Source organism: Bubalus kerabau, chromosome 5 (genome assembly GCF_029407905.1).
Source record: "Bubalus kerabau isolate K-KA32 ecotype Philippines breed swamp buffalo chromosome 5, PCC_UOA_SB_1v2, whole genome shotgun sequence".
In the NCBI taxonomy this organism is placed as follows: domain Eukaryota; kingdom Metazoa; phylum Chordata; class Mammalia; order Artiodactyla; family Bovidae; genus Bubalus; species Bubalus kerabau.
Window position 1 is genome coordinate 8,888,551 of NC_073628.1, and position 62,628 is coordinate 8,951,178.

Here is a 62,628-nt window from a genome sequence, read left to right on the forward strand (position 1 = left end):
TAAGCTCGCTCTGCCTCTTGCATGCTTCCGTTCCCCTCGAGTTCTCATCCCTGTATTCTGCCCCTTGGCCCCTGCCCCCATCCTACATTCATTCCTCTTCCTCACAAGGCTGCCTAACCGGTCTCCCTGCCTAGACTCCCTCCAACCTGCCCCGCCAGACAAGCCAGAATAATCTTCCTGAAGTCCAGCTCCAATTACATCTCTACTGCTAGAAGGCTCTAACCAGCTCCCTTGTGGACTAGGCAGGCTGACTTTGTGGGCCTATGACCAGTGCAGTCTCACAAAGTCACTCTTAGAAGGGCCTTAAGCTTGAAGCTTGATATATAGTGCTCTACTGTTACCCCTCTTGAAATTTTTACCAAGGGGCCCCTGCATGTTCAAATTGCCCTGGGCCCCACAGATTTTGTGGCTGGTCCTGGCAGTAGGAAAAGACTTTAGCCTGCATTGAAAACTTTGCCCAAGACTTCCCTGGTGGTCCAGTGGTTAAGACTGTGCTTCCACTGCAGTGGATGTGGGTTTGATCCCTGGGTGGGGAACTAAGTTTCCACATGCCAGGTGGCACAACCAAAAAAAAAGAAAGTAAAAGAAAACTTTATACAATCTGACCTCAACCTTGTGAATATCCTAATTACATATCAGTGGTTGACACCTCCCTGTAATTCGTGCCCTGCCACCGAGCTTTCTCACCTTCATTCTGATCAGTTGCCAGTCAGTTCAGGCTGATCAATTGCCCATCACCTATATCATCTGGAATTCGGGAGGTATTGATACTTCAAGATCCAGTTCAAATATCATCTTCTCATATCCCTGAACCCACCTAACCTCCTCAAAGATTAATTATTGCCACACACTTACCTCTCTAATCTGCAAATTCACTCATTCACAAATCTCTACTGAGCACCTAATACGTGCAAGGCACAGTTCTAAGCTCTTCAGGTGTATCAGTGAACAAAGTAGTCGAAGATATACACCTTTGGGGAACTTACATCTCAACTGGGGAAAGACAAACAACAAACATAATAGTTAATATTAAGTGCCCCCCCGAAAAAAAGGAACTAGAGTCAGCTAAGGGGGATCAATGAAAAGCAAGTTGCAGTATTAGGTGCTCGGTGCAGGCTTCACTTGGAGAAGGCAATGGCACCCCACTCCAGTACTCTTGCCTGGAAAATCCCATGGACGAAGGAGCCTGGTGGGCTGCAGTCCATGGAGTCACTAAGAGTCGGGCACGACTGAGCAACTTCACTTTCACTTTTCATCTTCATGCATTGGAGAAGGAAATGGCAACCCACTCCAGTGTTCTTGCCTGGAGAATCCCGGGGACGGGGGAGCCTGGTGGGCTGCCGTCTATGGGGTTGCACAGAGTCAGACACGACTGAAGCGACTTAGTAGCAGCAGCAGCAGCAGGCTTCACTGAGAAGGTGACATTTGAGCTGACTTGGAGGAGGGGAGGAAGGGAGTTCTGCAGCTATCTGGGGGAAGAGCATTCTGAGCAGACGGTGCAAAGGCCCTGAGGCAGGAGCAGGGCTGGCTGTTTGAGGAACAAGGAGGCCAGTGAGACTGATGCAGAGTGAGCATGAAGGTGAGTAGGAGGTTGTTATCCAGTTGCTAAGTCATGTCTGAGTCTTTGTGATCCCATGGACTGCAACACGACAGGCTCCTCTGTCCTCCACTATCTCCCAGAGTTTGCTCAAGTTCATGTCCATTGAATCGGTGATTCTGTCTAAACATCTCATCCTATGCAGCCACCTTTTCCTTTTGCCTTCAGTCTTTCCCAGCAGGAGAATCTTTTTCCAATGAGTTGGCTCTTCACATCAGGTGGCCAAAGTATTGGAGCTTCAACTTCAGCATCAGTCCTTCCAATGAATATTCAGGATTGATTTCCTTCAGGATTGACTGCTTGATCTTGCTGTCCAAAGGACTCTCAAGAGTCTTCTCCAACACCACAGTTCAAAAGCGTCAATTCTTCAGTGATCAGCCTTCTTTGTGGTCCAATTCTCACATCCATACATGACTACTGGAAAAACCATAGCTTTGACTAGATGGACCTTTGTCAACCGAGTGATGTCTCTGCTCTTTAATACAATGTCTAGGTTTGTGGAGCCAGACCTGGTGGGCCGTTGCTTTGACTTTTCCTTGGAGCGAGGTGGGGAGCCATTGTAGTGATTGTATCTGACTGGTTGCCAGATTGCTGGTAGAGTGAGGGGGACTTCCCTGGGTGTCCAGTGGCTGAGACTCCGAGCTCCCAATGCAGGGGACCGGGCTTTGATCCCTGGTCGGGGAACTAGATCCCACACGCCATAACTAAGAGCTCAATTCCTGCAACTAAAGATCTTAAGAGCAGCAACTAAGACCCGGCACAGCCAAATAAATCAATACAGGGATTATTTTTTAATTAGTAAAAAAAAAATGAGTAGAGGGGCAAAGCAGGAGTAGAAATCTGGAAACCCTGAAGGAGGCTTTTAGGATAATTCAAGTGAGGAATGACCATGGCTCAGAGCAAGGCAGCAGCAGTGAAGTAGTGGTTTATTAATAAGATTGATAGAGCTGACAGGATTTCTTTCTTTTTAAATTAAAAAAAAAAATCTTATTTATTTATTTAAGGCCTTCAATTCTGTTGCGGCAGGCATGTGGGATCTTTAGTTGCAACATGTGTGGTCTAGTTCCCTGACCAGGGATTGAACCCAGGCCCCCTGTATTGGGAGCTGGGGCCATAATCACTGGACCATCAGGGAAGTCCCCAAAAGGATTTTTTGATGGATTGGTTTAGGAGATATGTGAGAGAGAAGAGTTAAGGATAATTCCAGACTTTCCAACCTGAACAAGTGAAAACGAATGCAAGAATAAGGGCATCTCTCACAGGCCCCAGACCAGGTAGAGGTCAGCCAATAGGAGCAGTGCTCCAGGGCAGCTGTGATGCCCACTGGAGAAGGCGAGGATTACAGATTCCCGGCTGCAGAGTCCAGGGGCTTAGACTAGCAATTCCTCCCACGGCCAGGAGAGGAAAAGCCAAGGGGAGCCCGAAGTGCTGGATGGAGACACTTTCATTCTCACCTCTGTGAACCATTGCAACTGTTCTCCATCTTCTCTTCCCAATCAGGGGAGCCAGAGAACTTGTTCATTCCAGGCAGGCCACCTTGTGGGTGAGGCGAGCCTTCTGGTCAAGAGTCAGATGACAGGGTGTGGCAAGACTCATGCATGTCCTCTGACTCACTGGAGACCCTCCTATCTCACTGAGCTTTACTCTCGATTTCTCTAAACTTTCATCATGCACTTTATCATCATTGAAAGTGAAATGAAAGTTGCTCAGTCGTGTTCAACTCTGCGACACCATGGAGTGTAGCCCGCCAAGCTCCTCTGTCCATGGAATTCTCCAGGCCAGAATACTGGAGTGGGTAGCCGTTCCCTTCTCCAGGGGATCTTCCCAACCCAGGAATCGAACCCAGGTCTCCTGCATTCCAGGCGGATTCTTTACCAGCTGAGCTACCAGGGAAGCACTATTACCATACACCATATTGAATTTGGGGCTTCCCTGGTGGCTCAGCTGGTAAGGAATCTGCCTGCAATGCGGGAGACCTGGGTTTGATCCCTGGGTTGGAAGGTCCCCTGGAGAAGGGAACGGTTACCCACACCAGTATTCTTGCCTGGAGAATTCCATGCACAGAGGAGCCTGGTGGGCTACAGTCTATGGGGTCAAAAAGAGTTGGCCACGACTGAGTGACTTTCACTTTTCTTATTGAATTTAAGACATTTCAGAGATTAGAGTATGGGAAAATGTGCATCTTAGAATTGATGGAATAGAATATATTTATTATTCCACCAGGATGTGAGCTACACAAGGACAGGAACTCCCAGGCGCCCTCCCTTTTCTCAGGGCTAACCCACACTGGCTCCTATATGGATTTAATCACATTTACAAGCGAGAGGCACTATTATTTCCTCAGGTTTACTCAGAAGGAAATCGAAGCCTAGAGAAGCTTGGTCCCTTGCCAGTGGGAGTAGGAACACGGGAATGGACTTCAGGCTTCTGAGCCCGCGAGAGGCAGGTTGTGTGGGGGTCGTGAGCAAAAACACATAGCCCTTGCTGCCAGGCTGCTCTTTATTGGCTGTGTAATCTTAGGTAAGCCTCTTAAGCTTGCTCTGCCTTAATTTTCCCATCTGTTAAATGGGGATAATAAAAGTACCTACCTCACAGGGTTGATTTGTGAGGCAATGATGAGATAATACATGAAACACGCCGGGACAGAGCCGGGTGGGCAGCCATTGCGCTGTGTGGGCTGCTGTCATTACTATGCAGAATCTAGCTAGCCTCCCGACTCTTCTATTAAATCTCTCTACTGCATTCTCCCCACCTCCCAGGACACCAACCCTGAATCAGATGTGAGAGAGCCCATCCTGGCCCCAGTTCTCTCACTAATGAATCAGGTGAGTCATGCTACAGTCCGTGGGGTCGGAAAGAGTCAGACACGACTGAGTGACTGAACAATACCCCTGAGGTGATGGTCTTTGAAGTGTGGCCTCTGGGAGCCGATTAGGTCAGGAAGGGATGGGATGAGAGTTCTTTTTTTTAAATATTTATTTATTTTTGGATGCGCCATGCTGGGTCTTCATTGCGGTGCGAGGGGCTGTTAGTTGCCGCGTGGGCTGTCTCTGGTTGCAGTGCGTGGGCTCCTCAATTAGGCAGCTTCTCTTGTTTCAGAGCACAGGTTTCAGAATGCTCTGGCTTCAGTAGTTGAGGCACACAGGCTTAGTTGCCCTGCGGCCTGTGGAATCTTAGTTCCTGGACCAGGCGTCAAACCCACGTCCACTGCATTGGCAGGTGGATTCTTAACCACTGGGCCACCAGGGAAGCCCCAGGACGAGGGCCCTTATAAGACTCCCTGGTCCCTTCCACAGTGTGAGGACATGATAAGAAGACAGCTGTCTATGAACCAGGAAGCAGGCTCTCGCCAGACACTGAATCTGGCAACTTGATCTTGGACTTCTCAGCCTCTAGAGATATGAGGAATAAATTTCTGTTATTGTATGCCATGCGTGCATGGACTCTTTATGACCCCATGGACTATAGCCCACCAGGCTCCTTTGTCCCTGGAATTTCCCAGGCAAGAATACTGGAGTGGGTTGCCATTTCCTTCTCCAGGGGATCTCCCCGACCCAGGGATCGAACCTGTGTCCCTTGCGTCTCCTGTATTGGCAGGTGGATTCTTTCCCAGCTAGGCCACCGGGGAAGCCCATAAGCCATGACTGTATGATATTCTGTGACAGCAGCGGGGACAGTCTGAGGCAATGTCTCAAACCCTACTGCAGTGACCATGTCACTCTCGCCCTTCTTTGCCCAGGACTTGACACTGTGCCTGGGGTGGAGGAGACTGTGTCCCTACCAGCCTCACTCATATGTGCCCAGTGCAGCAGGAAATTCCAGCTGCCCATGGAGGCCACTGTATACCAACTTGGGATGGCAAGTGGGGAGGGGCAGGTGCAGTAGGCATGGAGGCCACCTTCAGAGTCTGTTCTGGTGAGAGGTGCCCTTTGGGCCACCCACACTCCCATTCTGGGCGACTGTCCACAGGCGGGGTTCTGCCACCTCCACGGCTAAGAAGGTTGAGCATCCTCGATGCCTTGAGCATCAGGTGGCCGTGTTGGCACAAGAAATGCTGGTGGGAAGCAGAGGCCAAAGCAGGAGTGGGTAGGTTTTCCAGGGTCTCAGAGGGGAATACCCTAAGTGGATGATCGGGGGCCTGTGGGAACACAGGGACTGGAGGAAGCAGCAAGGAAAGCTTTTTAGAGGAGGTGATGCTGCATCAGGTCCCAGGGATAAGCAAAGGACTGCAAGGAAGGACTGGAGAAATTGGAGCAGCCCATGGGGGCCCACAGGTGGCCAGCCCTCAAGGAATTCCCATCTCATCTGGTACAGATGTCAGATGGGCCAAGAGCAGCCTTAGACTTGGAGCTGGCAGAGGGGAGTCAGTACCAGTGGGTATCCAGGGCTCTAACTGGCTTCCGGGAGAAGGGGGGCATGGGCGGGTGGAAAATGACTCATCAGTATGCCCAAAGCTGCAGGCTTGCTCCTGGCTGGCAGCACGTGTGTCCGGGGGGACATTCCTGCTCCTGACCGTCATCCTCCCTGGGGAGGGCAGTGCCTGAGGTCCCCAGCCCCAAGGACAGCAGGGACATTTTCTGGCCCAGGTGGTGTCCTTAGTATCAACAGGGTCTGTGAACCCCTAGGAAACAAAATTCACAGGGCTTTGGCCCTCCTTGTCCCTCTTCCCAGAACTCCCCTCCCTAAGTAACTACATGTTCTCTCTGCTTAAAATGTCTCCAGAGGAGGCCCTCTCAAGCCTCCATTTCAAAACTGCCTCTCTTGATGGATGAACTTGCAAGCATATTACGGGAATGTGATCAGCCAGATTCAGAATGGAGGAACTTCAGTCCACAGAGCAAGCCACTGTGTTCTTAAGAAAAAAGAAAAGGTATAGGGAAAAAGAGGAAAGAAAGGCTGTTACAGGTTGAAACCTGTCAAGTGAATGCTGTGCGTGGACCATACTTAGACCATGATTCAAAGAAATCAGCTTTAAAAAGATTCCTGACAGAGTTCTTGAGATGGGTTGTACAACAACATGAATGTACTCACTATGTGTATTTCCCACAAACAAAATATTAAAAAATAACAACAACAAAAAAAACGATGTTTGTGGACCAACTGGGAAATGAGAACACTGAATGGATATTAAGTGACATTCAGTTCAGTCGCTCAGTCGTATCTGACTCTGCAACCCCATGGACCACAGCACGCCAGGCCTCCCTGTCCATCACGAACTCCCGGAATTTACTCAAACTCATGTCCATTGAGTCGGTGATGCCATCTAACCATCTCATCCTCTGTTATCCCCTTCTTCTCCTGCCTTCAATCTTTCCCAGCATCAGGGTCTTTTCAAATGAGTCAGCTCTTCACATCAGGTGGCCAAAATATTGGAGTTTCAGCTTCAACATCAGTCCTACCAATGAACACTCAAGACTGATCTTCTTTAGGATGGACTGGTTATATGTCCTTGTAGTGCAAGGGACTCTCAAGAGTCTTCTCCAACACCACAGTACAAAAGCATCAATTCTTCAGCACTCAGCTTTCTTTATAGTCCATCTCTCACATCCATACATGACTACTGGAAAAATCATAGCCTTGCCTAGACAGACCTTTGTTGACAAAGTAATGTCTCTGCTTTTTATGCTGTCTAGGTTGGTCATAACTTTCCTTCCAAGGAGTAAGCACCTTTTAATTTCATGGCTGCAGTCACCATCTGCAGTGATTTTGGAGCCCCCCCCAAAATAAAATCTGCCAGTTTCCCCATCTATTTGCCATGAAGTGTGGGACCAGATGCCATGATCTTAGTTTTCTGAATGTTGAGCTTTAAGCCAACTTTTTCAGTCTCCACTTTCACTTTTATCAAGAGGCTCTTTAGTTCTTCTTCACTTTCTGCCCTAAGGGTGGTGTCATCTGCATATCTGAGGTTATTGATATTTCTCCCGGCAATCTTGATTCCAGCTTGTGCTTCATCCAGCCCAGAGTTTCTCATGATGTTCTCTGTATGTAAGTTAAATAAGCAGGGTGACAATATACAGACTTGATGTACTCCTTTCCCGATGTGGAACCAGACTGTTGTTTCATGTCCAGTTCTAACTGTTGCTTTCTGACCTGCATACAGATTTCTCAAGAGGCAGGTCAGGTGGTCTGGTATTCCCATCTCTTTCAGAATTTTCCACAGTTTATTGTGATCCACACAGTCAAAGGCTTTGGCATAGTCAATAAAGCAGAAATAGAAGATGTTTTTCTGGAACTCTCTTGCTTTTTCGATGATCCAGCGGATGTTGACAATTTGATCTCTGGTTCCTCTGCTTTTTCTAAAAACAGCTTGAACATCTGAGAATTCACGGTCCACGTATTGCTGAAGCCTGGCTTGGAGAATTTTGAGCATTACTTTGCTAGCGTGTGAGATGAGGGCAATTGTGCGGTAGTTTGAGCATTCTTTGGCATTGCCTTTCTTTGGGATTGGAATGAAAACTGACCTTTTCCAGTCCTGTGGCCACTGCTGAGTTTTCCAAATTTGCTGGCATATTGAGTGCAGCCCTTTCACAGCATCATCTTTTAGGATTTGAAATAACTCAACTGGATTCCATCACCTCCACTAGCTTTGTTCGTAGTGATGCTTCCTAATGCCCACTTGACTTCACATTCCAGGATGTCTGGCTCTAGGTGAGTGATCACACCATTGTGATTATCTGGGTCGTGAAGATCTTTTTTGTGTAGTTCTGTGTATTCTTGCCACCTGTTCTTAATATCTTCTGCTTCTGTTAGGTCCATACCATTTCTGTCCTTTGTTGAGCCCATGTTTGCATGAAATGTTCCCTTGGTAGCTCTAATTTTCTTGAAGAGATCTCTAGTCTTTCCCATTCTATTGTTTTCCTCTATTTCTTTGCATTGATCACTGAGGAAGGCTTTCTTATCTCTCCTTGCTATTCTTTGGAACTCTGCATTCAAACGGGTGTATCTTTCCTTTTCTCCTTCGCCTTTTGCTTCTCTTCTTTTCACAGCTATTTATTAGGCCTCCTCAGACAGCCATTTTGCTTTTTCACATTTCTTTTTATTGGGGATGGTCTTGATCCCTGTCTCCTGTACAATATCACAAACCTCCATCCATAGTTCATCAGGCACTCTGTCTATCAAATCTAGTCCCTTAAATCTATTTCTCACTTCCACTGTATAATCATAAGGGATTTGATTTAGGTCATACCTGAATGGTCTAGTGGTTTTCCCTACTTTCTTCAATTTAAGTCTGAATTTGGCAATAAGGAGTTCATGATCTGAGCCACAGTCAGCTCCTGGTCTTGTTTTTGCTGACTGTATAGAGCTTCTCCATCTTTGGCTGCAAAGAATATAATCAATTTGATATCGGTGTTGGCCATGTGGTGATGTCCATGTGTAGAGTCTTCTCTTGTGTTGTTGGAAGAGGGTGTTTGCTATGACCAGTGTGTTCTCTTGGCAAAACTCTATTAGCCTTTTGCCCTGCTTCATTCCGTATTCCAAGGCCAAATTTGCCTGTTACTCCAGGTGTTTCTTGACTTCCTACTTTTGCATTCCAGTCCCCTATAATGAAAAGGACATCTTTTTTTGGGTGTTAGTTCTAAAAGGTCTTGTAGGTCTTCACAGAACCATTCAATTTCAGCTTCTTTAGCATTACTGGTCAGAGTATAGACTTGGATTACCATGATATTGAATGGTTTGCCTTGGAAATGCACAGAGATCATTCTGTTGTTTTTGAGATTGCATCCAAGTACTGCATTTTGGACTCTGGTTGACCATGTCTACTCCATTTCTTCTGAGGGATTCTTGCCCACAGTAGTAGATATAATGGTCATCTGAGTTAAATTCACCCATTCCAGTCCATTTTAGTTTGCTGATTCCTAGAATGTCAACGTTCACTCTTGCCATCTGCTGTTTGACCACTTCCAATTTGCCTTGATTCATGGACCTAACATTCCAGGTTCCTATGCAATATTGCTCTTTACAGCATCGGACCTTGCTTCTATCACCAATCACATCCACAACTGGGTGTTGCTTTTGCTTTGGCTCTGTCCCTTCAGTCTTTCTGGAGGTATTTCTCCACTGATCTCCAGTAGCATACTGGGCGCCTACCGACCTGGGGAGTTCATCTTTCAGTGTCCTATCTTTTTGCCTTTTCATACTGTTCATGGGGTTCTCAAGGCAAGAATACTGAAGTGGTTTGCCATTCTCTTCTCCAGTGGACCACATTTTGTCCGGACTCTCCACCATGTCCTGTCTGTCTTGGGTGGCCCTACATGGCATGGCTTAGTTTGAATTAGACAAGGCTGTGGTCCATGTGATTAGATTGGTTAGTTTTCTGTGATTGTGGTTTCAGTCTGTCTACCCTCTGATGCCCTCTCAGCACCTACCATCTTACTGGGGTTTCTCTTACCCTGGATGTGGGGTATCTCTTCACAGCTCCTCCAGCAAAGTGCAGCACTGGAGTGGTGGGCAGCCAAGAGAAGATACCGCACGTCCAGGGTCAGTAGCAGCAGCCGGGAGGAGATACCCCATGTCCAGGGTAAGTGACACCAAGGAATTATTAATTTTGCAAGTGCAATATGATATATTTTACTGAAAAGAGTCTGAATTTCTGAGTGATACAAACAGGCTTATTTACAGATGAAATGATACAATATCCGAGACTTTTTAAATTGTTGTTGTTGTTCATCAGTCTCTAAGTTGTGTCTGATTTCTTGCGACCCCATGGACTGCAGCACGCCAGGCTTCGCTGATATTCACTATCTCCTGGAGTTTGCTCAAACTCATGTCCACACGTCCATTAAGTCAGTGAGGCCATCCAACCATCTCATCCTCTCCCCTCATCCCTTCCCCCTTGCCCACAGTCTTTCCTAGAATCAGGGTCTTTTCCAATGAGTTGACTCTTCAATTAGGTGGCCAAAGTGTTGAAGCTCTAGCTTCAGCATTAGTCCTTCCAATGAATATTCAGGGCTGATCTCCTTTAGGATGGACTGGTTTGATCTCCTTGCAGTCCAAGGGACTCTCAAGAGTCTTCTCCAACATCACAGTTCCAAAGCATCAATTCTTCAGTGCTCAGCCTTCTTTATGATCCAACTCTCACATCCATACATGACTACCGTTAAAACCATAGCTTTGACTATACATACTTTGTGGGTAAAGTGATGTCTTTGCTTTTTAATATGCTGTCTGGGAATTCCAGTTGAGCTCTTTCAAATTCTGAAAGATGATGCTGTGAAAGGGCTGCACTCAATATGCCAGCAAATTTGGAAAACTCAGCAGTGGCCACAGGACTGGAAAAGGTCAGTTTTCATTCCAATCCCAAAGAAAGGCAATGCCAGAGAATGCTCAAACTACCGCACAATTGCCCTCATCTCACACGCTAGTAAAGTGATGCTCAAAATTCTCCAAGCCAGGCTTCAGCAATATGTGAACCGTGAACTTCCTGATGTTCAAGCTGGTTTTAGAAAAGGCAGAGGAACCAGAGATCAAATTGCCAACATCCGCTGGATCATGGAAAAAGCAAAAGAGTTCCAGAAAAACATCTATTTCTGCTTTATTGACTATGCCAAAGCCTTTGACTGTGTGGATCACAATAAACTATGGAAAATTCTGAAAGAGATGGGAATACCAGACCACCTGACCTGCCTCTTGAGAAACCTGTATGCAGGTCAGGAAGCAACAGTTAGAACTGGACATGGAACAACAGACTGGTTCCAAATAGGAAAAGGAGTATGTCAAGGCTGTATATTGTCACCCTGCTTATTTAACTTATATGCAGAGTATATCATGAGAAACGCTGGACTGGAAGAAACACAAGCTGGAATCAAGATTGCCGGGAGAAATATCAATAACCTCAGATATGCAGATGACACCACCCTTATGGCAGAAAGTGAAGAGGAACTCAAAAGCCTCTTGATGAGAGTGAAAGTGGAGAGTGAAAAAGTTGGCTTAAAGCTCAACATTCAGAAAACTAAGATCATGGCATCTGGTCCCATCACTTCATGGGAAATAGATGGGGAAACAGTGGAAACAGTGTCAGACTTTACTTTTTTGGGCTCCAAAATCACTGCAGATGGTGACTGCAGCCATGAAATTAAAAGATGCTTACTCCTTGGAAGGAAAGCTATGACCAACCTAGTAGCATATTCAAAAGCAGACATTACTTTGCCAACAAAGGTTCATCTAGTCAAGGCTATGGTTTTTCCTGTGGTCATGTATGGATGTGAGAGTTGGACTGTGAAGAAGGCTGAGCACCGAAGAATTGATGCTTTTGAACTGTGGTGTTGGAGAAGACTCTTGAGAGTCCCTTGGACTGTAAGGAGATCCAACCAGTCCATTCTGAAGGAGATCAGCCCTGGGATTTCTTTGGAAGGAATGATGCTAAAGCTGAAACTCCAGTACTTTGGCCACCTCATGCGAAGAGTTGACTCATTGGAAAAGACTCTGATGCTGGGAGGGATTGGGGGCAAGAGGAGAAGGGGAAGACAGAGGATGAGATGGCTGGATGGCATCACTGACTCGATGGACGTGAGTCTGGGTGAACTCCGGGAGTTGGTGATGGACAGGGAGGCCTGGCGTGCTGCGATTCATGGGGTCGCAGGGAGTCGGACTCAACCGAGCAACTGAACTGAACTGAACTAGGTTTGTCATATCTTTCCTTCCAAGGAGCAAGTGTCTTAATTTCGTGGCTGCAGGCACCATCTGCAGCAATTTTGGAGCACAAGAAAATGAAATGTCAGTTTCCACTTTTTCCCCATCTATTTGTCATGAAGTGATGGGACCAGATGCCATGATCTCTGCTTTTTGAATGCTGAGTTTTAAGTCAGCCTTTTCACTCTCCTCTTTTATCTTCATCAAGAGGCTCTTTAGCTCTTCTTCACTTTAAAAATTATTCATTTATGTATTTTGGCTGTGCCTGGTTCTTCAGTGCCGCATGGGCTTTCTCTGGCGGCAGAGAGAAGGGGCTCCTCTCGAGTTGCAGTTCGCAGTCTTCTCGTTGCGGTAGCTTCTCTTGTTCTCTTGTTGCTCTAGGCACACAGGCGTCAGTAGCTGCAGCTTGTGGGCTCTTGAGCGCAGGCTCAGTTGCTGCTGTGCACGGGCTTAGTTTCTCCAAGGCACGTGGAATCTTCCCCGACCAGGGATGGAACCTGTGTCCCCTGCACTGGCAGGAGGATTCTTAACTACTGTGCCACCAGGTAACTCCTGAGATTTGCTTTTAAATAATCCCAAAGGGAGGGGAAGATAAAGATAAATGAAAATTGTCCATATTTGTTCAAACTGGGTCATGGATACATCACGGTTCATTATTCCCTCTCTCTCTTCTTTTGGGTGGGTATGAAAATGTCTGTGATCAGGAATTTCCTGGTGGTCCAGTGGTTAGGACTCTATGCTTTCACTGGACTTGATCCCTGTTGGGGAACTAAGATCCCACAAATTGAGAGGTGAGGAAAAAGAAAGATGTCCATGATCATGAAAGAAGAGAGAAAAAAATAGGGCCCTTTCACCCAGCGCTCATCCCTGCTGGACGCCCAGAAAAGTTCCAAGTTTGCTGTCCATGGTGTGGGGAGAGCTGCGGCACGGTCTCATGCTCATGACTGTATTCAGAATACCTGAACAGTGAACGCCTCGCATCCAGCTGACAGCTGGGGCCGGGGTCCGAGTGGCCCCTTGAGCCTGAGCTCTGAAGAGTACAGTGATCTTGACCTTGGAGGGCCATGAGCTTGTCTCTCCAAGGCCAACCACTTAACCAGGAGGATGTGGGTGGGCAAGTGGTCAGATCAGAGAGAAGGAGTGGAGGGGTCAGGGCAGAGTCTGGAAAGGAGAAGCCCTTCCCTATGCCCTGTCCCCTAGGGCAGCCCCAGCTCATGTGGACATCACACGCTGCTTTTATAGCCTCCAAATACCAAGCCCAGTCTGATCCGGTCAGAGGTTAGAGTGAGGCCAGGGCAGCAGGCAGGACCCACCCAGGAGCCCAGGCACCTTTCAGGAGAAAGAGGTCAGTGAGGAACAAGACTCCCCACACCCTCAAAGCCTTCGGCTTGGTTCCCAGACATCATCACCTGAGACAGCTGTGATGAGCTGCTGCTGCTGCTAAGTCACTTCAGTCGTGTCCGACTCTGTGCGACCCCATAGACGGCAGCCAACCAGGCTCCCCCGTCCCTGGGATTCTCCAGGCAGAACACTGGAGTGGGTTGCCATTTCCTTCTCCAATGCATGAAAGTGAAAAGTCAAAGTGAAGTCGCTCAGTCGTGTCAGACCCTCAGCGACCCCATGGACTGCAGCCTTCCAGGCTACTCCATCCATGGGATTTTCCAGGCAAGAGTACTGGAGTGGGGTGCCATTGCCTTCTCCGGCTGTGATGAGCACCCCTCCACATTGTGGTGAGCCGCTCCAGTGGGCACTGCCAGGCACAGGGCAAGATCCCAGCAGGGGCCAGGGCCTGGGGGCCTCTGGAAGTTGGCACGACCAGGGCCCTGGGCACCACTATTACGGTCCTGGAGCAAAAGAGGTATGAGTGGCCTTCCCTGGTGGCTCAGCAGTAAAGAATCTGCCTGCCAATCCAGGGGACGCAGGTTCGATCCCTGGTCCGGAAGGTCCACTTGCCTTGGAGCAACTAAGCCTGTGTGTGCTGCAACAATGGGGCCCGTGCTCTAGAGCCCGGGAGCCACAACTGCTGAGACCTAGTGCCCTAGAGCCTGCTCCACAAGATAAGCACTGCGATAAGCCCAGTCACCACAACCAGAGAAAAGCCCTCATGGAAATGAAGACGCGGTACAGTCAAAAATAAATAATAAATGAAATTAGGAAAACAAAAAAGGTGTGAGTGCTTGTTGTTTTGAATGCGCTTCCCGATTCCTGAGTCCACTCCCACCCCAAACCTACCGAGGGTCTCCAGGCTCTGGAGGGAAGACGTGTTGGGCCTCCCTAGGGCACAGACAGGCCGCGGGGCACCGGAGACAGCAGCTCTGTGGCCACAGACCTGGGCCCGGCCAGCTTCTGCTGCTGTAGTTGCTCTGGGATGGCAGGCGAGGTACCACGTGTAGCTGGGGGCACCTGTTTCCTCATCTGTATCACAGGCACAGCGTGGGGCGACCCACCCTGGGGACCAGGGCGGTGTCCTGTCCACCCCCCCAGTTCCTGGCACCAGGGCTGCCCAGGGCCTGCATTCGCGGCTGTGCAGTCTGACCCTGCAGGGTGCTGCTCCTGCTGCCCCGGGCCTCCTGGAGGTGGGGCCTGAGGAGACCAGAGGCTTTGTTGTTGGTGTTGGAGAGGCCCAAAATGGTGGCTTTGCTTCCTGTCCGCAGGCGGGTGAGCTCTGACCACGGAAAGAGGTCAGAAAGGGACTGGCTGGATTCAGTGATGTGAAGGCGACCGGCTCCAGGGAAGTGGGGAACAGACACACGGGCTGCGGTGGGGTCACCTTACCTGTCAGCGCACCTGCAACAGCAGCTCCCATCCTGCCTCGGGGTCAGCTGGGTGCCCCCAACAGACTGGCCAGGGGGACAGACAGAGAGAGGCTGCGATCCCCTCAGAGAGGCTCTCCCACCCCAGACCTCCCCACACCCCATGGTGTGCAGGACTTCCCAGTTCACCGAGGGCCGGAAGGCAGTCTCATTTGAGCCAGACTGCAGCCTGGCCGTGTGTGCGCGTGTGCGCACGCGTGAGAAAGCTGGGGTGGGAGGCACTGGAAAAGGGGGGGTCAGGTTGCTGGAGCCACAATCTGGACCAGAGCCATGATGGAACTGGATGCTACACAGATGCTCAGCCAGTGACCCCCATTGTCCAACCATAGCTCAGCTTCTCTTCAAGGAGAGAAGTGGGTGCTTCTTCCCTTTCCTCAGTCTGGCTCTGCCCACAGGTCTCTAAAAAGAGCTCTCTGACCTAGACCCCAAGGAAGGCCGTTGTGAAGGGTGGCAGGTGGCCGGCCGGCCTCAGAGCGCAAAGGAGTACTGGGCACTAGGGGCACGGGTCGGGGGTTGGGCGGTGACACCCTTGTCCTGATTCTTCTCAGTTGTGGCTGGACTTCGGCACTGCACCATCAGCCCCTGGGTCGCTGATATTTGCGAGGGAGGCTTTCCTGGTGTTGCAGCCTCTATGGCAGTGACTCTGGCCCAGGTGGTGGACCCCAAGCAATCCTTCACTGGTGTTCAGAAACCTCCTTCCGCACTCTGGGTGGAGCCATGTCCCAGGCTCCACGCTCTGCCTCTCCCTGGAAGCCCAGAGGTGCCCACAGGCAGCTTCCAGCCTCACAAGCTCATGGAGTCCCGAGGTGCCCGGCTGAGGCTGGGCAGATCCCTGCCACCCGAGATGTGGGGCTTAAGCCACGGAAGAACCACACCACCAGCAGTTACTCCGACAGCTAGCTTGTGATAGCAGAGGACCGCATTCGGAGGACCAGCCCACACAGGAAAAACGTCACAAAGGAATACACACCAATAGGGCACTTCACAAACATTTATTGAGCACCTGCTCTGCGCCAGGCCCTACGCAGGACACTAGGAAAATGAAGTCAATGCAATCCAGCCCTCGCCCAGAAGGAGCTCACAGTCTAGTGGGCCAAACCTTCAATCATTAACAGCTGTGAAGATGCATTTAGCTTCACAATTGTACAACGAGCTTTTCTGTAAGTTCTCCCAATTGTCAACACCCAACAACACAGCCACGTTGTTTTAAAAGCACATTGGCATAAATGTAAACAGTCACACGACTGAAAAGACAGACAGCAACCACCGGCAATAATTCATAGTCCGTGGTTCAGAGCATTTCAGCATTATTTATTCCTTTCTATTTGGTAGGATACAAGTTCTGCCAATTTGCAGAAATGGGGGGAGAGACACAGGGGAGTTCCGTGGCCCTCATGCACTGGTGGAGTGGCCCGAGACACCAGGAGTCCTGAATCCTTGCTCAGTTTTCCTCCACCACAGCACACGTCTGGTCTCCCCTGGAAAAGGGCCCCTGACATCCTCGGGCTCTTTCTCCCGAGCTCATCAGAGAGGGAGAAAGGGCCACATCCCACAAACCAACCACGCCTGGTTGGGCCCATGGGTGACATCAGCTCAGACAGCCACACAGCACAGCCTGCTCAGCCCAGACTCTTCCGGATTTCGGGACCAGCCTTCTGGTCAGTCTCAGAACCTGCTGGGCTCAGTGTTGTACAGAACAACTGCCCTGCGAGTCCATCCCCCCCAGGATGCACAAGACCCATCAGAAGCAGTGGAGCAGGCCAGGGGCAGAGGGTGGAGGGCCCTATTTCTCCCACCCACCCCTGGATTCTACATGGGACAGTCAAGTTAGGGATCTGAGTGCTCTCTCTGTGCCTCTCTTGAGAGCCCCCATCACCACAGAGGAAAAACAACCCTACGCAGGTTTGGCTGGTGATGGCTAGTTTAGGAGGGAAGGAATATGGGGGAAGTTTAGTAAGGAATATGGGGAAGAGATCCAAAGTGGGTTATCTCCTGGTTCAGGGAACCGGAAAACCAGGCAAAGGCTCGCTGTATGTAAGCGAAGGAGATGAGGGCTAACCGCGAGGCTGAAAGGTTGGAGGCGGCCTGCCTGCCTTCCCTTCCTGTCATGGGGCAGGGGAGGGGCGGGCAGGCATCGGTGCCCCTGCACGCTGGCCACAGCCAGGGCATACCAGAAAGATGACCCTAGGTCTCAGCTCCTCCCCGGGCGCCCCAGTATGGCCTGTCTCGGACGGAGGTTCACCAAGTGAGTCAGAAGGTATGTGTAAAAGGCGCTCCTGACCACACTGGAGGGCAGGGGTGAGGGGAGGGGCTGAGGTGCCCCTCTGACAAGGCCTGTCCCCACCCCGCGCCAGCCTCCGGGGCCACAGCTTTCCGGCCCACGCTCAGGACCCCTCTCAGCTCTCCTGCTTCTCAGGGTCGCTCTAGGGGGCCGGACAGCCTGCTAGCAAACCCCTCCCCGCAATGATGGCCCAGACGGAACTCTCTTAATAAAAAAAAATAATTTATTGTCAACAAAGGAGATATATACAACAGGAAAAGAGGTGAACAGGACAGTGAGTGACCAGTCGGCCACCAGTGGGGATGGAGCGGGAAGAGGTAATGGAGGCCTCCTGCTCTGGGGGCCTGCGGGGGGGAGGAGAGGCGTCCCCCGAGGTAGTGGGGCTCAGTTCACGACCACCTCCTGTGTAAGGCACTGTGCCGAGGGAGAATGGGGGGCCGAGAGGGCGGGAGGTCGGGGGACAGTAGAGGTCGGGGTCAGCAAAAGGATCGGGTGGGTGTTCTCCACAGGCCCAATGCCCTACCGCTCGACAGCCATCGGCGGCCCCTGGCCCGGCCTCACGCCTCGCCCCGAGTCACGGCAGATGCTACCCACCCTCCTCTCCTCCATTCTGCTGGCACCTGGTTCTACCCTTTCTCTCAGGCAGCCGAGCTGGGGGGCTCTGCGTGATAAGCCCAAGGGGGACACTGCCTCCTCCCTCCCTCCCTCCCACCCCAGAAAAGCAAGAACCTACAGGCCACTCCCCGCCTCTGGCTGTGCCCCCACAGTGCTGCTGGATTCCGACAGCGCCGCGGGCCAGTCTGGGGCGTCACTTGCTCCCATGCCCTTGGCGCCCTGGGGGTGCTTGGACCAGTCTTGCAGGAGGCTGACTGCGGGGGGCTCCTCCAGTCGCACACGGATGACCTGGAGATCCAGCGTCCCGCGAAGCCCTGGAGGGGGAGCTGGGCAGGGGTGAGGGCAGAGAGCAGTCAGGGCCCTCCAGGCCATCGCCTCTGGGTGTTCCTGGAAGGTCTGGGTAAGCCACATCCCCCTTCCCAGGCCTTCCATTCCACAGCCCTGGACCTGTAGTCAGAGGGGAAGCCCAGGGACAGTGGGAGGCCTCGCTCCTGGTCCACCCGAGGACCAGTGCTGACCACAGAGGCATCACGCCTCCTGGGGCATCCGCCACCAGCCCTCTGCAGCCTTCCTCCTGTGTGTATTTCCCACACGGATGCTTGGTGCTGTCCTCTGCTCCCCTCACCCCTTTATCTTCAGCTGACTGTTTCACCTGAAACTTACTGGGCATCCTAGCCTGATGGGCTCTGCCCTGCATGGGCAGAGGTGGTGGGATGGAGAACACCCCAAAGGAGAGAGACAGGGCTCTCACAAAAGAGCTCCCAGGTGAATATGCAGGGTGGAGGAGGGAGCACTGCATGGAGAGTCCTGGGGTGAACATCCAGCTCTGCTTTGCAAACCTGACCAGGCTCTTTATCTCCCGAGTCAGTACCGGCCACGCAGGGATCACGTGTCCACATTACCAGCATGGAGAAGCTACTCACAATGGGCAAAATCGGATCTCAAGATGGGAAAGCGGGCTGCTGACGGCCCTGTCAGGTACCAACCCCGCCCTGGGCACTGCGTAAGCAGGTCCAAAAGTTACATCAAAAAGCAAACCCAGAAAACAGAAACCGGTGACGGCAACTGTGAGGTGTCTGCGTACTTAGTGATTTGGCAGAGAAAACGGGTACAGCTTTGCTACACCGTTTGCTGGGATGGAACATGACTGAATGGCTGCCACTGGGTTGTGCAACTGAACAGACTCTGCTTTGTATTCACATGAGCTGGTCTGCCTTCCTGACACTCTACGCCCCTTGAGGACAGGTGCGGCCCACTCGTTGGGCTCTTTAATTCAACAATAACTTACTGGGCAACCACACTGTGCCCAACGCTAGTCTAGCTGCTGGGGGTTCCCCAGGACACAGGGCAGATCAAGTGGCCTTTCTGGAATTTATGTTCCAGCAGTGAAAGCCAATAAACAAGATAAACAAATTAAAAACGCAATGTGATATATACGGATGGAAGCAAAGTAAAAAAGCACACCAGAGTAGGGGACAGGATATCAGGGAGGATCTCACAGAGGTGACCGGAGCTGACCCGTGAGCAAAGGTGGGCAGGAATTGAGGAGTCCGCAGTGTCTAGCTGGGGAACAGCATTCCTGGTGGGAGGAAGAGGACATGCGGATGCCCTGGTGAGTGGGAAAGGTGAGGACCACCAGTCCCACGAGGACTCTGAGTTTTCTCTGGGATGTGACAGTGAGCGCTGGAGGGCTGAGCAGAGCAGTGATAGGATCCCACTTGTGTTTTCAGCAGGGGGTCTGGCTGCTATAGGAGACTGACCGCAGCGGGCAATCATCAGAAGCCAGGAGACAGTCTGCTAAGGAACCCTGGATGAAGGGAGCAGCAGTAGAGATAGTGAGTGAGTGTGAGTATGTGTGTGTGTGTGTGTGTGTGTGTGTCAAACCTGAGCATCTTGGAGGTGGGGCTAACAGGATTTGCTGACAGACTGAAGTGGGGTCTGAGAGAGATAGATGACGACTCTGAGGCTTTGGTCCAAGCAAACTGAAGAATGTGGCAGCCAGCTTCCCGGGGAAGTGAAGCCCTGGGAGGCTGGAGTAAAGAGGCTGGGGGTAAGAGGAGGAGACCACGGGTTCCATTCAGAAACGCTGTCAGAAACACAGGGTTTGGGGGATCTTTTATACAACCAACCAGACACATCAACTGCACAAGAGAGAGGCTGGAACCGAAGGGACAGGCCCGGGGCGGAGGGGAAGGTGGGACCATGACAAGCTTCAAGCCTAGGATCACCCAGGGTGCGAGTACAGATCCTGACTCATGGTTGGGTCATTCATTCATTTGCCAAATACACAGATGGCACCCATTCTGGGCTGGGCACTGGGAATATTACTGTGAATGAATCAGGCAAACTTCCAGACCCAAGGAAGCATAATACTCTAGAAACAGGAAGTAGAACCACCATAGGATCCAACTTTGAGAGCTGGAAGCGAACAGGCAAGAGAGGTAGGGGCAACCCCCTCATGGTGCGGCCCGAGAGGCCGAGGGCAGAATGAGCCTCCAGGAAGGAGGGCAGGACAGGCTCCTGGTTTCTGCCGATCAGGAAAGACAAGGACTGAGAACTGACCACTGGGTCTAACTTTATGGAGGCCAGTGGCAATCTTGCCAAAAAAGACATGTAGGTGGTAAGCGTGAGGCTGAATCTAGTGGCTTCCAAAGACAGACTAGAGATGGTAGAGAAAAGCTTTTCAGCAAAGCTAGGGACAAATGTGACAGAGGCTATGATGGATGAGGGCTGAGAAGGGAGAAATAACATCTCTGTGTAAGCTGATGGGGAAGACCTGAAGGAAAGAACAGCTCGGGGTCCAACAGAGGAGACTTGATCCCTGGCACTCGTGGCAGGCTTGGCGCTGCATGGGCGAAACACACATGGGCGGCCCGAGGCTCAGTTTCCTCTTCTGTAAACCAGGGGCTCAGCACCCCGAGCCCAGAACCACCCCCACTTGCCTCCTGGCCCGGCCCAAATCCCTCTGCTCCCCCAGCTTCAGCCTTCTTCTCTTCCTCCACACGTATGCATGTGTGTGCAAATGTGAGCACCTCCTCTGGGGGTGGCTGGGACCCATCTCTCGTTTCTCACTAAGGCTCACCTGAGCAGAGACTCTGGAAATGTCACCACCAGAGTGATGAGTGAAGGCAGTTGCCATCCACTCATCTGTCAGTAAATCTTTTCCAAGGGCTTTCTTTGTGCACGCCCTGTTCCAGGTGCAGAGGGTACAGCAGCGAACAAAGCCTGCCACGCATGAAGCTCACACACACACACACACACACACACTCTTCTTCTTGGTCCAGTCACACACACACACTTTCTTCTCCTTGGTCCAGTCTCACACACACACACACGCACGCACACACACACCCCCGTCTTCTCTTTGATCCAGTCTCTCACTCACACACTTTTTTCTCCTTGGTCCAGTCTCACATACACACACGTGCACGCGCATGCACACACACACACCCCCGTCTTCTCTTTGGTCCAGTCTCTCTCTCACTCACACACAGTTTTTTCTCCTTGGTCCAGTCACACACACCACATTCTTCTCCTTGGTCCAGTCACACGCACAAACACTTTCTATTTCTTGGTACAGACACACACACACACACTCTTCTTGGTCCAGTCACATACACATACACACTTTCTTCTCCTTGGTCCAGTGTCTCACACACACACCCCATCTTCTCTTTGGTCCAGTCTCTCTTACACACTTTTTTCTCCTTAGTCCAATCTCTCTCTCACACACACACACACACACACACACACACACACATTTTTCTCCTTAGTCCAATCTCACACACACACACACATTTTTCTCCTTAGTCCAGTCTCTCTCTCTCACACACACACACACACACACACACACACTTTCTTCTCCTAGGTCCAGTCAGAACACACTGGTCTAGCTGAGGTATCCTAAGCCAGGTCTCAAGGTCTTATTCTAATTAAACACCAGCAAGGATTTTCTCCACTACTTGCAAGTGGGCCCTCAGGGCTCACCGCCTCTCCTGGCCTGGACACCCTCATCCTGTAAGGCCCCAGAATGTCCAGCAAGTCTTCCCTGATGGCTTCACACACGTCCATCAGCTCAGCTGACCACAGTGACTTCCTGCCCACTCCCAACTTCTAAATCCTTGATTTTTAATTTTCTTTTTTAAAGTGGTAGGATCTCTAGTCCAATAAGACCTTTGGAGAACTTCAAAAAATTAAACAACTCAAAGTAGAACATTCTGGTTGAAGCCTCACATGTTTCTGAGACATCTGAGCTTTGGGTTCTTAAAACCCAAAACCAGTTGCAGTCACTAGTCTGGAGGCCGTACTGCGCGCAGAACCATCACGGGCACCTGCTGGCCTGGATTTGCTGGCCTGGGCCTCTCAGAGGACCACTTGTGTCATTTCTCAGGGCGCTTCCTGGGTTGGGCTGCAGGCACGCGCACCGCTGTGTCACTCACCATCTCCTGCGGTTTCTGGACTGTCCCCAACCTCTCCAGGTCCCTGCCGCTGCCAGGACATGGCTCAGAGCCTCCCTCCCTTTCAAATCATTCAGATGGCTGAACCCCGAAGTCTCAGGCTCTGCCCACTCACCCCAAACAAACCTGAGACCTCAAGGATGCTCTTCTCAGCTACTGGTCACTCCAGACAGGTGGAGTTTGGGCCCAGGGTACCCCAAGGCTTGAAATGAAGCCCCCGCCTTCTAGAAGGAAACCAGAAGACCCACCAGCCAGTGGGAGAGGTCAGCTGTGTACAGCAGAAGTCCGCTGACATGAGGGGGACCAGGAAACACACGAGTCTAGGCAGAGTGCGGTCCTGGGAAGGCAGGACGCAAGGTGACTCAAGCTGAGACCTGAGACAGTTAAAACCCCATGGGGGTGAGGCCCACGTTCAGACTGGAGACAGCAGAGCCCCTTTGGGTCAAAAATAAACAGACAGGAGTGTATAGGCACCTATGTGCACGCAGAGCTTTGTGAGAGGTTGGACAGACATAAGCCAAATTTTTGACAGTGGTCACCACTGAGTGACGTGGGCTGAAGGGAAGTGAAGCTTTTTCTTTAAGCAAAAAGCACGCCTCCTTTTTGGGAGCCCTGCTCTGGGGAGCCTCCAGCACCCCGTGTGCCGTCTTTCTCGGGGCTTCAACTCCAAGTGCCTGTTTCAGGTGGGCCGGGATGTGGTACTCTGTGTATCACATTCACTCCTTCAAGAACCACTTTCTGCACCCTAGATGTTGCGAGCAGGGCCTGGCCTGGCGAGACGAAGAGAGAGAGGAACCAGGCGCCCCGCTGGAACACAGCCCAGTCTCATCTCAGTTCTGCTACTGCCGCGTCAGGTGACTGTGCTAGCAAGAGCACCAGTCCCTCAGAGACGTCCACGTCCTCATCCCCAGGGCTGTGGGTATCGTTCGTTCACGGGGGGTGAGAATCAAGGCTACAGGAGGAACTGACGTTGCTCAAAAACCAAGTTTAAAATTCAATGGAACCTTGGATGACCTAGGAGGGCTCAGTGTAACCACAAAGGTTCTTAAAGGGGAAAGAGGAGGTCGAAGAGCGAGAACCAAAGATGGCAGCCTAAGAAAGCCTGGGCACGGCTGGCTCTGAAGACGGAAAGCGAGCACAGCTGAGGAATACAAGCAGCCGCGAGAGACTGCAAGAGGCAAGACTCCCTCTTTAGGAGTCAGAAAGGAGTTGGCCCTGCCGACACCCGGCCTGGAGCCCGCTGACACCTCCCGTACGAGGACTCTGGCCTCCTGAACTAAAAGGCAGTGTATCTGTGTTGTTGTCAGTCACTGAGTTTGTGGTAATCTGTTACAGCAGCCACAGGAAGGGAACACATGGACGTGGAAAAGGAACCACCTCTCTGAGACTCAGCCTGTCCATTCGGAAAAAGACACTTTTATAAGCGCCAAATGAGCTGCATATAAGTTTCTTAAAACCAGAGAACATGATATAAATCCCAGTGCCCACTGGTATTACCAGACACACCCTGAGCTGAGGGTCTGTGGCGCGTTGACCTCCGTCTCCTGTCATCAGTCCCATTTAGGCCCCTGGTGGGCACCTCAGGCCCCAGCTGGAATCAACCATGAGTGCGGTGATGGGTGTCAGGCTTTGGGGAACACTTGGCCTAACTCAACCTAACAACCAGGATGCTCCCAAGGAGCGTGCCAAAACCTCAGCTCTCAGGCTGGCTGCTGTATTTAAATCCACCTGCCCTCAGCCCAGCTGCCCGGGGACCAGAGCGCCGGTCACCTCTGCCTGGGGCTCCACCCTGGGGACGCGGCCTTCCCAACCCTGCACACCTGCCGCCCCCCCTGCTCAGGCGCTCACCTGGGGAGGGGCTTTCCGGCTGGAGACGATCTCCTTGGGCCCCTTTCCCCTCTTTGGGCAAGTCTCTGCGGTTTGAGGCCCTGAGCTGGGTGTGGGAGAAGAGCTGGAGGGCGAAGCCGGCCGGGAAGCTGCCATCCGTGAAGTGCCGGACCTCGGCCGGAGCAGCAAAGGTCTCCATGGGCGAGTCCGGTGAGGGGGGATCTGAAGGAAGGACGGGATCAAACTGTGAGGCCACACTCCCAAGGCCCGCCTGGTTCTCGGCTGAGGTGCATGTGACCCCTGCACCTCCCACCCCAGCTTTCCCCCTGGAGCCCACACCTTCCTCCCCTTCACCTGGGTCAGGGTCTGGGTCTAGGTCCAAGGTTTTGGTCATAGGTCTGCCTCTTTTCTTCCTGACCGGCTCCTCCCCAGAGGGCTCCTTGCATCTCTGACCACGGGGCTTCTTGCTTACTGGCTCTGGAACAGGGGCCGCTGCAAAAGATAAGACCTTTTTAAGAGGCCTGACTCCCGCAACTTCAGGGCTGCAGGGTACCTGCTGAGCATCCTGTCTCCACCCAGCTGGCGGGGCTCATGATACCCTCACCCCAACTCAGCCTCGCTGGCTTTGGGATAACTGACCAGGAAGTTCCAGAGGGCGAAGCCCCCTGGGCCGGGTCCTTCTGGGGAGGGACTGGTTGTCCTCGGAGTCGAGGAGAACGACAATCTCTGCTGGCATCCTGGCAGAGTCCGGGTCGGAGTCCTGGCCTGAGTCTGAAGTGGGCAGATACCAGTGATCAATCACGAGCTCCGACTCTCCCCTCCGCCCCCACCCCTGCCCCCACTACCTGAGTGGGGTGGGGACGGCTGCTCCGCTCCAAAGTCTTGCACAAGGGCCGCCCCCTCACTCCAGGCCTCCAGGATGTTGCTCTTCTCGGAAGGGCTCAGGTCCAGGGTGTGAGGATGCTGCTCCAGGATGTGGGCGCGCGCCGTGTCTGCTGAGGGGGCCTGGATCTCGGCCCCACACACCATGCACAGCGCCCGCCCGCTGCCTCCCGGGCTGTTCCCCACCAGAAACTCCTGCTCCCAAGACACCTGCTGCCTGGGCTCCTCAGAGCTATCGCTGCCCGCCTCCAGGAGGCTGGGCCTGGGAGGTGGGATCTTTTCCTGCTGGGCCACTAAGGAGGAGAGGAGGGGAAAGGTGTTATCAGTAGAGTTGCCCACACCAGCAAGAGAGAACAGGGTTCCCCAAGCCTGGCGGTGTGTGCAAGGAAGGACCTTTCCCATCTAGAGTCTCTTTTCTTCCCCCTCTGGAGCCCACAAGGCACCAGCCACAATAAAAGCAGCAGACATACCACCACATCCCGCTAGCCCAATCTAGTCTCCGACCACAGGTCCAACAGGTTTTTCCAAAAACTGCATTCCAGCATGGCTCTGGTCTGGGCACACCTGTTCAGACCACCCCATCAGTCTGGCAAACTTCTTTCACGGCCCTACTCAAATCCTCGGCCCTGTGAAGCCTTTCCGATCACCCACCCCCGGCAATTGCATCCACACCTGACTTCTGACAGTGCTCACTTCCTCAAGGACAAGAACAGCAAACTTTGTCATCTTATTCTCCTGCAGGGCCTGGCATGCAGGGAGGCGATGCTCGATGAGCTTTGGGTCAGTGAAGGGCATCCAGGCCTGGTCCTCCACTCGTTGGGGCCCTGTCAAGGGGCCTCTCCCCCAAAGCCTTTGAGCGGTGACCTTGTCCATCCCCAAGGGTGGACCCAGCACCTTCTCCCTGTGCACACAGGACCATGACATTTGACAGGGTGGGAACCGTTCTCAGCTTCGCAAAGAATGCAGGCTCAGATCCTCGTGAGCCTGGCAGCTCAGGGCTTTTAATCCCTTGTGGGTGCACCTCTCTCCCACCTGAGAGGATGGGGCAATATACAAACAGGGGAGGTCCTAATACCTGGGGACTTCCTGGAAGAGGTGGCATCTGAAACAGGTCTGAGAATTGGCTTGGTCTCAGAAGGTTTAGCTCCAAGGCTGGGCGGTACCTCTCCCCCAGGTGAGGGTAGCTGCAGTTCTTTCCCACCACTCCTCCAAAATAGCTTTGTCAAGGTCACCAATGCTACACCCAGCGGTCAGTGCTTCAACTTCATCCCCTGGCAGATCACTTCTTCCATCTTGATTTTTGTCACCTGGTTTCCAGGGCACCACCTTCTGTTGGTTCTTTTCTTACTTCACGGGGGCTCTTTTTCGGGCACCAGTGCCAGTTCCTTCTCTAGGAGAGAACCGTCTTCTCACCAAGGCCTGCCTGCCATTCCTGAGAAAGCGGCCATCAGCCCCACCTGAGTGTCCTGTTCCCCTCACTTCATCTCCTCCAGAGCACACAACACTGCCTGACGACACATGTGCTTTCTTTGTTCCCTGTGTCTCACTTCGCCGCAGGTCTGTGACAGCATGGATTTTTTGATCCTTCACACCTGTATCTCCAGCAACTGGCCCAGTGCCTGGCATGCTGTGGCATTCAGCAATGTCTGGTAAGGATCGACTCAGTCTCCAAGCTGGAACCATGGGAGCATTCCACGACTCAGTCCTAGGACCCCTTCTCTGTCCACCTCCTTCCTCTGGCGGTCTTGCCCCAAAGCCTGCCTGCTGACAACTCCCATGTCTATACCTCTAGCCAGACACTCCCAGGAAATTTAGATACACCTGTCTTATTTCTCATTGGACCTCTGTGCTTCAATGTGCTTCTCAAACTTGTCTTGTTCAAACTGTAACCTCCTACAGGCCTGCCCCTCAGTCTTTGCAAATGGGAAGTCCATCCTTCCAGTCACTCAAGCCAAAAACCTCGAATTTGTGTTTTTCTTACCCCCGTGCACCAAACCTTTCAAGAAATTTGTTTTAGGATCTTCGCAATTGCTGTTCTCTCTGCCTAAAATGCCTTACCTCCAATTATCTACAGGATTCCATTCCCCACTTCCTTTGGTCTATGTTCAAAATTCACCTTATTAAGAAGACTTTCCCGACCACTTGCTACTCCAAATAAACCACTCTCACTCTTCTTGATTCAGTGTTCTCTAAACTACTAGTCACCATCTAACAAGCTATACATTTATTTATATTCATCTATCTTTGGTCATTAGCATATACACACAAGTTCCGGAAGAGCAGGGTTTCGACTTTGTTTACACTAATTAGCATGCCCAGCCTAAAACAGTGCTTGACATGTAAGTGTGCGTGCTCAGTCGTGTCTGACCCTTTGTGACCCCATGGACTGCAGCCTGCCAGGCTCCTCTGTCCATGGGATTTCCCAAGCAAGAATACTGGAGTGGGTTGCCATTTCCTGCTCCAGGGGATCTTCCTAACCCAATGATCAGACCCACATCTCTGCGTCTCCTGCACTGGCAAGCAGGTTCTTCACCACTGCACCACCTGGGAAGCCCTGACATATAAGAGGCTCCCCCAAAGACTTGTTGCATGAACCCACTTCTCTGGTGAAGGAGGATGTTCTCGCAGTTGTTGAGATGGTTAACTGAGACAGTCTGGCACTGAGCACTCAATAAATGCTAGCAAAGGTAGGGAGAGAACCTCTTTCGGACGGAAAATGCTTTATTTCCCTCATTTTAAAGCCCTCCAAAAAGGAAGAGAGGCGGTGTAGGGAGACGTTAGTATGTTCTGCTGAAGCTAAATGAATGGCCTTGCTCTCAAGCTTTTGGGTATTGTCCCCACTAAGATAGGAGGTATCCAGGAATGCAAAGATCTGCATTTTCATGAATAGTATGTCTTCCATGAAGGTGGCCCTTTGTTTCCTTAGGGCCCTCAACATCCTGAGGGCTGGAAAAATCGGTGGAGAAGGAAGGGAAAGTAAGTGCTTACACATTGCTCTTCAAATCCCCTCTCAAGGCCCATCTCCCTCTAGAGTGGCCGAGGGCTCCTGTAGCAAACATTTAATAAAACTGGGTGCCGTAAGCAATCCTTTTCACCCTTCTAGCGCCAGAATCTGACACCTGTAGCTTATGCGTGTACAAGGCCTGGGAATGGTGGCGGGGAAGCGCAGGAAAGCTTTAGGCTTGGAGCGCCCTTAAAACCCACCTCTCGGCGGGCTACACCGGCGCCTGCCTCCACCCACCGAGTCGCTCCGAACCCCGAGGGGAAGGGCCCCGGCCTCCGGCCTGGAGGCCTTGACGCCCCTCGGCCTAGAACACAGCCTGGCTCCTGGGCCTGCCTCTGCCTCCCCGGGCGGGGGACCCGCCAGCGTCACCTCGAAGCCGTCGTGCTGGGCCCGGGCGAGGGGGCGCTCGGGCACCGGAAGATCCGGAGCGCGCCGGGCGTGGATCGAAGGCTCCAGACCCCGGGCAGGGGCGGGGGAGGGGGAGTTCGGGGAGGCCTGAGATTCCAAACCCTGGTGTGGGGGTGGAGCAAAAGCGCGCCAGGGCCTCAGACTCGGTGAGGAAGGGGGCGCCCGGGCCTCAGGCTGGAGTCGGGTGGGGGCGGTTGGGCACCAGACTGGAGGTGGGGGAGGGGTACCCGGACCCCCGACTGAGGAGGGGACGCCGAGCCCGGACCGTGACGCGGAAGTGGGATCCCCTCCCCTCCTCACCTCTAAGCATCGGCTCGGGCCGCGGAATTACGGCCACCACCATGGCCTCCTCGTCATCCTCCCCTTCCTCGCATTTGAGCGTCACCTCGAAGCAGTCGAGCGCGGCGCCCTCGGCCTTCAGGGCCATGGCGCGGCCCGGGGGGTGGGGTGGGGTGGGATCTTGGTGACCGGACGCCGAGAACGGGCGCGCAGGCCTGGGCGCCGAGGGCGGCTGCCACTTCGCGCCCCGCGCAGTCCCCTCCCCGCCGCCCGCCGCTCGCCGGCCCAGCCTGCGGACGGGCGCGTCTGGGCCTCCCTGAGACCTAGACCGTCAGGACCCCGGGGTGGGGGGGGGGGGGGAGGGCTCAATCCGGGGCCCCAGCCCCCCGCCGCTCCCTTTTATGGAGGCTCATTGTCGGCGCCCGCCCGGCCGGCCCGCCGAGGCCCCGCCTCCGACTCCGCGCGGCCAATCGCGTGTGGCCCCGCCCCGGGCACGCGGCTCCGTTAGAATCCCGGGGACCCGCCAGGGGCGGGCAGGGCTGCGGGCTTCCGGCTGCCCCAGCGCGCGGAGGTGGGGGTCGCTGGCCCGCGGGAGAGGACCCTGAGCTCCTCCCGGCCGGGGGCGTCCGGAGTCGGCCAGCCGAGCCTGACGGGTCTCCCGCCATTTGAGATGCCGAACGGGCACGCAGCCTGCACGTAGGGCGCTACCAGGCGCCCCAGGGTTTTGATCGAGCCTGACTCTAGCTTTTACCTGAACGAGCCCTCCTCCGCCAGAAGATGCCCCCGGGCGAGGGAAGAACCGGTAGGGGAGCGAAAAGGGCTTTGGCGTGGGAAGAGTAGAGACTGAATTCCTTAGGATTTGCCGGCTCTGGGACCTTGGGTACGTTATCTGTTTTCTTAGACTATTTCATCCTTTATTTAAAAAAACCCAAAACATTGTGGAGCCTTCTGGACAAGGATGAAGATGCCAAGTGGAGTGTTGTGAGGGCGCGTCAACCGGCCGAGGATTGTGATTTCCATATTTTAAACGCGAGTCCAGACATCGTGCTCCTCCCCACTAAGGTCACTCGGAAGCCCTTGAGAGCCCCGGAACAGAGTCCAGTTGCCATGACGCTGCTGCATCATGATTCCGGTCTGGCTGAGCTCTGACCTCTGCGACAGAGAATGGGCATCTCCGTCTACTGTAGAAGCCCTCAGGAGAATTCAGTGGAGGACATGCCTGACACTGAAAAATCCCTCATAAAATGCCACTGTACCAGATCAGAATAAAGGTATTACTAAGTGTGTTTACCCTAATTCTATTTTAAGGTTGTTCGCTCCCTTTGCTGCAGACCCCTTCCTTGCCTTTCTGCTCAGCTCTGTATTGCCCTGCAGGGTGCAGTTTCTCAGGCTTCCAGGACAGCTGCCTTCATTCAGCCTTGGGTTTGGCGAAACGGAGACAGAGGCAGGAGACTGGAAGGTAGGAGGCAGGAAAAAGCCAGGTTATTTCTCTTGCCCGTGGTTCCAACTTCTCAAGGATGACCCTCTCCCCCACTCTCCATTAATTCCACCCCCTCCGTTTGTCCCTCCAGTTTAGGAGTGTGGGCAGCTTGTATTTGCTAATCTTTGGGTCGCCTCATTGTCCCCTGTTGGGTTTCTCAGCCCTTCCGTCACCCCTGTCTTTGTGTCAGCAATACGGGGCACTGGATTTTCTGGTTTACATACTTAAGGTGGTTCCTGTTTGCCTGCTTGGACCTTGAGTGATACACCCAATGTTACACCAGGCACTTTGTAGACATTATTTCTTAGACCTCACAAGTCTTATGTGGTAGATTGTATTGTTCCCATTTTACCTAGCAGGAAGTTGAGCCTTACAGGGTTTTATTACTTGCCCAAGTTAATCAGCATGAATCCTATTTCATCAAATCTAGCATGAGCATTTCCCCCTGCATTTTAACATCTTACAGTACTTTTTTCTCTAATGGACACCAGTGTGAAGTTTTAGGACTATCAAGAAAGTATAAGATGGCCCTTCTGATATTCGGATAGTGATGATTCCAGCAGAACGTAAACCATTGCTATTTTAAGAAGAAGAGGAAGAAACAGGCCCCAAATGGAGCCATTTGCCCTCAGGACAGCAAATCAAGGCTTACTTGCAGTTTCATCCTTTCCCAGGAATGTGATCTATAAATAGAAAATCTGAAATTTGCTGATCAGTACTAGTCAGGTAATCTGCATAAAAGACCCCTTCTGTCCCCTTTTTCCTGAAAAGAAGATAACCTAGACTGGAAAAGTTCTTTCTTTGCTAATAATTTCCCCACTCACCCCTCCTTCCTTTTGTAAGACCCTTCCTTTTTGTACAGTTCCTTGGAGCACTTTTCTGTTCCCTAGATGGGATGCTGAATCTTTAGATAAAGCCAATTAAATATTCAAATTTACTCAGTTGAATTTTGTTATTTATCAGTGCTTACAATGAGACATGCTTAGACGCTCACATGTGGCCACTTTGTGACCACAAAAATGACTTGGCCTTTCTCTGAGTGATTGGTGGTGGGTTTTTTTTTTTTTTTTTGGTTTGGTTTGTTTTGTTTTGTTTTTGCCACACCACGTGGCTTGTGGGATGTTCCCCAGCTAGGAATTGAACCCCGGGCCCCCAGAATCCTAACCTCTAGGCCACCAGGGAATTCCCAATAGGTGCTTCTTTACCAAAGATACAAATCTAGCCCTGTTTGACTCTTCCTGCCTCCTAGGTAAGCATTGTAAAGATACCCAGTCTCTGAATTGCCCCTGCTTCTTGATAGCCTTCAGTCCAGACCTTGTCCCCACTTCCCTAATTCCTCCACAGAACCAGGGGAAAAAGCCCACATTTAAGGACACACACACAGGGTGTTCTCAGGGTAAGCTCTCCTAACTGCGTGCAAGTTAAATAAACCTGACTTTTTGACTACAGGTGTGTTTCTGGTGGTCTTTGGTCAGGGCTTTGACAACCTTAACCAATTTATTTTGCTTACATTTTCCATTTTTATACATATAAAGAGTGATACGTAATAAAAATCTATGTCACCATGTCAGTCTCAAAGAGCTCTTTAAATAACTATACAATTCCAAGAGGTAAGAAATCATCGTGTCAGAACTTGGCAGCATTTTTTTTTTTTAGGGTTGCCTAAAATAATGGTTCATCATACATCTTGTGCTCTATTGAGTGAAATCCAGTCAGTTGCAAAAGCAGGACTCAACTCCTGTTCTGCCCGTTCTACCCATCCACTGGCCTTGCTCCATCCACTACAGCACCACGCTACCTCACTGGGAACTTTAGTTGTTAAATGAATGAAAGGGTAGATATTATTATCTCCAATACATGCATACAAAGAAACTGAATCCAGGAGAAATAAGTCACTGGAGATCAAACAGCTTGCAAGTCACAGAGCGATTCTGACTGCAAAGCCAGGGCTCTTTTCCATCATACCTACTGCTGAGGGAGCCCTCCCTGCACAGAGCATCTGAGGGGAAACTCCAGGACCAGCTTAAATGAAGCTGTTACCAGCTCCCATCTGTCGGACACATAGTCCGTGCTGAGTCCTTTTTGAAGGAATTGGGACTTTAAGTGCTGAGCTGGCCTGTGGAGGAGAGAGGGTAGAGATTTACTAGGCACGTATGTCTGCAACTCATGAATTTGGCCTTGGATTATGAGATTCCTAGAGCAGGGGAAGGTCAGACTGGAGATTAGAGACATGGAAACAGTGGCCTCTGTCCCAGTAGTTAGCTGTTCCAGGCCATTCCCCACGTCATCCCAGAGCTGGAGGCCCACGCTGGGATGAAGTGTTGCCTTTTTTTTTTTTTACTTTTTAAAAAGATTTAAGTATAGTTAATTTACAATGTTGTGTTAGCTTCGGGTGTACAGCAAAGTGATTCAGTTATGTTGTTTACTCACGAAGTCCTGACCCCACGGACTGTAGCCTGCTACGCTCCTCTGTCTCTGGAATTCTCCAGGCAAGAATACTGGAGTGGGTTGCCATGCCCTCCTCCAGGGGATCTTCCTGACCCAGGGATCAAACCCATGTCTCCTGGAAGTCTCCTGCATTGCAGGTGGATTTTTACCACTGAGCCACCTGGGAAGCCCCGATTCAGTTTTATATATATATCAGATCAGATCAGATCAGTCGCTAAGTCGTGTCTGACTTTGCGACCCCATGAATCGCAGCACACCAGGCCTCCCTGTCCATCACCAACTCCTGGAGTTCACTGAGACTCACATCCATCGAGTCAGTGATGCCATCCAGCCATCTCATCCTCTGTCTTCCCCTTCTCCTCCTGCCCCCAATCCCTCCCAGCATCAGTCTTTTCCAATGAGTCAACTCTTCACATGAGGTGGCCAGAGTACTGGAGTTTCAGCTTTAGCATCATTCCTTCCAAAGAAATCCCAGGGCTGATCTCCTTCAGAATGGACTGGTTGGATCTCCTTGCAGTCCAAGGGACTCTCAAGAGTCTTCTCCAACACCACAGTTCAAAAGCATCAATTCTTCGGCGCTCAGCCTTCTTCACAGTCCAACTCTCACATCCATACATGACCACAGGAAAAACCATAGCTTTGACTAGATGAACCTTTGTTGGCAAAGTAATGTCTCTGCTTTTGAATATGCTATCTAGGTTGGTCATAACTTTCCTTCCAAGGAGTAAGCGTCTTAATTTCATGGCTGCAGTCACTATCTGCAGTGATTTTGGAGCCCAGAAAAATAAAGTCTGACACTGTTTCCACTGTTTCCCCATCTATTTCCCATGAAGTGGTGGGACCGGATACCATGATCTTCGTTTTCTGAATGTTGAGCTTTAAGCCAACTTTTTCACTCTCCACTTTTCACTTTCATCAAGAGGCTTTTTAGTTCCTCTTCACTTTCTGCCATAAGGGTGGTGTCATCTGCATATCTGAGGTTATTGATATTTCTCCCGGCAATCTTGATTCCAGCTTGTGTTTCTTCCAGTCCAGCGTTTCTCATGATGTACTCTGCATATAAGTTAAATAAACAGGGTGACAATATACAGCCTTGACGAACTCCTTTTCCTATTTGGAACCAGTCTGTTGTTCCATGTCCAGTTCTAACTGTTGCTTCCTGACCTGCATACAAATTTCTCAAGAGGCAGATCAGGTGGTCTGGTATTCCCATCTCTTTCAGAATTTTCCATAGTTTATTGTGATCCACACCGTCAAAGGCTTTGGCATAGTCAATAAAGCAGAAATAGATGTTTTTCTGGAACTCTCTTGCTTTTTCTATGATCCAGCGGATGTTGGCAATTTGATCTCTGGTTCCTCTGCCTTTTCTAAAACCAGCTTGAACATCAGGAAGTTCACGGTTCACATATTGCTGAAGCCTGGCTTGGAGAATTTTGAGCATTACTTTACTAGCGTGTGAGATGAGGGCAATTGTGCGGTAGTTTGAGCATTCTTTGGCATTGCCTTTCTTTGGGACTGGAATGAAAACTGACCTTTTCCAGTCCTGTGGCCACTGCTGAGTTTTCCAAATTTGCTGGCATATTGAGTGCAGCACTTTCACAGCATCATCTTTCAGGATTTGGAGTAGCTCAACTGGAATTCCGTCACCTCCACTAGCTTTGTTCGTAGTGATGCTTTCTAAGGCCCACTTGACTTCACATTCCAGGATGTCTGGCTCTAGGTCAGTGATCACACCGTCGTGATTATCTGGGTCGTGAAGATCTTTTTTGTACAGTTCTTCTGTGTATTCTTGCCACCTCTTCTTAATATCTTCTGCTTCTGTTAGGTCCATACCATTTCTGTCCTTTATCGAGCTCATCTTTGCATGAAATGTTCCTTTGGTATCTCTGATTTTCTTGAAGAGATCCCTAGTCTTTCCCATTCTGTTGTTTTCCTCTATTTCTTTGCATTGATCGCTGAAGAAGGCTTTCTTATCTCTTCTTGCTATTCTTTGGAACTCTGCATTCAGATGTATATATCTTTCCTTTTCTCTTTTGCTTTTTGCTTCTCTTCTTTTCACAGCTATTTGTAAGGCCTCCCCAGACAGCCATTTTGCTTTTTTCCATTTCTTTTCCATGGGGATGGTCTTGATCCCTGTCTCCTGTACAATGTCACGAACCTCATTCCATAGTTCATCAGGCACTCTATCTATCAGATCTAGGCCCTTAAATCTATTTCTCACTTCCACTGTATAATCATAAGGGATTTGATTTAGGTCATACCTGAATGGTCTAGTGGTTTTCCCTACTTTCTTCAATTTAAGTCTGAATTTGGCAATAAGGAGTTCATGATCTGAGCCACAGTCAGCTCCTGGTCTTGTTTTTGCTGACTGTATAGAGCTTCTCCATCTTTGGCTGCAAAGAATATAATCAATTTGATATCGGTGTTGACCATCTGGTGATGTCCATGTATAGAGTCTTCTCTTGTGTTGTTGGAAGAGGGTGTTTGTTATGACCAGTGCATTTTCTTGGCAAAACTCTATTAGTCTTTGCCCTGCTTCATTCCGTATTCCAAGGCCAAATTTGCCTGTTACTCCAGGTGTTTCTTGACTTCCTACTTTTGCATTCCAGTCCCCTATAATGAAAAGGACATCTTTTTTGGGTGTTAGTTCTAAAAGGTCTTGTAGGTCTTCATAGAACTGTTCAACTTCAGCTTCTTCAGCATTACTGGTTGGGGCATAGACTTGGATTACTGTGATATTGAATGGTTTGCCTTGGAAACGAACAGAGATCATTCTGTTGTTTTTGAGATTGCATCCAAGTACTGCATTTTGGACTCTTTTGTGGACCATGATGGCCACTCCATTTCTTCTGAGGGATTCCTGCCCGCAGTAGTAGATGTAATGGTCATCTGAGTTAAATTCACCCATTCCAGTCCATTTATATATATATATATATATCTTTTTCAAATATATTATTCCATTTGCATATATACTTTTTCAGATTCTTTTCCATGATAGGTTACTATAAGACATTGAATAGAAGCATATCCTCTTGATCCAGCTCTTACTGTTGGCATCTGGGGCCTTGTTGATGAGAGGGGACAAGAAGTGGGCTGCTGTGGGAAATAAAGCCAGCCAGAGCTCTAAGTGAAGAGAGGGCTGTTTGAAGGCTAAGAGTGGGTGTGTGGGGTTGCACTTTAACTTACTTGGCATTCTGTACTCATAGCAACACTTCTATTGTGAAACTTGTGCTCTAATCACTTGTCAGCATCTCCCAGTCTCTTGGTCTGTGGGTTGCCAGAGGGCAGGTCCATTGCTCATCCATCTTTCTAGTTGAGCCCTGGCCCAGGAGCTGTGGTGTTAGCACAAGCTTGGTGTCTGTACTGCAAGGGTCTTGTTCAAACAAAATGGGCAGGAGGCAGGGTGGGGGCGTTGGGGAGCGGCTTCCCTGGTGGCTCAGTGGAAAAGAATCCACCTGCCAATGCAGGAGACACGAGTTTGATCCCTAGCCCAGGAACTAAGCCCATGCACTGCAAACCGAGCCTGTGCTTTAAAGCCCAGGAGCTGCAATGGCTGAACCCTCGAGCTGCAGCTACTGAGGCTGGACGCCCTAGAGCCTGTGCTCAGCAACAAGAGATGCTACTGCAATGAGAGCCCTGAGCACTGCAACTGGAGAGTAGCCCCCGCTCATCACAACTAGAGAAAAGCCCAGGCAGCAAGGAACACCTAGCACAGGCAAATAAGGAAATAAACAGAAACCAAAATGGGGGCTCTGTTGGCTCATGGAATTCAGGGAAGGGTTGAACACTCGATCATGCAAAGGGCAGGGAGACAGGCAGGATGTGAATACCACCAGTCCATCTTTCCATTCCTGGTCTCTGCCTTTTTCTGTGCATCAGCCTTATTTTCTCCTTGTAGATGGCTTTTTCCCAAATAGCAGGAGATTTTCCACCATTTCCCGTCTACTAGCTTCTGTGCTTAGTCGCTCAGTCGTGTCTGACTCTTTGCAACCCTATGCACTGTAGCCAGGCACCTCTGTCCATGGGGATTCTCCAGGCAAGAATACTGGAGAGGGTTGCTATGCCCTCCTCCAGGGGATCTTCCCAACCTGGGGATCGAACCCAGCTCTCCCATGTTGCAGGCGGTCTCTTTACAGTCTGAGCCACCAGGGACTGGGTTTGTTTCAAACCTTGTTTCTCCTCCACTGCCCACGTGCGCCTCGGGTGCCAGGCACTATAGAACACACTCCTATCAGCAGAAGACTTCTGATCTTGCACTTTGGTGTCACAAAGTGAGCTGAATCTGTTTAGTGAGCATTCAGAGAATTTCGGGAAGCCATGCCCACTCAGGACTGTTCTTAGTAACTAGACAGGGAAGTGGCTATGAACAATACACATCTATAGCAGTGTATTTATACAACTCCTCCCACTGATCTACTACACAGCTGCTGAACTCAACAGTCAGAACGGCCAATGGCCATCCCTCCTCCACTTGACATGAGGGGAAGAATGGTGGAAAAGGCGGCAGAAAAACTCAGCCAGGGACTTCCTGGTGGTCCAGGGGTTAAGAATCCGCCTTGCAATGCAGGAGACACAGGTTTGATCCCTGGTCAGGGAACTAAGATCCCACATGCCAAAGGACAACTAGAGAGTCTGGCACAGATCCCACGTGACTCAACGAAGGTTCCCCGTGCCACAACTAAGACCTGATGCAGCCAAATAAATACATAAATATCAAAAAACAAATAGCCAATCGAATGCAACAGGAATTTTGGGGATAAATTAATATAATAGTAAAATACTAAAAATCACAACAGCCAGTAACAGGAATTGGCTAATTAAATGATGGTGTGATAGCACCATGAAGAACAAATTTCCAGACTGTAACAACATAGAAAAGCATTTGTGGAATAATGTTAAGTGTGCAAACCCACAAACATACACAGATATTCCTTGACTTACAGGTTTATTCCCATAAACCTACCATACGTTTGAAATCGTACAACTCAGATTGTCTTTTAATCTGAGTCTTTTATTTGAGATAACACACCTGATCTCAGGACTTAATGAAGCTCAGGTTGCTCATGTCTCATCACAGAAAGAATTCAGTGAGAGACAAAGCGATTTATTAAGAAGTGGACTTATTTAGAGAGATACACATTCCATAGACAGAATGCAGTCGGTCTCAAAAGGCAAGAACGACCTTGGGAAAACATTCCACAGACAAGAGCGTGGGCTATCTCAAAAGGCGAGAGGCCCCAAAATACAATGTGCTTAGTTTTTACGGGCTGCATAATTTCATAGGCTAAGAAATGGGAGGATTATTCTGGCTATTTTAGGAAGGGGATGGGGATTGCCAGGGACTGGGCCATCACCCACTTTTTGGCCTTTTATGGTTAGCCTCTGAACTGTCCTGGGCGTGTCATTTGAGGCTCAAGGTCTACTGGAAGTCAACTTGTCTGCCATCTTGGACCTCGCTGGTTCTAACCAGTTTTTGTCATGTCCTATGGCCATGTCAAGAGCCTCCCCAGTGGCTCAGAGGTAAAGAATCCACCTGCAATGCAGGACATTTGCAGGAAATGCAGGTTCGATTCCTGGCAGGAGAAGATTCCCTGGATAAGGAAATGGCAACCCATTCCAATATTCTTGCCTGGGAAATCCCATGGACAGAGGAGCCTGGTGGGCTACAGTCCATGGGGTTGCAAGAGTTGGACACAACTTAGTGACTGAACAACAACTATTTTCTAACAAAGTGTTGAATATCTCATATAATTTATTGAATACTGTACTGAAAGTGAAAAACAGAATGGTTGTCTGGGTGCAGGATGGTTGGAAGTGTATCAGTTTTTAACCCTTGTGATCACATGACTGACTGGGAGCGGTAGCTGCCACTGCCCAGCATCATGACAGAGGCTGCATATTGCTAGTCTGGGAAAAGATCAAAAGTCAAAACTCAAAGTATGGTTTCTACTGAATGCATATTGTTTTCCAACCATCATAAAGTTGAACATCTTCACTCAAACCATTGTGAGCTGGGGACCACCTGTACACTACGATTACATGCGTGTGTACTAAGTCTTGCTTCAGTCGTGTTTGACTTTTTGCGACCCTATGGACCATAGCCAGCCAGGCTCCTCTGTCCATGGGATTCTCCAGGCAAGAATACTGGAGTGGGTTGCCATGCCCTCCTCCAGGGGATCTTCCTGACCCAGGGATTGAACCAGCGTCTCTTACATCTGCATTGGCAGGCAGGTTCTTTACCACTAACGCTACCTGGGAAGTCCGTATACTATGATTATGTTGAAGCGAAACATTGAATAACTTTAATACAGATTGGAGGTAAACCTGAGAAATGGAAATAAATCTGTTATGATGGCAGAATTATTGGTGAGGAAATATATAAACATTCAAAATATGTAAGTACCATGAAATTCACACGAACATTAAAAATAGCAGTGATAAAACATAGCGGTGATATACATTTTTATATAAAAAGGTATTCATGAAATTTTAACTGACAATTGCAACACAGTGTACATCATAATTACGTTAAAACATCAGTGTGATTATGTATATGTAAGAAATTGTATAAAAATAAACACTGTTAACATTGGTTAAGCCTGAATGATGGGATTATAGTTTTTATATTTTAAAGTTTTCTGAACTGTCTGATTTACTTTTGTAATCAGAATTTAAAATATAGTCACTTCTATTAAAGAAAAAAGACTTCCAATGCAGTAGATATTAGACAAATGTCTCATAATGTAGGAACGAAAAGAATTTGGCCCAGTAACTGTGGTAGATTGGCTTATTTCCAACTATTCCACTCCCCCTATAATAAGATTACAGGCCTAGCCCCTATGCCTGGAGACTTTTTAGTGCCTCTCATTAGGCAGTGAATATTTACCGATTCTACTGACTTGGAGCTTGGCAGAGGGGCTTGCCTTGGCCATGAAATGTGAGCAGGTATGAGATAATCTATATTCTAGCTGAGGATTCCTGCATTTGTGTGTGGCATGCCTTGGCCTTTTCTGCCTGTGCCACCCAGCATGAGAAGAGCATGCCCCAGGGAAATGCTGCTTCTCCAGCCTGGGTCCTAGAACGGGAGACACCCAGTCCAGTTGAGCACAGCTGGCCTGGTAGAGGCACAGGTGACCCAAAGACCTGTGAGCGAGAAATGAGTGTTCGCTTTTCTAAACAACTGCATTTTGGGGTTGTTCGTTACACAGCCTTGCCACAGCAAGAAGCTGACTAATACTCCGGACCTTGCCTTTTCTACCCAAGCCCCTTGTTCTTTTTTGAATAAAATTTTATATGGCTGAGAGTGGCAATAGGGGGAACAATCATCTTGGTTTTCCTGAATGATTGAGGGGTTTCCTAGGACATGGGACTTTCAGATTTTCAAAAACAGCTTTATTGAGATATAATTTACATCCCATACAATTCACTCATTTACAGTGTACAGTTGAATGTTTTTTTAGTATAGTCACAGAGGTGTACAACCATCACAAAAATCTACTTTCAGAACATTTTTGTCCCTCCTCCTAAAAGAAGTTCCAGGCTCATCAGCAGTCACTCCCTATTGTTCCCCTCCCATCCCACAGCAACCACTAATCTACTTCCTGTCTCTGTCAATTTGTATATTTTGGATATTTCATATAAATGGAATCCGACAGTACAGCCTTTTTCGACTGTTTTTTTCTTAATTACCATGATGTTTCCCAGGTTCATCCTAGTAACATGTATCGGTTTTCATTGCTGGGAAAAATTCAGTTGTATGCATAGACCACGTTTTACTCGTTTGTTTATCAGGGGTGGCCATTTGGGTGTTTCCACCTTGGGCTGCTGTGAATTGTGCTGCTGTGAACATTTATGTGCGAGTCTTTGTTTGCACATCTGTTTTCAGTTGTTTTGGGTGTCTGCCTAGGAGTGGAATTGCTGAGTGAAATGGTAATTTTATGTCTAACTGATAGAGGACCTGCGAGACTGTTTCCTCCAGCTGCTCTGAGGTACATTCCTACCAGCAGTGTAAGAGGGATCCAATTTCTCCACATCCTTGCCAACACTTGTTATTGTCCATCTTTTCTATTAGAGTTGTCCTAGTGGGCACACAGTGGCGTATCATGGTTTTGATTGTCATTTCCCTAAATGACTAATGCTGTTAAACATCTTTTCGTGTGCCCATTCCCCATCTGTATACTTTCTTTGGAAAAATGTCTATGCAAATCCTTTGCTCATTTTAAAATTAGGTTATTAGTCTTTGTACGTTTGAGTTGTAAGGGTTCATTATATATTCTGGAAACTAGACCTTTCTCTGATACACAATTTGTAAATATTTTCTCGTCTGTGGGGGTGTCTTTTTACTCTCTTAATTTGCAGCAAGAAAGTTTTAAATTTTGATGTGGTCCAATGAATCTATTTTTCTTTGGTCACTTTTGCTTTTCGTGGTGTGTCTACCAGCTTCCTCGTTCATAGTCAACATCCCTAAGCAGTTACGGTGGGTTTTTTAATCACTGAAACTGGATGCCACCTACCTTGAAACTTTCCTCAACACTGTGCTATGGGCACGGTAGTGGTTAAAAGCCCCTGCTCTGGAGACAAACTGCATGGGTTCAAATCCCCACTAGAGCTACCACTTAATGACAGTGTTTTCTCTACCCTAGGGTCACTGCCAGGTGAGCACAATGCTGGGTGTTCAGTTCAGTCACTCAGTCATGTCCGACTCTCTGTGACCCCATGGACTGCAGCACGCCAGGCTGCCCTGTCCATCACCAACTCCTGGAGCTTGTTCAAACTCATGTCCATTGAGTCGGTGATGCCATCCAACCATCGCATCCTCTGTCTCCCCTTCTCCTCCTCTCTTCAATCTTTCCTAGCATCAGAGTCTTTTCCAATGAGTCAGTTCTTCTCATCAGGTGGCCAAAGTATTGGGGCTTCAGCTTCAACATCAGTCCTTCCAGTGAATATTCAGGGCTGATTTCCTTTAGGATGGACTGGTTGGATCTCCTTGCGGTCCAAGGGACTCTCAAGAGTCTTCTCCAACACCACAGTTCAAAAGCATCAACTCTATACCAATGCTGGGTGTAGGTGAGAGAAATCAAGAACAGGGATAGATGGGACTTCCCTGGTGGTCTTGAGGTTTAGAATCTGCCTGCCAATTCAGGGGTCATGGGTTCGATCCCTGGTCCGGGAAGATTCCACATACCGTGGAGCAACTAAGCCTGTGTGCCACAACTACTGAGCCTGTGCTCCAGAGCACGTGCTCTGAAACAAGAGAAGCTGCCAGAATCAGAAGCCTGCTTACCGCAATGAGAGAAAGCCCACACACAGCAACAAAGACCCAGCGCAGCCAAAAACAAATAGATACATAAATTTTAAAAAAAGAATGAAGATAGACCACGAGGACAATTAATAGAGCTTCTTCTGTGTATCCTCATAATGGATTGGACTTAATGGAGGGCCTGAACAGATCTGAGAGTTCAGGATATGGACCATACAGGAAACTCTGGCACATGCCTTCACATCTTATCAGTTCTACACCTCTTTTCCAGTCACTGTTGCCAACTTCCCTTCACACAGAAGCAGCCTGACTGCACCCCGCCCATACTCTGCACTTCTCGCTTCTTGCTCTGGGGCTTCTCTGACCCCTCAGCGTGGGATACGTGGAGCCCTATCCAGCACTAACAGTTGCACAGCCTAGAAGTGGGTGGAGCGGATGCCCCTGGAGCCATGACTGACCGGCAGGGATGGAAGCTAGTGAACAAGTGCTTACACATTTGTCCTTCACTTTGCTTCCCCAAAGATACCAAAGGAAGGGGTGAAGGATGCTGAACGGATATAAACAACAGCTGCCCACATTTTTTACTCAAAAAGAATCTTTAGAAGGATCCCAGGAATCTAGATGTGTAATAAGACCTGTAGGGGGCTCCTATGCAGTCTAAAAAAAGTTTGCAAAACACAGAATTAGGGCATTTTCTGAAGGAATTTACATTATAAGAGGAGCAGAGATTACAATGGAGAAGGAAATGGCAACCCACTCCAGTATTCTTGCTTGGAGAATCCCGTGGGCAGAGGTACCTGGTGGGCTGCTGTCCATAGGGTTGCACAGAGTTGGACACGACTGAAGCGACTTAGCATGCATGCATGCATTGGAGAAGGAAATGGCAACCCACTCCAGTATTCTTGCCTGGAGAATCCCAGGGACAGAGGAGCCTGGTGGGCTGCCGTCTATGGGGTTGCACAGAGTCGGACACGACTGAGCAACTTAGCGGCAGCAGCAGCAGAGATTACAATTCTGGCACACTTGAACATCCCCTTGTGTCACACAGAAAAGCATTCTATGACTGTGTGTCTCCATCTCTATGTCATTCATCTCTTCTGACTTGGCATCCCCATCCTAGGTACGCCCAGCATGCGTACATGAACTTCCTTCCCAGTGTCTCAGTAAGATGACTGCTCTCTTCCTAAGGAAGGCTCCACTCCTTTTCCACAGGAGAAGGTTTTGCTTCTGGGTTCCTTCCTGTATCCTGTGGTCTAAAGAGAGCAGGGTCCTGGACTTCAGCCGGAAGGGCACTGATGTTTGCTTCCTGCCAGCCCGCCCCAGGTGATGAATGGCTTTCAGGACCCAGAGCAGGGATGCCTCAGTGGACCCACCAATTTTAGCTCAGTTGGAAGAGTGAAAGCAGCAGGGCCTACTGGCTCCCTTATTAGATTTCTTCCTAAGTAAGTACATCTTTCAAAGACCTCCCCCCCAACAAAAGAGTTTCTAGAGGCAGTAAAGATAAATGTCTAAAAAGATGTTTTCCCCATTTGCATGGCTAGCTCTCTTCTCAGAAAGTATTCCTTCCTGCACTGCCTGGGTCCTGGGGACATCATTAATCCACATCCACTTCCTTTTGTTTGTTTATGGCCACACTGCACAGCATGCAGGATCTGAGGTCCTCGACCAGGGATTGAACCTGTGCCCCCTGCATTGGAAGCTCAGAATCCCAGCCACTGGACCACCAGAGAAGTCCCAATCCATACCCACTTTCAAAGGCTACTTGGCTTACAACTCAGGGAGTGGTTTTCATTAAATTCTTTTGATTTAGAGTCTTCTTCTGATAAAGTCGATAGGGGTGGGGTTGGGGAATTTGGTGCCTCTTCCTTATTTGGCTCAGACAGTAAAGAATCTGCCTGCAGTGTGGAAGACCTAGGTTTGATCCCTGGGTTAGGAAGATCTCCTGGAGAAGAAAATGGCAACCCACTACAGTATTGTTGCCTGGAAAATCCCATGGACAGAGGAGTCTGGATAGTTCATGGGGTCATAAAGAGTCGGACACGACAGAGCAACTGACATTTTTACTTTCTTGATTTAAACAGGATAACATGTGGCAGATCTGACTTTGGCAGAGGGAGAGGCTCCCCAGTTTCTACAACAGGGACCATGTCTCACATATCTGGTCATGTCTTTCCCTTACTTAAAACTCATCCATGTTTCCCAGTTGTTGTTCAGTCGCTGTGTCTGACTCTTTGTGACCCCATGGACTGCAGCATGCCAGGCATCCTTGTCCTTCACTATATCCCAGAGTTTGCTCAGACTCGTGTCCATTGAGTCCATGATGCCATCCAACCATCTCATCCTCTGTCTCACCCTTCTTCTTCCACCCTTAAACTTTCCCAGCATCAAGGTCTTTTTCATGAGTTGATTTGTTTGCATCAGGTGGTCAAAGTATTGGAGCTTCAGCATCAGCATCAGTCCTTCCAATGAATATTAGCCTCACATTCACGTCTTTTATGATCTGGCCCCTGCTTGTCTTCTGTTTATTTGGGACTCTTCAGTTGTACATGATAGAAACTGATTTTCTCTTTTTCACTGTGTCAGTAAAGTCCTGAGCAACACTGACTTCAGGCACAGCTGGATTCAGGAGTGCACATGTTCTGGGGAATGCCTCTTCTCTCCATCTCCAGGCTCTGTCTCTGTATTGGCTTCCTTTTCAGGGAGAATCTACTATGTGGCAGAGATGAACACCATAGCGACTTCAGGTTTATAACCTGGTAGTTTAGCAAGCTCAATGGGGAGTGAATGCAACTTGTCCAGAAAGTTCCAGGAAAGTTCAGAGAATGCTTGTTATCAGTGAGAATAGGTCATATACTCATCCTTGGACCACCCTTGTAGCTTACTGTCCACTCTTGATGCTTGGGGGTGGGGTCACCCCAGTTGAATGACCTTTTTGAGAGAGATGTATGAATATTTACAGAGAACATTTGGGATGAAATTATTATAAGAGGAGGATATGGCATGTACCCTCACCTAACAAATAGCTGTGTTCCTCTTCTTTGCTAACAGAATCCAAATTTTGTTGGGTAGCAAGAAGCTAAGGAAAGGAGAGCCCCTCACTCAGCTGTAGGGCATGAATCATAATTGGTTTAACCCAAGCCCTGGAATCACCAGCTCAGTGGACATGTATTTGAGCAAGCTCCAGGAGATAGTGAAGGACAGGGGAGCCTGGTGTGCTGCAGTCCATGGGGTCACAAAGTCAGATACAACTCAGCGACTGAACATCAACAACAAAGCCCTGGAATCCCATCCCTACTGCAGTGATTGGTTTGTGGGTTGTGACTTGGATTTAGCCAGTGAGAACATAAAGGGTAGGCTGCTGGAGGACTCTTGGCAAATATTTTCCTCCCTGAGAAAATAAGTGATGGTACCTCCTGCGGTCCAGTGGGTAACACTCTGCACTTCTGCACGGGGCGCAGGTTGGAGCCTAGTCAGAGAAGCCTCTGCTCACCTTCCACACTGGGGGCACAGAATATAAGCCACTGGACTACTAGGGAAGTCCCAAGCAGTGTCTTTTACTTAGAAAAAATTTTTAATTTTAATTAAGTCCAGGATTTCAATTTTTTCCTCCTGGATTGTGCCCTTGGGGTCATATCTAAAGTCATTTAGAAACCTAAGGCCATCTAGATTTTCTCTTATATTATCTTCTTGGAGTTTTATAGCTTTGTATATTACATTGAGGTCAGTAATCCATTTTGAGTTAATTTTTGTGAAGGGCGTAAGGTTTGTGTCTTTCTTTTTTCGTTTGTGGATGTCCAGTTGTTCTGTTTATTGAAGAGACTATCTTCCATCCATTGTATCGCTTTTGCCCCTTTATCAAAGATGAGTTGACCATATTTATGTGGGTCTGTTTATATGCTCTCTGTTCTGATCTACTTACTGATCTATTTGTCTATTCCTTCATCAATAATACACTGTCTTGATTACTGCAGTTTTACAATACTGAGTCTTCCTATCCATGAACATGGAATATCTCTCCATTTATTTAGCTCTTTGATTTCTTTCATCAGGTTGTGTAGTTTTCCTCTTATAGATCTTTTTTTTTTTCCAATTATTTTATTGTGGTAAAAGACACATAAAGCTTATCATGTTAACCATTTTATGTTTATGGTTCAGTGGTATTAAATACTTCATAATGTTATACAACCATCAGCACCATTCATCTCCATAAATCTTTTCACCTTATAAAATGGAATCCCTGTACTTATTAAACAAAATCCCCTTATTTTCTCTTCTGCCCAGCTCCTAGCAATCACCACCTTACTTTTTATCTCTATGAACTTGACTACCCCAAACTACTACCCTTCTACTCTCAAATAAACAGAAGGGAACCCTCTATGAATAGTATTTGCCCTTTGTGACTGACTTATTTTACTTAGATCAGTATTTCCTTCCTTTTAAAGACTGAAAAGATGCTAACTAGACTTATTGTGGTGATGATTTCTCAATGTGCACAAACAGTGAATCATTATGTGGTATACCAGAAACTAACATAATGTTATATGTCAATTACACATCAATTAAATTTTTTAAAAAAGACTGAATAATATTCCATTGTATGTATATACCCCACTCATTCTTCTGTCCATAGACACTGGTATTGCTTCCACATATTGTAAATAGTGCTACTATGAACATAGGTGTGCAAATATCTCTTCAAGACCCTGCTTTCAATTCTTTTGGGTGTATACCCAGAAATGGAATTGCTGGGTCATATGGTGATTCTATATTTAATTTTTTGAGGAAATTTAATTTAATTTTTTGAGGTAATGCTATACTGTTTTCCACAGCAGATGTACCATTTACATTTTTATCAATAGCACACAAAGGTTCCATTTCTCCATGTCCTCATCAACACTTACTTCCTTTTTCGTTTGTTTGTTAGTAGCCATGCTAACGGATGTGAGGTGGTGTCTCATTGTAGGTTTTATTTGCATTTCCCTCCTCATCGTGGTGTCAGCCACCCTCACAATATCTGTCCTTCGCGTAGTTCCTTTAGACCACTGACATGCAAAAGTGCTTACTGGTATAGTTGTGTTCATATGTACCGTATTTGTTACTGTTTCCTACTTATTGCCCTTCTTCTTTATTCCTGTTTTTATATTCCATTCTTCTCTTACCTCTCATGATTTTAACTGAGCATTTTATGATTCCAGTTTCTCTCCTTTCCCCGCATAAAGAAAAATCTTTTTTTAAGTTTTTTAGTGGTTGCCCTAGAGTTTGCAATATACATTTACAACTAATCCAGGTCCATTTTCTTGTTTAAAAATTTCATTTAGTTTTATTCTCAGCTGCACTGGGTCTTCGTGGCTGGGTGCGGGCCTTCTCTGGCTGTGGTGGGAGGGGCCTAGTCTTCATCGCAGGGCGCTGGCTTCTCACCTCGGTGGCTTCTCTTGCTGGGAGCACAGGCTCGAGTTGCAAGGGCTTCAGTAGTGCAGCATTCAGGCTCAGTAGTTGTGGCAAATGGACTTGGTTGCTCTGTGGCATGTGGACTCTTCCTGGACCAAGACTGAACCCATGCCCCCTGCATTAACAGTCAGATTCTTATCCACTGTACCACCAGGGAAGTCCAGGTCCACTTCCTAATAACAGTGTACAACCTCATGGGTAATGAGTTTTTCTTTTTAGTATTTTTTTATTTGGCTGTGCCAGGTCTTAGCGGAGAAGGCAATGGCACCCCACTCCAGTACTCTTGCCTGGAAAATCCCATGGATGGAGGAGCCTGGTAGGCTGCAGTCCATGGGGTCGCTAAGAGTCGGGCACAACTGAGCGACTTCACTTTGACTTTTCACTTTCATGCATTGGAGAAGGAAATGGCAACCCACTCCAGTGTTCTTGCCTGGAGAATCCCAGGGATGGGGGAGCCTGGTGGGCTGCCGTCTATGGGGTCGCACAGAGTCGGACACGACTGAAGCGACTTAGCAGCAGCAGTAGCAGCAGGTCTTAGTTGCAGCATTCGGGACCTTCAATCTTCATTGAGGCATGTGGTATCTAGTTCCCTGACTAAGGATCGGAACCTGGGCCCCCTGCCTTGGGAGCCTGGAATCTTAACTGTTGGACCACCAGGAAGTCTCGGTAGCGAGTTTCCTATAATATCAGAATAATTATAACTTCTCTCCTGTTCCTTCACTGTCATTCATGTCACTTATATATAAACATACATTGTGTGTGTGTATGTGTATACTATTAATTTGAACAAACTGTTATCTGTTAGATCAATTAAGAATAAGAAAAATGAAAGTTTTAATTTTACCTTCCTTATTCTTTCTTCCATATTCTTCCTTTCTTTATGTAGATCCAACTTTCTGACCTATATTATTTTCCTTTTCTCTGAAGAACTTCTTTTAACATTTCTTAGAGATGGCAAGTCTACTGCTTTGGTATCTGACATTCAGTTGGGGAAAGTCATTGCTGTTTCCAGTAATTCCTCTGCTCCTTTCACTCTTCCTCCTTTTTCTAATATTCCCATTCAGTTCAGTCCCTCAGTCGTGTCCGACTCTTTGCCAGGCTTCCCTGTCCATCACCAACTCCCAGAGCTTGCTCAAACTCACGTCCATCACTTCGGTGATGCCATGGCCATCCACACTGCACACTGAACTGTTAGCAATCCATCAGCTACACTTCAGGCTTCCCTACCTGGCTCGGGCTCCATGGAGGTTTCAGCTTGTGGGTTTCTGCTCTCTGTATTCACCTGTCTGTCTCTCCAACTTGGGGTGTGGTATTCTGCTGCCCTCACTTCTGTGACCTCACTGTCACAGGTCCCTGGCCCTCTGTGACCTTCCGTCACTCGATGTGATCTCACTTCTTTTACACGTCTAAGAAGAGTTGCTGATTTCTCAGTTTGCTCAGCTTTCTGCTTGCTGTTAGGACAGACTAGCCACTTCCCAAAGGACCATGATACAGATAATCTTATCCTCCACTAGAGGATGTTCTGCATTCACGGGGCTCCTGCACTAAGACTGATCACATTTAGTTAGTTAAGGATTAACTGAATTGGGGATACATTTCAGTTTTATGAATATTCTATCTACTTTTGTTTCATCCTCGTCTCTTAGGCATAAGCATTCTGGGCTTTCATTTCTGTTCATTATTTTTATTTTTAAAGACTTAATTATATTAAAAAAAACTACTTATTTGACTGTGTTGGGTCTTAGTTGCAGCATGTGGGCTCTCTACTTGCCCACACTGAGTTAGTTGCCCCACAACATGTGGGATCTAATTCCCTGACCAGCACCCTCTGGATTGGAAGGTAGATTGTTAAGCATTGGACCACCAGGGAATTTTCCATTCTGGGGCTTTTGAATGAGAGCCTAGAAGGTCTCTGTCTTGGCCTTTGGGCTGTGGGATGTTTTATTCTGCCGTTTGGAAGTTTTGAGCTTTAACTCTCCCACTTCGAACAACAACAACTCCCCTCTCCTGCCCCACACATCTTTACAACATAGCAAGTGCCCTTTGTTTCAGGCAGTCCCTCTGCCTCTAATTTAGGAGTCTCATGGTCTCCTAAACACATGAGACTGCAGAAGACTTCACTCCCAAGTTAGGACTTCCAGGAATCTCCAGTTCCTCAGAACCACCAAAAGCTCTGCTGGCTTCTCTTCCTCCCAGTAGTGTTCCTTTACCTGAGCTAAGCTTTTGTGCCCAGAATTGGTAAATCCCTCCAGAGAAAAATATTTGACCTGTGGCTCTCAGCCTATTTAGGAATAAAGGTTCATGTCTGGCATCTTTATCTCATTCATTCATAGCTTTGCATTCATAACTGCTGATTTCAAAAACATAATTCTTGCAATTTTCTTGTTTTTTGTTTTGTTTTGTTTTGTTTTTCTTCTAATTTCTGCAGTGGGAGCATTGGCCTGCTGAAAATTTCTATATCCTGGTTGCAAACAGAAGTCTTTTGATCTTTTCTTATATTCTGTAAATTTACTTTCATTATCTCTTCAAATATTTTTTTCTCCAACTTTATATTTCTCTTTCTGAAATCCTATTATCTGGATATTTTTACTTCTGCTTTTACTAATTTAAAAAAAAATATTTTCAATTTTTAAAACCTCCCATCTGGGAAAGTTATTCTATCTGGTCTTCCTGTTCACTATCATTTTATTCAACAGTATTCATTCTATTTATCCCAACTACCTGGACTGATCAGTACTTCTTGTTTTGAAGAGCTACTAAGAATTAACAATTGCTATATTCATTCATTCACATATTCATCAAATATTCACTGAATGCCTACCTTATGCCAGGCTTGGTTCTAGGCATGGGGAATTCAATTGCCATCTATGCAAAGTGGACATACTAATTTAAACCTCTAGCTCAGATTCACATATGCACCCAGCTACTTGACATCAGAGGCAACTCAACATGTCCAAAATTAAACCAGGGACCTTCCCCTAATCAGTATTCCCTTGGTGGCAAGTCACAGAACTCCAGGTCACACTAGTCTAAGCCATAAACCAAAGTTAATGGCTCAGTTAACTGAAAAGTCCAGAGGAAGAATGGCTTGAGGCCTGGCTCATTGATATTAAAAGTTCAATGATATTGACAGGTCTCAGTATCCGTTTTGCCATCTCTTGCTTCAGCTTTTTTCTCTGCTGACTTCACTTGTGGGATCTTCCTTCCTGGACCAGAGATTGAACACAGTCCCTCTGCAGTGAAATGCAGAGTCCTAACCACTGGACTGCCAGGGAATCCCCTCTGCTGACTTAACGTCTACGCTTATCCTTCCTCACATGGGGGTGAGATAATCACCAGCACCAACAGGCTTCCATGCTTCCAGCTCAGCATCTCCAGCAGATGGGATTTCTCTATCCCAATAATTCATCATCAGCTCCAGGCTTGCATCTTGTTGACTCTGCTTGGGTTTTGTGCCTAGTTATGACCCAATCATTGTAATTTGGAGAAGGACTCTTTGGACGGGCCAGATCTAGGTCTGAAGCTCACTCTTGCAGCTGAAGTTATGTTCTGCTAGCTTTGCAACCCAGTACAATTAAAAAAGCCTCCTCCCTGAGTGCTCCATCAAATGTTTGAAGGGGGACTCTCATCAGCCTGGCTTAGGACCCATGGTTTTTTCCAAACCAATGTCTGTGTCCTATTGGTAGGCCTGGATCTGGAGTTGCCAGATTTAATGAATAAAAATATGCGTATAAAGAAGATCTGGTACATATATACAGTGGAATATTGCTCAGCCATAAGAAGAATGAAATAACATTTGCAGCAACATGGATGGACCTAGAGATTGTCATACTGAGTGAAGTAAGTCAGACAGAGAAAGAGAAGTATAATATGATATCTCTTCTATGCAGAGTCTGAAAAGAAATGATACAAGTGAACTTCTTTATAAGACAGAAACAGACTCACAGTCTTCCAGAGGGAACTTATGGTTGCTGGGGGTAAGGATGGGGGGAATGGATAGCTAGGGAGTTTGGGACAGACAACGTACACATTGCTATATTTAAAATGGATAACCAGCAAGGACTTACTGTATGGCACAGGGAACTCTGCTCAATGTTATGTGGCAGCCTGGATGGGAGGGGAGTTTGGAGAATAGATACATGTATATGTATGACTGAGTTGCTCTGCTGTGCACCTGAAACGATCACAATATTGTTAATTGGGTATAATCTGCTGCTGCTACTGCTAAGTCGCTTCAGTCGTGTCTGACTCTGTGCGACCCCACAGATGGCAGCCCACCAGGTCCCTCCGTCCATGGGATTTTCCAGGCAAGAGTACTGGAGTGGGTTGCCATTGCCTTCTCCATGGGTATACTCCAGTATAAAATAAAAAGTAAAAAAATAATGAGACATTCAGGACTTCCCTGATGGCGCAGTGGATAAGAATCATCCTGTCAATGCTGGGGCATGGATTTGATCCCTTGTCCAGCAGGTTTCCATGTGCAGCCGAGCAGCCAAGCCCGTGTGCCACAACTACTGAGCCCGTGCACCTAGAGCCCCTGCTCTGCAACGAGAAGCCACTGCAATGAGAATCCCATGCACCACAACTAGAGAATAGCCCCTGCTGTTCACCACGAGAGAAAGCCTACATGCAGCCATGCAGACCCAGCACAGACAAAAAATAATAAATAAATAGTGTATTCAGTTCAGTTCAGTAGCTCAGTCGTGTCCAACTCTTTGCGGCCCCATGAATCACAGCACGGCAGGCCTCCCTGTCCATCACCAACTCCTGGAGTTCACCCAGACTCACGTCCATCGGGTCAGTGATGCCATCCAGTCATCTCATCCTCTGTCGTCTCCTTCTCCTCCTGCCCGCTCCCAGCATCAGAGTCTTTTCCAATGAGTCAACTCTTTGCATGAGGTGGCCAAAGTACTGGAGTTTCAGCTTTAGCATCATTCCTTCCAAAGAAATCCCAGGGCTGATCTCCTTCAGAATGGACTGGTTGGATCTCCTTGCACTCCAAGGGACTCCCAAGAGTCTTCTCCAACACCACAGTTCAAAAGCATCAATTCTTCAGCGCTCAGCTTTCTTCACAGTCCAACTCTCACATCCATACATGACCACTGGAAAAACCATAGCCTTGACTAGATGGACCTTTGTTGGCAAAGTAAGGTCTCTGCTTTTCAGTATACTATCTAGGTTGGTCATAACTTTCCTTCCAAGGAGTAAGCGTCTTTTAATTTCATGGCTGCAATCAACATCTGCAGTAATTTTGGAGCCCCCCAAAATAAAGTCTGACACTGTTTCCACTGTTTCCCCATCTATTTCCCATAAATAGTGTGTACATGTCAATTAAAAAAAATTAAAAATGAGACATTCAGCCACATTTGAATTTTAGATAAATAATGAATAAAATGTGAAGATCTATATGTCCCAAGTTTGCATCGTGTACTGGCGACCTCACCTGGGTCACACACCAACCCCACAATGTGGGGGAAGAGATCAGCCACACCCAACCACTTAGTTTGGGTGTGAGAAGCAAAATCTCGAAAGAAAAAGTGGAAGTGCTATTTCCAGAAAGAAGCATGGATGTGAGCTGCGCAGATGATAGCTGACCTTGACACTGTGCACATCCAGTTCACTGCCACCCATTCGCCCTCTCCCAGCTCCTTTATGGGCTCCCTTGATTTTAGGAATACAGGCTCTGCCCTCAGCCCTGGGGGATAAATTATGATTACTCTAACCTACCAATGATATATATATATATATATATATATATTTTTTTTTTTTTTTTGCCAAATGATTGATGTTAAAGGAAAAACCATTCATTACATTTGTTGATGATCATCAGGTGGACTTTGCCAAGGAGCTACTACAATGAGGGTTTGTATTAGGGGTCAACTTCAAACACTATAAAGAAAAGTAGGGATTTATAGCCAAGGATCAGGGTAGGGGTCAGTGGATGGAAAATTACTAAGTGGAAAACTCAGGGGGTAAGGGCAAGATTCTGGCTAGACCAACCCAACAGATTCTTGTTAAAACTGAACGATGCAGAGATGAACATAGAAGTCCAAAAGTCAGGGCACAGCTGAGAAGAGGCTTCAAAGGAGCTTGATTGGAGTTTGTCAAGGAAGACTTTTTGTCACCGATACAAATCTTTCTAGCTCCCTTTGTGTTCAGCGATGGTCAGGCAGCCAGTTCTGGCCCATGAGAGGCAATGGGAAATTTGCTGGGGAGTTTCTGAAGATCTTGCCTTCCAGATAAAAAGACAGAGCCCCTGCACCTCACTTCTTACTTGTAATGCTGGTGTGAGCGCATGATATTTGGAGCTAATGTCAGTCATGAGACAACAAACAGAACCAAAAACCCAGCCCGCAAGAAGGGACGGAGCTGAACAGTGGGAAGAGTCTGGGAAAACTCAGGGAACTCTAATCTCTGGGCTCCTTCTGTAAACAATAGACAGTCTTGCAGTTCAGCCTCTGCCTTCTGGTGCTTGCAGACAGAAGCTCCCCAGTTGATCTGCTCCTCGCCGGCTCCCTCCCCGGCCCCAGGCAGCTTTTCTCCTGATGTCCCAGGGCTCAATGAATAATACCAGCAGCTTTCCTTCCCTGCAAACCAAAATTTCAGTGTCATGACTGGAGCCTCCCTCTCCTCCCCCTGTCCCTCCCCTGTTTTTGTTCAATATGCTCATGGGCTGTGGACTCTGCCTCCTTTTTACATTTCCACGTATGTTGTTGCATTGCTGGCAGCTCCTCAGTTCTCTCCTGGTCCCATCAAAGGCCTTCTATCTACCTCGTGCCTCTATTCTTTTTTCCCTGCAATATATTTTCACAGTTGTCTTTTCAAAATATAAATCTGATAATGTCAACCCCTGCCCCACCCTGACCCCCCGCGAATGTTTAAAACCTCCTCTTGTTGCAGCAAGGGGGAATCTCTTCCAGGGTCTGAAAGGGGGCTCATTTCCACTGGGAAATGGATTGTCCAAGGAGATGCATGTGCTGACCAAGCAAGAGACTTTATTGGGAAGGGGTCCCTGGGCAGAGAGCAGGAGAGTAAGGCAACCCAGGAGAACTGCTCTGCCGCTCACAGTCTCAGGTTTTATATTGATGGGATTAGTTTCCAGGTTGGCTCTGGCCAAGCATTCTGACTGAGGGTCCTTCTTGGTGGCAGGCACATTGCTCAGCCAAGATGGATGCCAGTGAGACAGATTCGGGAGGAGGTAGGACATGTGGAGTCTCCTTTTGACTTTTCCCGGATTCTTCCAGTCGGTGGTGGCTTATTAGTTCTTACTAGTTCGGATTCCTTACCAGGACCTCTTATCATAAAGTAACTCTTGCAGATGGGTACTATGGTGCCTAGTCTGGGTGGGCAGTTTCAGTCAGTATATTTCCCCTAACACTCTTGCTTTTAGAAAAAAGACTAAAATCCTTAACAAAGCCTTTAAGACCCTGCATGCTTGACTCAAGCCATACCTCACCCGTGCTACTTCCCTCTTATATGAGTCTGCCCCCTTCTACTACAGAACCTTTGTACATGCTGGGATGCCTAGAATGGTCTTCTCCACCTCCATTCCCCTTACCCACTCCTGCTCTGCCTTCAGATCTCTCCATTACCCTTGCTTTTCAGGTGAGTCTTTTCCTGTCCTCAGAGACCCTCCCATTGCTCTCAACACCTAGGAGATGTCCACAGGTAGTCAGGTATGGATGTGAGAGTTGGACATAAAGAAAGCTGAGCGCCGAAGAATTGATGCTTTGGAACTGTGGCGTTGGAGAAGACTCTTGAGAGTCCCTTGAACTGCAGGGAGATCCAAACAGTCCATTCTAAAGGAAATCAGTCCTGAATATTCATTGGAAAGACTGATGCTGAAGCTGAAGTTCTAATACCTTGATCACCTGATGTGAAGAGCTGACTCATTGGAAAAGACCCTGAGGCTGGGAAAGATTGAAGGCAGGAGGAGAAGGGGATGACAGAGGATGAGATGGTTGGATGGCATCACTGACTGGATAGCCATGAGTTTGAGCAAGCTCCGGGAATTGGTGACGAACAGGGAAGCCTGGTGTGCTGCAGTCCATGGGGTCACAAAGAGTTGGACACAACTGAGCAACTGAACTGATGATGAACTGATTTCTTCCCTGCTTCCTCTGGAATCCCCACCAGGATTCCCTTCAACAATTGAGATCCCTCCCCTCTTGAACAATTCTTCCACCTTGCTTCTGTGAACCCAAGTTTTCAAATCAATGACCCACTAATTCGCCCATAACAGTGAGAACAAAAGACAAATTAACATTTCAGTACATTATTTTGACATACGAATAAGAAGGCAATTGAAAGAAGTGAAAGTGTCAGTCCAACTTGAAAAGAGCACAGGACTCACGACTGAGCACACACATGCACTTGGAGACCATCCCAGATGTGGGAGGTCCTTGAAATGCCTTGCTTACTCAGTCATGTCCGGCTCTTTTGTGACTCCATGCACTGTAGCCCGCCAGGCTCCCCTGTCCATGGGATTTCCCAGGCAAGAATACTGGAGTGGGTTGCCAGTTCCCTCTCCAGGGGATATTCCAGACACAAGGATCAAACCTACAACTCTCTCCTGAATTGGCAGGCGGATTCTTTACCACTGAGTCACCTGGGAAGCCCTACAGGTAACCTAAAGAATGAGGAAGTTGGAACCAGGAATAGAGAGAGAAATGCACTCCAGGTAGAGGGTGCTGTATATGCACAGCCTCCTCCTTGAGGGGTCCTGGAGTGCTGGTGGTGAGAGACCAGAATAAGGGGTAAGGTGGGCTGTGAAGGAATGGGTTCTGATTCTGAGGGCAATGGGAAGCCAGTGGGGGGGCTTTAAGCAAGGGAGATACTGCACCAGATTTGCTTTAGAAAGATCATTGTAATGCTGCGTGGAGAGTGGGTTGCAGGGGACAACACTGGGGAAGGGAGATAGAGGAGGACAGATGATGGTGTTAAATTAATTCAACAAGGAGGCCATTAGACTGAGGGGGCTCTGATGCTACACCATCTATGGAAAGTGAAAGTGAAAGTGAAGTGAAAGTGAAACTCAGTCATATCCAACTCTTTGCGACCCCATGGACTATACAGTCCATAGAATTCTCCAGGCCAGAATATTGGAGTGGGTAGCCTTTCCCTTCTCCAGGGGATCTTCCCAACCCAGGGATCGAACCCAGGTCTCCCACATTGCAGGAGGCTTTTTTACCAGCTGAGTCACAAGGGAAACCCACATCATCTATGGAAGCAAAGCCAATTCTAAGCCTGTGAATACATCAAGGTCATGAAAGCAGAACCTAAGGACAAAGAGCCAGCTACATTTAAAATTACAGCCAATCGATACTTTCCTTACTTTGCTTCCAGTTTTTCTGTATAAAAGCTTTTCTTCAGCTCGTATCAGCAAAGCACTTCTAACTGCTTCCAGTTTGGCATGGCCTTATTTGAATATATTTTTGCTCAAATAAATTCCCTAAAAATTTAGTATGCCTCAGCTTATCTTTTAACTGTTTAAAGTGGGATCCAAAGGAGATGCCAAATTGCCCCAGGAGCAAGCAACCAGGCAGTTACCCACTGAGCCCATTGGGCTCACTGCTTTTTTGCTACCTCTGGAAGTTGTAGGTAAGTTACTTTCCCATTTGAGCTTTGCAGTTTTTGTGTTTGAAAGAACTCTCTGAATTTATTTGAGGATTTCTTTCTCTGGACTAGGCCTGGGGATCAGCTGACTTAAAAGGAGCTGGACTGGGGAAGTCTTCCCTGGTAGTCCAGTGGTTAAGACTCCTTGCTTCCACTGCAGGGGGCACAAGTTTGACCCCTGGTTGGAGAACTAAGATTCTGCATGCCACATGTCATGGACAAAACATAAAAGAAAAAAAAAGAGAGAGAGAAAGAAAGAAAATTTTCCTTGAGTCCAAAAAATCTGGGACTTCTCCACCTGCGGTCCTGGCTAACTATATGTATAAAATTATGGGCCCTATATTATCTTATCAGAGACAACCTTGAATTACAGTGGCTATAGCAGGACATTTTTAACATAGATAAGCTTTATCTTTAAAGCTTTACAAGGTGCTCCAGAGAAAAAAGAGTTCCAAATCTCTCCCAAAACAGTGTGGTGCATTTTTTTTCTTACTGGTATTCAGAAGCTTCTTAGAAATAAAAGCAATCAAAATTACCTTTTTAAAAGGTTCTTTACAAGACGAAATTGAAAACTTTAAGCAACAAGTTGGTGGTGAATCTAAAAAGAAGTGCATACTGCCTGACTTGACTCCAACTGTTCCTTCTGGTATCCCTCCCCTCCCTAAATTTCCTGAACCTACTAATCCCTTTACTCAATTGCTTTCTATTTTCTAAATATATTTATTTATTAGGCAGCTTCCCTGGTGGCTTAGTAGTAAAAAATCCACCTGCCAGCACAGGAGATGGTCTGGAAGATTCCTGGAGAATGAAATGGCAACCCACTTCAGTATTCTTGCCTGGGAAATCCCACGGACAGCAGAGTCTTGTGGGCTACAGCTCATGGGGTCGCAAAAAGACTCAAACACAATGTAGAGACTAAACAACATCAGCATTAATACCTTGCAGGGAACCGGTCCAGGATTAGGATACATTTATGCCCAGTAGTCTATACCCTCCTTGGAAGCAAGGGCCGTGTCTGTCTTTCTTTTGGGCTTCCCAGGTGGCCCAGTGGTAAAGAATCTGCCTGCCAAACAGGAGATGTGGGCTTGATTTCTGAGTCGGGAAGATCCCCTGGAGGAGGGCATGGCAACCCACTCCAGGATTCTTGGCTGGAGAATCCCACGGACAGAGGAGCAGGGCAGGTTGCAGTTCATGGGGTCACAAAGAGTGAGACATAACTGAGCACGCATGCATATATTTATGCAGCTGCACCAGGTCTTGGTTGCGGCACGTGGGATCTTTAGTTGCGGCATGGAGGATCTAGCTCCCTGACCAAGGTTTGAACTCAGGCCCCCTGCATTGGGAGCATGGAGTCTTAACCACTGGACCACCAGGGCAGTCCCTCAGTGGTCTTTTCTTTTTAATAACTTTATTTAGTTTTGGCTGTGCTGGGTCTTTGCTGCTGCACAGGCTTTTCCCTAGTTGCGGTGCGTGGACTTCTCATTGCTGTAGTTTCTCTTGTTGTGGAACACAGGGTCTGGGCCACGCGTACTTCAGCAGTTGCCTGTCTTGGGCTCTAGAGCACAGGCTCAGGTAGTCATGGTGCATGGGGTTAGTTGTTTCAGGTCACGTGGGATCTTTCTAGATCAAGGACCAAACCTGCGTCTCCCGCGTTGGCAGGTGGATTCTTTACTGCTGAGCCACCAGGGATGTCCCCTCAATTACCTTTTAAAGTGAGGCCCTTTGCTGAGCCTGGAATACCAAATGTAACCATCTTTTCTCCTGGTCAAAGGCTGAATCCAGGCCATCATCAAAGTTCTTGAGACCCTCAAGAGAATCCTCAAAATTTTTATGAGAAATTTAGAAGTCTAACTAGAGCCTACCATATGGGGGCTCCTGGACCTCTGCCAGTTTATTTAAATGAATCAGGATGTGGCAATGCCCCAAAACGGATGACTGAAGCCAAATGGTAAGATCCTGAGACTGATGATAAAGACATACATACAAATTGTGGTTTGCCACAGATGGCCCAGAAGGCACTAGAAATACAGCTGAAGACCTACTTGAAAGTATGGATAAGGCATTTCCCAGAGAGACTGACTAGTCTATCAATCTTGCAAACAAACAAGAAAAGAAGGAATCAGTCTCAGATTATAAGACAAAAATTGGAAACCCTGTGTGTGAAACATTCTTTATTAAACGCAGGTTCAGAAAACACTCTTACTTCCTTATTCATTAGGAAGCTCTGGCTGAACCAAGTAGCCTAGTTAAGAGACACGAGCTGGGCGGGAAAGCTACTTTTCTTGCTGAATTAATAGACCTAGCTAAGCATTTTGAAAAAACCTTGGAGAAAGATAAAATTCAAAAAGCCAACCAATTTATGGCCCTGAAGTTATAACAGCCCCAAGGGCCAAGGGGACCTCCACAAACACATTTCAAGCCAGAACCTAGAGATCCCCCATTCAGGAGTACTCTGCTCTGAAGTGTCTGCCTTCACTGTAGACAGCTGGGGCATGGAAAAAAGCAATGCCCCCTGCAGAACCCATTGCTTCATAGACCTCCATTTATTAATCCAGACTGCTTTTCTATTGGGGGAATTCAAAACCTTTGATTACTGAAGTAATAATAAACACTGATGGGGCTCTGAGGGGTCCTCCTGTAAGCTGCTCCCCAGGATTCTTCTAAATGAGCAAATGGAACCTAAGATAAACAGTGGAGAATACTGCACAGTATTGGGGTTTACCATTGCCACTTTATCGCTATTAAAACTTCCTTTCCTAAAGCAGCAACTCCCTTGGAGTAAAGAGCATATTTCCACATTGGGGGTTTCTAACCAAGTGCAAAGGGTATTTGTGTCTAACCTAAACTGAACCAGATGACATTTTTGGGAAACCATACTTTCCTTCTGAGTGACATGGCCCCCATAAGCCTGTTAGGATGAGGTTTGCTTTCTAAAAATGAAGAGTTATACAAAATTTAACTCAGAAGGTAAAATGATCTTAGAATTTTCTGATCCCCCTGAACCTGAGGGGTCCTACTCTCTGCAAGCACTGATGCAACTGAGACTCTAAAAGTATGAAAACCCTTAACTCTCGGAAGTGCCTGAATGCCTGTATGCGTGTATGCATCTTCCTCAAGTGACACAGGCAAAATTAAGAGCGCTGAATCAATAAAAAATCCAAACAGAATTCCAAACTCCTGCCTAAATTGCCTCACTATCCTAAAACCAGAAGCTATCCTAGGGCTCTCACCAAATACGGACTTAATTAAGGAAGAGCTTACCATTCCATGCAGTAGTCTCTGTAACACTCTGATCTTGCTCATCAGAAAACCAAATGGCTGAGGCTGGAGATCTGTCCAGGGTCTGCATGCAATTAGTAAAATTATGATGCCAAGTTTCAATTCCAAATCCCACGACCTTGTTATCTAATGTACCTACAAGCTCAAAACAGTTCACAGCAGTAGATCTTAACTCTGCTTTCTTTAGTATTTCAGTTGACAAGGATAATCGATATTTATTTGTCTTCACTTAGGAAAAACCAACACCATACCTGGACTGTAATGCCACAAAGATTCACTGGAGTCCCATCTTATTTTTCACGGGTTTTACATCAAGACTTGGCAAGCTTTCAGTTCCTAAGAACTCTACACTCATTCACTATGTAGATAGCTTATTGCTATGTTCCACTACAAAGGAGAACTCAGAAATAGACTTGATTTATCTATTACAATAATTAGCTTGTAAAGGCCCTAAGACCTTAAGGAAAATCTCCGATTCTCAAAGGAAGTGGTCCACTACCTAGAACACAATTGGAGTGCAGAAGGCATTTCCTTTCCACCTGAAAAAAAGAGAGACTATCCACAACTTGCCCAGACCAATGACTAAACAACAAATAAGAGTTTCCTAGGATTTGCAGGATATTGTAGATCTTGGGTTCCAAATTTTTCTCTGATCACCAAGTCCCCTGTATGAGCTTGCAAGGATCTCAGTGCCAGAGCTTACACTGGGAAGATAATCATGAGCAAGTTCATTGCCAACTAAAATTAGCCCTGCAATGAACTCCAGCCCTAGGGCCCCCAAACCTTTCATCTTATTTGTCCACCGGGATCCAGAAACTCTAGCACAAGAACATGGAGGAAAACAGAGCTATTGCTTCCTGTAACTTACAGTTAGACCCAGTAGCCAGAGCATATTCAAATTGTTTGAAAGCAGCAGCCATAGCAGCTAAATTAGTGGAAGACTTAGGTGAATTGGTATTAGCATATGACTTATGCTTTCAAGTACCTCATGCTGTTCAGTCTATTAAACTCCCATCAGACTCAACAGTTTTCAGCAAGCAGACTCATATGAGACCCCTTTACTTTCACTTTCTAAGCATCTTGAGCACCACAACTTTCTCAGCTCTGCCGCCCTTGCAGATGATGGTACAGATCATTGTAACTTACATACACGGCGGTATGGTTATTGACCCCTTGCATTGACATACAGGATACATCATTAAAAAACCAAGATTTGATACTTGTTGCTGGGTCCTATGCTAGGAATGCAGAGGGGAAAAATCAAGCAGGATATGCCATGACAGCTCAATAGGATTTATGGCAAAGGGGAAGCCTTTCCCAATTTAACTCTGTTCAACCAGCAGAACTATACGCTTTCACTCAGAGTTGTCAGTTATCCAAAGGAAAATCAGTAAACCTTTATACCAACAGCAAATATGCCTTTGGGGTGGCACATGACTGGTTTATTATGGAAACAGGTTCCTCGCTATGAGTGGAAGGCTGATGAAAAATGCGCCCCTTATAAATGAAACTGCTCTCCGTCATGCTATTGTGTAACTGAATTGCAATTATTAAAACTGAAGCTCATACTAGAAAGACAGAACATGACTATCAGGCAGATGCTGTGGCAGACTTCCATGCTAAATCAGCCAGTGCTAAGACTGTACCAAGACACAACCTGAATGAACTCTGTAATATCGATTCTAACCAAATTATTTATGATAATTTATATAAAAGACAAAATCAGGCATCTGAGCTGGAGCAACAATCTTGGGACCAACAAGGGTGCAAATTTGACATTATATAAGAATTTACTGAGGGCCTGGACAGTTGCTTCATTCTTCCTGAATCCTTGAAAATGCCATTACTAAAAGCCCTACATTCTGCATCTCATCGTGGCACAGATAAAATTATCTGAATTATGAAAAAGAATTGATGGAAAGACTACTCCAAGGTTACAAATCTGGTTTACCACCAATGTCTGATTTGTCAAATCCATAATCTTGGCAAGACTATTAAGGTATTAGATGGGGCATTCCTATCATCTACTGAGCAGGCCATTTGAACACTCACAAATGGATTTAATTCAATTGCCTCTCTCAATGCGTTATCAGTTGTTGTTGTTCAGCCGCTAAGTCATGTGACTTAGCGACTCTTTGTGACCCTATGGATTGAGCATGCCAGGCTCCTCTGTCCTTCACTATTTCCTGGAGTTTGCTCACATTTGTGTCCATTGAGTTGATGATGCTGTCTATCCCTCTCCTCTGCCATCCCCTTCTCCTTTTGACTTCAATATTTCCCAGCATCAGAATCTTTTCCAATGAGTCG

At 48.0% G+C, this 62,628-nt stretch overlaps 1 protein-coding gene and 1 long non-coding RNA gene across 5 annotated transcripts; one reads left to right on the forward strand and one right to left on the reverse strand.

The window, feature by feature from the left end:
* Positions 1 to 17,521: 17,521 nt before the first annotated feature.
* SPINDOC (spindlin interactor and repressor of chromatin binding) lies at positions 17,522 to 29,131 on the reverse strand. Of its 4 annotated transcripts, XR_008714539.1 has the most exons (7): positions 28,814 to 29,131; positions 25,065 to 25,394; positions 24,859 to 24,990; positions 24,574 to 24,711; positions 24,241 to 24,441; positions 19,400 to 19,514; positions 18,143 to 18,261 (listed from the first exon to the last, which is right to left on the reverse strand). XR_008714539.1 is itself a non-coding variant. In XM_055580985.1 (6 exons), the coding sequence occupies exons 1-6, from the start codon at positions 28,938 to 28,940 to the stop codon at positions 18,050 to 18,052; spliced, it is 1,140 nt and encodes a 379-aa protein (XP_055436960.1). In that variant the 5' UTR covers positions 28,941 to 29,131; the 3' UTR covers positions 17,522 to 18,049. The 4 variants fall into 4 exon arrangements, 3 of the variants coding, with proteins under 3 accessions (XP_055436960.1, XP_055436961.1, XP_055436962.1); XM_055580985.1 differs by lacking the exon at positions 19,400 to 19,514 and having other exon boundaries at positions 17,522 to 18,261; XM_055580986.1 differs by lacking the exon at positions 19,400 to 19,514 and having other exon boundaries at positions 17,522 to 18,261; positions 25,065 to 26,491; positions 28,814 to 28,927.
* Positions 29,132 to 29,294: 163 nt separating this feature from the next.
* Positions 29,295 to 31,192, forward strand: LOC129653599 (uncharacterized). Its single transcript, XR_008715176.1, has 3 exons — positions 29,295 to 30,063; positions 30,167 to 30,251; positions 30,764 to 31,192. It is a non-coding gene; the product is annotated as an uncharacterized LOC129653599 (long non-coding RNA).
* The last annotated feature ends 31,436 nt before the right edge of the window (positions 31,193 to 62,628 follow it).

What these genes read in the sequence shown, in the direction of transcription:
- SPINDOC (XM_055580985.1), bottom strand. Translation starts at nt 28,940, where the DNA reads ATGGCCCTGAAGGCCGAGGGCGCCGCGCTCGACTGCTTCGAGGTGACG. An exon ending in AGACCCAGACCCTGACCCAG is followed by an intron (nt 24,442 to 24,573) that starts GTGAAGGGGAGG and finishes TCCTTCCTTCAG; the next exon opens with ATCCCCCCTCACCGGACTCG. An exon ending in GCCGGAAAGCCCCTCCCCAG is followed by an intron (nt 18,262 to 24,240) that starts GTGAGCGCCTGA and finishes ACCCCTGCCCAG; the next exon opens with CTCCCCCTCCAGGGCTTCGC.